At 38.1% G+C, this 72,089-nt stretch overlaps 2 protein-coding genes across 2 annotated transcripts; both read left to right on the forward strand.

Annotated features, from left to right (window-relative positions):
• Positions 1–5,932: 5,932 nt before the first annotated feature.
• GTPBP10 (GTP binding protein 10) lies at positions 5,933–27,455 on the forward strand. Its single transcript, XM_082662206.1, has 10 exons — positions 5,933–6,038; positions 8,722–8,915; positions 10,848–10,939; positions 11,364–11,508; positions 16,349–16,422; positions 17,983–18,035; positions 20,144–20,251; positions 20,812–20,889; positions 23,339–23,462; positions 25,307–27,455. Exons 1-10 carry the CDS (start codon positions 6,006–6,008, stop codon positions 25,567–25,569), a joined length of 1,164 nt encoding a protein of 387 aa, XP_082518332.1. The 5' UTR covers positions 5,933–6,005; the 3' UTR covers positions 25,570–27,455.
• A 6,789-nt stretch (positions 27,456–34,244) lies between these two features.
• On the forward strand, positions 34,245–44,794 carry CLDN12 (claudin 12). The gene is made up of 3 exons (XM_082661963.1): positions 34,245–34,293; positions 35,979–36,065; positions 41,519–44,794. The coding sequence occupies exon 3, from the start codon at positions 41,552–41,554 to the stop codon at positions 42,284–42,286; it is 735 nt and encodes a 244-aa protein (XP_082518089.1). The 5' UTR covers positions 34,245–34,293; positions 35,979–36,065; positions 41,519–41,551; the 3' UTR covers positions 42,287–44,794.
• Positions 44,795–72,089: the final 27,295 nt, after the last annotated feature.

Consider the following 72,089-nt stretch of genomic DNA (forward strand, 5'->3'; position numbering starts at 1 on the left):
AGAGTTTCAATTATTATACAGGAGCCAACACTCTAATTTCTGAATCCATACAGTGTTTGGGGCCTTCAAGTGTCTTCAGGAATACTTATTATCTAAGAGTGAGTGGAAATCTTAGAACTCTAATTAAATGGTGGGGGGAAGCTTCCCTCATTGAAAAAATTTAAAGGGATAATGGGAAGCAAAAAAACCCCCCATATATAGATATATATATGTTTTATTAGGCCTTATTCTTAGGGCTTGTTCAATGTAAAATGTAATGAAAGTGTAAAATATTTAATTTAAAGAGATAATGGGAAGCCAAAAAATGTGTTTTATTAGGTTTTATGCTTAGGGTTTGTTCGATGTTAAAGTAATTTAAAAAAATCATTCACATATAAAGCTTATACCAGCTCTATCCTATAATGCTCCCTAGAGTAAACAACTTATTCTTTACTCTCTCTAGACATAGCTTTATCCTCTCCTTTGTTCAACTACTGCCATGTCCTTCTAACTCATCAGAAACTGTCTTAGCATTCTGTTAGGTCAAGGGAATGGGGGGGGGGCCCTATGCTTAGTGTAATTGCAAAACATTGTGGGTTTCCCCCAGCCTAAGTATTGTCACATACAAGGGTTTGAGCCTAACCTTTCTTACTAAGAAGTATGTAAAAGCATTACACAGAATAAAAAGTTCTATGGATTATATTAGCTTTCAATATCTTCATTTTTTTCTCCTTTGTTAGCATTGAGTTTGGTCAACAAAAATGGGGTATATCCAATATATCTAATATCCTCTCTAATAGATATTTCCAAGTCAAATAAAATACGGTCTGAGAAAAGGACCTAGTAACTGCAATTTTTGTGAAATAGTAAGAACAGAATTAAAGTTCTAGTGAGTTAAAGACTGAATGGGAGATAAGGAAATAGATATAAGAAATTAATACTAAAATATCTGGGAGCTCTGCAGTAACCAAATGAAAGATTTAGTGCTGTTGCAAGAACTAGACTGAATGAGTAAATGAATTCAAAGGTCAAAAGGAATTATTACCGATTTAATTTTTTAAAAGTATATCTCTTTTAAGTGTCTATGACCCTTAAGAAAGGTTCAAAAAACTGTATATGTTTTATACTCTATAAAACTCTATTTTTTAACATCTTTATTGGAGTATAATTGCTCTCCAATGGTGCGTTAGCTTCTGCTGTATAACAAAGTGAATCAGCCATACGTATACACATATCCCCATATCCCCTCCCTCTTGCGTCTCCCTCCCACCCTCCCTGTCCCACCCCTCTAGGTGGTCACAAAGCACCGAGCTGATCTCCCTGTGCTATGCAGCTACTTCCCACCAGCCATCCATTCTATATTTGGTAGTTATACTCTATAAAACTCTTGAACAAAATGAGTTCTCAATAAACTTCATTTCCAACTATATCCTCCAATAAGTTATGTGTTCTGCACCATCTCAGAGTATATTCTCTGCCATGAGTCTAAGTAGGCTATATAATGAGTACAATGTGTACAAATGCTGTTTCATTCCAAAGCTGTAGCTTAGCTTACCATGTACAGAGTGATAGTCTAACACACATGCCTAAGACAATGATTTACATATTCTTACAATACCTTTTTCTAGAAGAGAATATTTTAGCTGATTAATTTATGATGTGGTAGTAATAAACAAAATAATACAGGAATAAGCTAATATAAACATTAATTTCCTTATTTTGAATTACTATTCAAATTATCTGAGAATTCTATTTCTCAGTAAGTGGTTACTGCTTTATGAAATATCAGTAATAAGTAACAAAGAAAATGGTTTAGGTAAATGAGAATTCAATACACTACCAACTTTCCTGCTGCATGAGTACCCTTGTTTTGGACAAGCAGGAAGCATCATTATCAAAGGCCCTTCTGATAATTCCACTGCCATTCTTATACCTGTAGATGATTAAAAGAAAGTATAAAAAAAAAGAGCACTCAGTGACTCATAGTATAGCAGAAGCCCCTTAAAACATTTTTCTTCCTCTAGTACAAATGGTTGACAATGGGGGTCTTCAAAACATGATTCAACTATTTCTTAGGATTTCTATATATATATTTCTAAGAAAATAACCTTTCAGTGATACCCTTCAAATTAAAAACAGGGTGCATTAAAAGCAAAGCAAAATCATGTTTAATAGAAATAAGTTTTTTCCACTCACTATGAATTCAGGTATCAATAATATTAAAATTTGCTTCTTTCATTAACACAACTACTGTGCTTAATTATTCTTACTTAGTTATTCCAGTAACCAAGGCAGTGTTCTAGCACATAGCTGAGTGTGTGGGACAAATTAGGAACTTGGTAATTGTTACATGAATGAATAAATGAAGAAACTATAAATCCTTAGGAAGAAAGGCAATAAATCCACTTTTTTTTTCTTCACATAGGCCTTGTTTCAGGACAATCATTACATGATCTGAGGCCCTTACTTTGACAATACTACATTTTAACTTAGAGATGAAGAACTTAGATGGTATATAGCTCTCATTCGTTTAGTCCATTTACTTTCATCATCTAGGAGAACTTCGTTTTATCGTAGAGTGTAAGACCCCAATTTATAATGATTCTCAGAGTAACAATATTTTTAACAGTATGAAACTAAAAGAATATTTACGTTAGTTTTGGGGATTATAAGGCTGTGAGTGAGAATAACTTTATGCCCCACTTCAGGTAATTCATATGTCATAGGAATTAGCAATCTAGCTATTGTCTTTCCTAAAAAAAATAAATTAACTAACAAATATTCAGAGAGTATATATTGAGCCAAAGGACCTATTAGGAAATATAAAAAAGGGTAAGGTGTAGACATCTGAATAGTTGATGGTAAAATATCCCCCTTAAAAAAAATATTTTCAAGATCAAGGTGGCAATAAGATATAAAGATGGAATGTCCAAGAAAGGAACTTTATAAATGTTCCCATCTGAGACATGGATACAGCAGTCATGCTGAGCCCCTGAGGGGATCTTGAATCCAGTGATCTGATAAATCTGTATGTTTAAAGGGAAAAAAACCCCAAAACTCCTCTGGAGATCATACGGATAAAGGACTATAGTGAACAAGACCGTTGTGTTGTATTATTTTCTTTGTACATGAAAGCTAGTGAAACCTGCTAAGTTGGGTTATAGAATCAATAAAGTAATTAAAGTTAGACTGAATCTTATAGAAACAATGTCAGCTGCTACCTTCTCTTATACAAAGGATACCAAAAAGCCTCCGCTTCTTTCACATATTCCCCCCCATGGAAGGATCTCCCACACTCACGCTTGAATTTTTTTACTAGAAGCTAGAGCCTTTTATTCATTTCACAATTAGAGATAAAAACTAAAAGTAAATGCCCTGAGAATCAACACACTGACTTAAAATCACATCAGCTTGTAAAATGCAGGTATCGAAGCTATGCCCGAGATCCAGTTTTGATAGGTACTGTGAGGGGAAAGCAGAAGGGTACTTAGTACCTGTAGTAAGAAGAGGCAATTAAAAGAAAGGGAGTGGGGGATGCAGAAAAGGGAGGTTAAGAACTAAAAAAAAACCCCAATTATTTCAACGTTCTATCCTTGGGGTGGCTCCAGAAGAGGAACTGCAGAGAAGAAGCATTTTCTTAGGATATACTAGTAAATCCAATTTAATGATTACTTCTTGCTAACCTATATCATTATAACAAAAATTATAGATGATGAAGAGTATCAGAAAGTTAATATCACAGCAAATGCTGAGGTAAATTACCTCTTGAGTAACTATATTAACAGAGAGAAGCGGGATGATTATAAAATAGCATTATAAAGTGCTAGACTTCTTAATTATATTTGTTCATTTTATGCTTAAAGTAATAAACTACACTAAAATGTTTATTAGATTAAATGTAATGTGGTATTCAGGATTGAGTCCTGGAACAGAAAAAGGTTATTGTTGAAAAACTAGTGCGATCAAATAAAGTCTATAGTTTGGTTAAGGGCACTGTAGCAACATTAATTTCCTAGTTCTGACAAATGGTTATACAAGACGTTAACTTTAGGGCAAGCTGAGTAAAGGGTATATAGGACTCTGGGCTATCTGTAACTTTCCTGTAAATTTAAATTATTCCAAAATGAAATGATTATTAGAATGCTTATTAGTTATTTTTATTAGAATAACTCTAGTTTACAACATTAAAAAAAATCAAATTGTATGTATGCCACTGGCTCATTTGAGACTATCGCTTATTATGCAAAATTGTCTAGTCCCTGAGTTTAATGGTTTGCCTGTACTTTAATCTGAGCAGCCATGGGGAAGGCATTCTATCCACTCAGTGGCAGAACTAATAATAGTTTCTGTCAGTAATGACTTATGCATCAGGGTCATTTCACCTCATGTTCATTTTAGCCGAACATTTAAAGGGGACGATTTACATTTCATGTTTCTTTTACTATCTGGTAACCAGAGCTGTAATAAATATTTCAGGCACTGATGGTGTTTTGTTCAAGAAAAATATTATGTTTTCTTATTTGTTTATAGTACCTAATGTTCCTCAGTATTTTGAGATGTTTTTATATCAACTTCCCATTTATTTTTATCTGCTGTCATTATGTTCCCATGTAAATGTTATGACAAGGAAAACAGTTTGGGCTTGTGTTCACTAATAAAAAAAATAAACCTTAGAAAATAAATAAACAGATTGGGCTCAGCATAATTCTGAGATTGTAAGACCTAGTAAAGATAATAATCCAAATGGCAGCAAATGTTATTAAGATTAAACTAAACACCTACTTAGTAACAACCTAATTTCTTCCTTCCTTCCTTCCTCCCTCTCCCTCTCCCTCCCGCTCCCTCTCTCCCTTTCTTTCTTTCTTTCCCCTGCCGCGTGGCTTGTGGGATCTTAGTTCCCTGACCAGGGGTTGAACCCGGTCCCTCGGCAGAGAAAGCGCCGAGCCCTCACCACTGGACCGCCAGGGAATTCCCATCCTAATTTCCTGATTAATTAATCATTACAGGTTAAGTGACAATTACAGTTTTATTGATGGGGGTGGGGTAGAGGGAGGTTCAGTAGCAGGAAGGGAATCAAGACTGAAAGGGATAGTTCTTACACCGTGTATTTCCTAACAATTACTGTCATAAGTGAGGGGTAGAAATAGAAGGATTCTCAGTTTTGAGTTCAGAAAGATTATTAGGCTGGCAGCGTAGTGCAGGGCCGCCTAGCAGGGCTGTGTACCTCTGTCCACCGCGCGAGGGCAGGGGGAGACGGGGTGGGTGGGGCGGACGGAGACCCAGTCACTCTGCTGGTCCTGCCCAGCTCGAGAAAAGGGAATCTAATTGTCACAAAGGCGCGCTGCAAATGAGAGTTGAATAATGACCCATAGTATCTACCGGACCCCTAGAAGCTACTATCTGACAAAGAGTTGCAAGATTCCTTCCCCACAGAACACAGTGAAATTCTTACAGATCTCAGATCCTGACCTTTGGGTCCCAAATTTTAAATTCATTGTCTCTTGGAAGATTTTGCTGGATATTACTCAGCTGGTCAATGAATTAACAGCTTTTTTCCCAGTTGAGTTTCTGAGTCTTTTACGAGTTTGCTTTTATTGTCCGTGGGAGGCGTTTTGTTTTGTTTTTCCACTCTGCTTCGCCGAGAGTAAAGATTGAGGTATCTTGTGGTTTCCTTAATTAGCATAAAAACTCCTCCAAGGCAGTAGAGTCTCCAGTGCCATCCTATTCAGAATATTCCTGAGGCACCTATTCCGCACCTGACTGTCCCCTGTCACATTGCCGCTCAACATTTCCTCAGCGTTTCACTCCGCTTTCTTCTTAACAGACACCACCTTCCCCTTCCCGTGGGGCACAGCAAAACGCATGCGCACGTTTCCGTGAGCGCGCGCGCCTTACGGCCGCTGAGGCTAACCTGCGGCAGCGTGCGGATACAAAATAGCAGCGGCGGGTGGTGGTGACGTTAGAAGAGCGCGCCGCACTTCGGTGCGAACAGCTTCCGCGGGAGTGAATTCTCGACCGTCGCGGGCATGGTGATCTGCAGTCGGGTGTTGCTCAGAAAGGTCCGTGATTGGTGCCCCTCAGCCTGATGTCCGACACCTGGTGCCTCTAGCCCCACCTGAGGGCTTTGGTTCTCCTTCGCCTCCATCCCTCCCCACTGTTTTCTTCCTGGGGGCCTCTTTCCTGCTTTTCTACCATAGTCCTCTCCTTTTCGCCCCTCAGGGAGTCGGGCTTGGCCTGTAAGGGGTGAGAAGGGCGTGTCTAGTCTACCGGGCATGGTTAGGACGGTTGTTTGGAACAGGGTTTGAGATTTTTCAAGGGAATTGTGCGCACGTGGGATGAAGAGCTGGGGTAACTGCTTGCTGTTTATACATGCAATACGGTGTATGTGAAGAGTAGGTTTGACTTTTTCTTTTGGCTCAAATAGTGTATTTTCCTCCTTTTAAATAATAATATCCATAACTTGTTTTTACATATTTTTTCGTTGAGTGCATTGTTATTAAGAGCTTTCTAAAGACAACTTTTCATCAGTAAACGAAAATAGGTAACTGACTTGCCTTCTTGCAAGAAACTAGGTCAGCTTTTGTGCAGTGCGGGTTTTAGAATCGTTTCTGTAAAAAATTTACAGTTGCTTTTCAAATTTAAAAACCTCTTTAAGATCCTTACTAGCAATGTTTTTTGAAACCTGCTGTCATCAGGTTTGGTCATTACCTTATTACTAAGGACGAGATTGAGATATTACTTTTGAGTTTGAGTTCTAAATCTATGAACCTGATAAATCTAGAGCAGTAAAAAAATGTGCCACATATTGAAAGGAACTTCAAAAACAGGAGGTTTCTTTTTGTCGGAGGAAAGGCATGGTTAGTAATACCATGGTTAGTAAAGTTTTACTTTATTCAACCCTCTATTTTCCAGAAAATAGGTGGTCAGAAGAAGAGAGACTTGTGAAGGATAGTACTTGGGCATATAGGATAACTAATCTGTAAGCTAAAAAAATGAACTACTGCATTTTTTGCTGGATACGTTTTTAAATGCTAGCTGTGTAACTTTACTGCCATAACAGTCACTTCCAGTCAATGTTGTTTGCAAGGGGAATCTACCTCTTCACTTACCTGTGATGCATTTCTGATCTAGCTCTACCCAGCCAAAGCATAAGTTCGTCAGCCTCCAGAGAAAAATACTCTGGCTAGCCCTTAAGTTCATGTTTTTTATATTCCTTCCACCCTTACAATACTCTGTTTCGTGATTATATTTGCATACTCAAATGAAAAGCTGTGCTTTGAATCTTTGCTGTGTAACTATCCACTGTAATCTCAAGTCTAGACAGATTTATCAGAACCAGCAAAGGAGCTTTTGATAAATGTGCTGGCTTACCCTATTCTCATCCCCTCCTCCAGAGTATCAGAATGGTCAGTGGAGTGTATGCATTTTTGAAAAAAGTTCCCAGATGTTTTCGATACTTAAAACTATCCTAAATGATTAAAGATGTGAAGATTATGAATTTAAGAAATTACTTTGTGAGGAATTTTGACAGCCCAGGGGGTTAAGACATAGGATCTTACCTGCAAGAAGTTCTTGATTTAGTGAGGGAAACAGAAGTACACCCTAAATACAGTGTATGATTTCTAGAGATCTAATAATAGAGATATAATCCAATTACTGAGAGCCCAGGAAAATCAATGGTAAGTGTTGGTTAAAGGAATTAAAGACATCGGAAAATATGACATTCAGGTGGGTTTATGATAGAAAAGAACAAATGACATTGTAAGTAGATGAAAAAGCATGAGCAGAATGCCATGGAGAAGTGACAGTATATTGTGTAGCATAGAGCAAAGAGAGGAAGAGGATATAGGAGGGGTTGAATGAATGGAAATGAAATGTGAAGGGTAGGTTAAGAGATTTGAATATAGCATTGAGAATTTTAGACTTTATTTCATAAACAGCAAAAAACCATGAATGGTTTTTGAGTAAGGGAGAAACATGTTGAGAGATCAGATCCATTGTCAGAAAAATCGCTCAGGCAGTGAGACAGAGGATGTGTTGAGGAAGGAATGACTAGACATTGAAAGACCAGTTAGGAGCTAATGTAATGATCAAGATACTAGGGTAGTTAGTTGTGCCAAAAAAGGAAAGATAGTAGGGCTTCAGGAAGAGAAGCAGGTATAGTCTAAGATCCCCACGTGTGGTCTCAGTGAGTAGATAAACTATCGTTTCATTATTTGTGAGAACATTGGAGGAACAGAATTTACCTAGGGAAAAGTTTGGTTTTGTTATATAACATGTATTTAGGTGACTATTATCCTTTCAATACCTAAGAAGTTATATATTTGAGGGGTTTCAAATATAAGTTAAATACTGATCTCGTTCTCAGTTGCTTTAGACTGTTAAGCTCACATCTGGTGGAGATGTCCAACTAACTGGGATAGAGAATATCTCACCTAGGTGATAGTTACTGGTACAAACTGAGATCACCCAGGGGAGAAAGTCTAGATTGAAAAGTGGGCCAGTGTCAGAGACCTTCAGGATTGGAAGGACAACAATTGATAGTGAAAAACAGGGTCTTAAGAGAGTTAATCTAATGGGAAAGTGAGGTCAGACAGGAGGTAAACTAAGAAAAGACAATAAATGTGGCATACGGAAAGCCATTTTTTTTTTTTAGGAGTTTTAGTGGCAACAAAGAACTAGAAAGGAATTCAAAATTGGTAAGCACATGTGGTATACAAATGTCCTCTTTCTCTTTTTAAGTATGGAGACTTCATTGATAACCTGAGACTCTTCACCAGGGGAGGAAGTGGTGGAATGGGCTACCCTCGCTTAGGTGGAGAAGGTGGAAAAGGTGGTGACGTCTGGGTTGTAGCCCATAACAAAATGACTTTAAAACAACTTAAAGATAAATATCCTCAGAAACGGTTTGTGGCTGGAGAAGGAGCAAACAGTCGGTAAGTATTTAACTGAATGGTTTTGTATGAAATTAATTGCCCCCGGAAGAAGAAAAAAAGTTGAGATAAAAGTTTAATTGGTAATTTGAAGTAAATAATATCCTGGATTTGTAACTGAGCAAAAATCTACTATTTTTGTCTCTAGTAAATATAAAAGATAGGTACTATGGAATGTTTTGACGTTTTTAAACTTTTTATCCTTTTCTTCTCCCAGTGTCTGTTTATATTCTTTTATACTTCCTTTGTAGAACCAGAAAATGATCTGAATCCCCACTGTTTTCTTCTAAAATTATCTTTGACAGTCTTTAGGAAACTTTCTAGAATCTTAACTGGCTACTCCACCCCACTGCCACCCATAGTTCTGCCAGCATCTTGTAGGCAGTACTTAAAATTTAGAGCCTGTTTGCTGCTACATCTCTTGAATGTTTTCCTTTTGACTTTGTTTTGATTTTCTCTCTGACAGCAAAATCTTCCCTTTGTTTTTTGTTAATGTTTGCTATTTTCTGTGGAACATATTATGTTCACCTCAAAATATGAGAAGAATTTTTTCTTTCATTGTGAAGAAAAAGAAGAAAAAAAATTCTTAAAGCTTCCATCAAAATGCAGTCTATGGTTCCTCAGGCCTCTGTCATTCTGTTGTTCCTTAGGAGGTATTGGTATAAAAGTTAGGCTTTCTGTTCCTTTTTTCTTTCCCCTTCCCAAGGAAGTGTTTGGGTATATTTTTTTGTCACAGTTGTAGAGGATGGAATGTGTCGCTTGCTTGGGGGATGAGTGTAAGCAAAGGATAGAGCCTGGATATAGGCTAAACACCCTGTAACGCAGGGTGAGGAATGCCCGCAAAAACAACAACAAATTATCTTGCCCCAAATATCTAGCAGCATCCTCTGCTGGTAAAGGAATGCTTGGAGAAACCCCTTAAATTTCTTTTGGCATTTTTGTTTATGAATAGTCTTTACAGGGCAAATTTTGAGAGCCCTATATTAGAATTCAGTAATCAAAGCTTTAAGATCAGAATGTTGTTTTATTATTTTGATGTTACCGGTAGAAAATAACTGCAGTTTATATCCTAAAGTAAAATTTTTCATCATTTTATAATTTCTTTTGAAAATTAAGGTTGCTGTGATTCCAACCTTATTCTGTGTTTAGATAAGTGGTATGCTAAAGATGGTGTATAACGTTTAAATGTTAAGAAAGATTTAAATAGAACAGTTACTGCGATTGTGTGTTGGAATTTTTAGAATGTAGAGGCTTAAATCTAAAGGATCAATAGGAGCCAACTGGATGAAGGGGAGGAAAAAGCATTACAGGAAAGATATATTGGAAATAAAATAAATTATTTTGTCATTCATCTATTCAGGTATTGTTTTTTTTTTTACTGTTATTGTCACAATGCAGAACACATCCTTGTGTCTATAATAGTTTACATGGTTGTTCAATTTTTTTTTTTTTTAGGATAAATTCCCAGAAGTGGAATTACTAGTTAGAAGCTTGTACCACTTTATCCTCTCTTGAGCAGTTTAAGAATTGCCATATGAGCCTCCTATAATTAAAGTACTCTCATTTCAGGTCATTTTTTAAAAAGCCTTGTTATTCACTGGATTTTCCTTTTTTTTTCTAGTTTATTCATGTTGCAATGATCTCTTCCTTTCAAACGTACAATATTTTAGTTCATTATGAGTTAAAATGACTTTTGGTAGTTAGCTTAGTAACTTAAATCATTACTTAATATTATTTTTATTGAGATACAGTAGTCTAAAATGCAAATAAATAAATAGGGATAATTTTGTTTTTTCTCCATTATTTCGCCATTTAACATCTGCATTATAAGAATTGGTTGCTAGTCTTCTTTGTATACCATTGTATTTGCTTGAAACATCAACCATTTAATCTAGCAGATTTTCTTTATGTTAATTTAGCTTTATTTTTTTATAGAGTTAGTGCACTGAAAGGCTCCAAAGGAAAAGACTGTGAAATTCCTGTACCTTTGGGTATTTCAATAACTGATGAAAATGGTAAAATTATAGGTAAGTGTATTGTAGATTCTAAGGTTGTGAAAAATGTGCACGTTTTCTAAAATTGAGATCTGTGGGGAATAGCACCTCTTAAGTTTCAGGATTTTTTTTAAACATTAAGTATTTTAGCTGCTAGTTTATAAAACAGCTTTTAAAAACATTATATAACAGTTCAGAATTAGCTGCTAGATTTAAAATTATTTTAAAGATGTAAGAGTATTTACTCGGTTTTAAAACAAATAACTAGCATTTTTTCAACCACTTGCAAAAGTGTTTTCTTGGAGTCAGATTTTTAATAGAAACTTGATGCTATCATTTAGCCCTTTAGATTTGTAAACTGGACTTTCCTGGCATCTGTTTCTGAAAGAAAAATGTCATTAGTGATTAGCTCCCCTTACTAATCTTTGCTTTAAGTATCTTTATCTCTCTTTTTAAGGAGAACTCAATAAAGAGAAAGACAGAATTTTGGTAGCTGAAGGAGGTCTTGGTGGTAAATTACTTACAAATTTCTTACCATTGAAAGGCCAGAAACGAGTAATTCACCTTGATCTAAAACTTATAGCTGATATAGGCTTGGTAGGGTAAGTATCATTCATATTTTTATTTTTATACTTTCAGAGAGATAGTTCATGAATAGGAAGTAAATATAAATGTTAATTTGGGGCTAGCATTATTTCTAGTTCATGGAATTTGTGTATTGTTTGTGTACTTTAAGAAAATGCTGCTTAAAAAAAAAAAGAATATGCTGCTAATATTGCCAACATAGAGTTTCATAGTCACTATTCATTTGTCGAAGATCATAGGAATTGAATAGGGCAGTGGAAATGTTAGAAAATAAATAAACACAGAAAAGTCAATCAAATACAAAAGAATGTTACCAAGTATTAAAGAATAAAATTAGAAATCCAAACAAGCCACATATTAAAAAGTGTATGGAAGGAAATAAAAAGTAGGGGAAAAATGACCAAGATATTCTTACAAGTCTTAATAGAGGTATTGAAGTATCATTAATCAGATGGCTAAAGGCTGGTACAGATGATCTCAACCATCAACTTTACACACTATTGAGCACTAAGCTGGATCTTGCTATGACCGTTTCCCTATCCTTCACTCTCTGTTTAGGAGCTGTCCATTCTCAGTGCTGCAGACCTTCCAATGTTCTCCTCTTCCACCAGCCTCCATTCTTTCATCAAACAATGCTACTTAGCTATAGGGTTTGCAGTGCTGGCACATAAATGGAGGGAGATAAATAGCAAGATAGAAAGTAGATAAAGGAAGGGAAAACTTCAGCTTTGCATGTCTCCCCTCCCTCTCTGTCTTCCTCTCCCAAGTCCCACTATAGCATTACACAATAGTCAGATGGAAGGCCTTGGGAAAAGGGAGGGGAAACTGCCGCTCTACTCCAGCTGCCAGTTCCATGCCTTGCTTTTCCATAGCTTCTTTCTAAGCTCTTTCATCTTCCTCTTCCTACATCTCACTGCTTCTTTACCACACTCTTCACTCTGAATCCCTCACCTCTTTCCATGCCTGTTTAGGTCTTACTAGCAGTGGCTTAGAGTTCACAGAGGCCTCATTCCTGCTGAAATTGTAACAGAGAAAGATGTGATCCTGGCATTTAAGCTTGCCATTCGCATTTAATATTTTCAATGAAACATAGTTATGAGGGTTATGAGTCATAGGTTCTGTAATAATATATATTTTTAGGAACATTATGGACTTAATAGGGTTTTGTGGATAAGACTGAGAATCCAGCCATTCACTTTCTTATTTTGTAGGAAAATGTGTTTCAGGTTCCATAGAGACACCTTTACAGCCTAAGAAGAACATAGCAAGGCTGAGTAGTGAATAGAAGTGGGATGGCGATGGCAGACTCAAGTGAGACTGTTTGGGTTAGAATCTCAAATCCTCTGGAGGCTGGCTGGATGGTTTTGGATACAGTCTCTCTAAAGCCTTTTTTTTTTTTTTTCTCATCTTTAATAGTGGATGGCAGTAGTTCTCACCTTAAAATGTTATTGCTGAGTAAGATATTGCATTTGCAGCATAATACATGCCTTGGATTTATGAATGCTCAATGAATGAATGGTAGCTGCTATTATCATCATCATTGCCAACTTATTGGAGACCACATATAGTGATACACTAAGCTTTTCAGAAGTGGACTTGATATTAGTCAATAGCAAGCATCATGATTCTAGAGCACAATGTTTAACATGTATGCTAGTGCTTTTAAATTAGGTAACTATTCTTAAAAAGTTGCTAATGTGAATACCAGCATAAGCAGATGTCCTTTTAGCCGGTTTCAGGAATTAACTGAACATTAGAAGAAAGATATCATATAACTAATACACTTGTACCGCTGTTTTCAAATCTGGTCTTTGCATAGGTTGGATTTCAGCCTCTAAAATTTTCGTTAGGTACTTGTCAATAAAAATCTCAGGTATCTGTTCTTCACCTGGTAGCTTCCTTTTTCTTCTTATATTTTGATATCTTTGGAAATAGTTGCTTGCATTTTTCTGTGTTTAATCATTGTTATGAAAATATGAGGATATTAGAAAGAAATAAGCAAGTCCAACTAATGATAATCATGGCAAAAATGATTGCAATTTGCTTTTCAAAAAATTACAAGAGCCTAAGTGTAACAGGATATAAGAAAATACTGTATTTCTAGGGGAAACGAGTCATTAAGAAATCTCACATAGTTTTATTCTAAATTTATTATAGAAATGTTTTAATGAGAAAAATTGTTTAAAGATCTCCATTAAGAGCATATACATTTTTATAGAATTCCAAATTAATATTTGTAAAATATTGCACCATTTTTCCAAATGAAAATGTGGCAGAGTTTTGAAAAATCTTGATTTGAATGAAAACTGTGAAGACAGGGATCACGTCTGTCTTATTGATTGCTATATTTCTCCTGCCTAGTATATTGCCTGGCGCAAGGCAGTGCTCAATAAATATTTGTTGGATAATTTTTTTAAATTGAGATATAATTGACGTATAACATTATATAAGTTTCAGGTGTACAGTGTAATGATTTGACATTTGTATATGTTGCAGAATGATCACCACCATAAATCTAGTTAACATCTGACACCATGTATAGTTACAAATTTTTTTTCTTGTGATGAGAACTTTTAAGATTTACTGTCTTAGCAACTTTAAAATATACAATATTATATTATTATTATTTTTTTTTTTCAGTACGCGGGCCTCTCACTGTTGTGGCCTCTCCCGTTGCGGAACACAGGCTCTGGACGCGCAGGCTCAGCGGCCATGGCTCACGGGCCCAGCCGCTCCGCGGCATGTGGGATCTTCCCGGACCGGGGCATGAACCCGTGTCCCCTGAATCGGCAGGCGGACTCTCAACCACTGTGCCACCAGGGAAGACCTACAATATTGTATTATTAACTATAATCACCGTGCTGTACATTATATCCCCATGATATTTTTTTTACAACTAGATTTTTTTTTTTTTTTTTTTTTGGCCACACAATGTGGCTTGCGGGATCTTAGGTCCCCAAACAGGGATCGAACCCAAGCCCTCAGCAGTGGAAGTGCAAACTCCTAGCCACTGGCCTGCCAGGAAATTCCCCACAACTGGATTTTTTTTTTATCTTTTCACCACCTTTGCCCACTTTGTAACCCTCTCCCCCCACCGCTGACACACACACACACACACACACACACACACACACACACACACACACACACATACACATTTTCTGTATGCATTCATCCATTGATGGACACTTAGATTGCTTTCACATCTTGGTTGTTGTAAATAATGCTGCAGTAAACATGAGGTGCATATATCTTTTTGAGTTAGTGTTTTTTTAAATTTTTTTTGGATAAACATCCAGAAGTGTAATTGCTGGATCATATGGTAGTTCTATTTTTAATTTTTTGAGGAACCTCCATACTGTTTTCCATAGTGGCTGCACCAATTTACATTCCCATTGGTTGAATAAATTTAATGAAAATATCTGAATGAAATTTAGGAAATCATCTCTTAAGTGGCCCCCATTCCTAGTACTTTCTTTCATCTATTGTGGGCCTTTCTTGAGGGATATTTAGCAATAAAATCAAGGCCTTTAAAACAGCCAGGTAGTTTAATCTAGTATTTCCTTATCTAGAAATTTACCTCAAGAAAGAAATTAAAGGTATATGTAAAGGTTCACTTCAGCGTTTAAAGTTTTTTTAAAAAAGCTTGACAGGGCTTCCCTGGTGGCGCAGTGGTTGAGAGTCTGCCTGCCAATGCAGGGGACACGGGTTCGTGCCCCGGTCCGGGAAGATCCCACATGCCGCGGAGCGGCTGGGCCCGTGAGCCGTGGCCGCTGAGCCTGCGCTTCTGGAGCACGCAATGGCAGAGGCCACCACAGTGAGAGGCCCGCATACTGCAAAAAAAAAAAAGCTTGACAAATAATTAGTGCTCATTTGCAGAAAGAAAAAAAAGAGTTGAATGTTAAAATCGCACCATTTGATGTTAAGGTGACTTAACATTGGTGTATGTCTTTCTAGCTGTATGCGTATTTTTTGCAGAGTTATTTATAACAGTAAAAAATTTGAGACCACCTAAATGCCTAACAATAAGAAATTAGTTAAGTAAATTGCACTACACCCTTGAAATGCATTCACCTTATATAATTCAATTTAAAAGGAGGCCGACCAACTGTGAATAGTCTTTCAGCAAAAAAAGGAATCAAAGCTGAATCTGATCAAGGCTTCATATCTACCAATTTATAGGAGCATGTTAACTGACATCATGGGCATCAGCAGAAAAATCCAGACTATGGCAAAGAAGCTACAGGACAAATGGCCCAGTTTCTTTAAAAATAAAATTGCAAAGGGGAAAAACCTGGAGAGGGAGCCTGTCCCAAAAGAAATTTAAAAGGCACATCAACCAACTGTAATATGCAGACCTTATTTGGGTCTCTGTTTAAAGAAACCAACTTTAGAAAAATTATTAAGAATGTATTAATATTTGTTTAAGCTAGGTGATGGCTAAATAGGATTCATTACTTTGCTAGTGAAATGTCCATATAAAATGTTTGTTTTAAAAAATACAAAAAACAATATATGAAATATTTTGTCAGTATTTGGCTAGAGATAGTGAATTGCAGGTATTTTTTATTAGTTTCTTTATGTTTTTCTATGATTTACAAGCCGTTTTTTTTCACATTATTTGATTTACTGTCAATACTGAAACATCCTTAGTGTTCACCATAAATTTATCTTTACCTTTTCTATAAGTATATTTTGTTCCTCAAGTTTTTCAAGATTATTTTAAATTTATAGTCTACTTTTAATCCCAGCAATATTCAAGAAGTCTGCTTCTTGAAATGTTAGGAATTCAGAGATAAGCAAGTATTTATAATGCTGATATTTGTTGTAATGTATAAATTTATTTTCTTGTTTCAGATTCCCAAATGCTGGAAAATCCTCTTTGCTAAGTAAGATTTCTCATGCAAAACCTGCAATTGCAGATTATGCATGTAAGTATAATTTGCTTTGTTTTTTTAATGTGTAGAGGCAAATTTTTAACCACTAATCTTTCTTTGAGTGTGAAAAAAATGATAACTGGGGTAACCTTAGTTTGAAAACTCTTGGCAGACAGAGTACATGTATTTCCCATTAATCTTTGAAACCTTTATAGCTCTCAGCAGAGTTCCTAGTACTGCTTATTAGACACTTTGTTGCATTTATTTGTCTATTGTATAATCATTATTCAGTTTAGTTAACAATTTTATGAGCACCTACCCTTTATCAAACACTGTGATAAATGCTACGAAGGCAGAGATCAATTCTTTCATTCATTTAGCAAGTATTTATTTCTAGGAACTATCAATAACAATAAATTCTGGAGTTACAAAGGCTGGTAAGCAGAAGTGAATACTTCTTTTGTTTTGATTTTTATTGAACTTACAGACAAGTGGGGGAAGGCACATATCTCACTAATGAATATAAGAGAATATAATATGGTTCTATGAAAGAGTGTAGGTGACTGCTTTAGATTTCTTTGGGGAAGTGTGATGGTGGGGCTGAGATATGAGCAATAAATATGAGTTAATTGGTGACAGACAATGGAGGTGAGAGTCTTTCAGTCAAAGGAAATAGCATGTACACAAAGACTCTGTGGTGGCAGGGAGTAGATTTGTTTGTCTAGAGAACATGTAGTAAGGGGAAGAGGGAATCAAGATGAGGCTAGAGATGCAGGTGGAGACCTGTGATATAGGCCATATAGGCTGTATTTGATCTCTGTGGCTTAAGAGCAGTTGATAGCTTTTTAACAAGGGAAAACAGTGATTAGATATGCTTTTCAAAAAAGATCTATTGGCGTGTAATGTAGAACATGGATTGGTGTGGGACATAAATGGATCTGGAAAGAACAGTTAGTAAAACTGGCTATTGCAGTAGCTGGATGAGATATAATGGAAGCTTAGACTAAGAGTAGTGAATGAATATGATAGGATCTTTGCCATCATTAAACAAAATGGCACAGAATGACATTAACATGGAAAATAAAATTAAACCATTCTAAAATTGATAAAGTAGAGTTAATTTTGTACTAACTGCATAAATCACATGGCCAATATTTATTGTTACAATACAGGGGATTCTTGAGAAGGAAAGAAGAAGAAAAGCAAAAAGTCCTAGGAAGGAGGCTAGGGCAGGATTGATGAAGCGTGAGGATAACTAAATGAGAAAGGACCATAGAGAGATTTCACCCACAGCCCAAGTGATAGAAACCTAAATTCTGCCCCCACCCTCAGCACCTTTACCATGCTCCTTAAAGTTTGAGACAGGGACTTTGAGGCCCACTAATTAAATTACACCTGTGCTTTCGAAGATTATAAAAATCTATATTTTGTCCTTTTCCAAGTATATGATAAATAGCAAAGATAATTATACCTTTAATTTCAACAAATGAGAACATAATCTGAATTAGGTTGTTCACAGAAACGAAATATTATTTATTTTATACATGACGCTAAGACAATTTTGAGAGTATAAACCTTTATTCTAGCCTCAATTTATTATTGTTTTTCTTTTAGTTACAACATTAAAGCCTGAACTCGGAAAAATTATGTATAATGATTTCAAACAGGTGGGTATTTTTAAAATAAGACACTTGGTTAGTAATGAAAGTACTTGCCTTAGTGCTTAGATTTTATAATATTTGGGAGTTTCTGTGGTGTTAGGGGCAAAAGTAGCAGGATTTTGTTTTTGATAAGTGAAACCATGATCAAATCAATTCTGCTGACCACTATCAGAGTAAAAATATTGTATTAGAATATAATTTCTTGTTCTTCTAAAGTTTGGGTCTAGTTTGTCGTTACAACATTTATTGTATCTTAATTGCCTTAATCAGTTTGTCCTCATTGCAAGTCCGTATTTTACTGCCATATTTGATTATTGATTTTCATTTCCTAAAAACATTTTCTAAAGTTCATGGATGTAATTTTACTCCAACTTACTGTTTAAAAAAAATTTTTTTTTAATTGAATAGGATCCTCGTCTTAACTAGCTATTAAAATTTATTTTTCCCTGCTACGGAAGAACTTTTGAATAATTAGAATAAAAACAAATTAAAAAGGAAAGTAACAAAATTTTAAAAATGTTTAATGTATGATCAGCAGGTGCATCCCTTGGTATTTACCCAAATAAACTGAAAACTTATGTCCACTCAAAAGCCCGCACACAGATGTTTGCAGCAGCTTTGTTCATAATTGCCAAAACTTGGAAACAACCAAGATGTCCTTCAGTAGGTGAATGGATAAATAAACTGTGTACATCTCAATAATGGAATGTCATTCACACTAAAAAGAAATGAGCCATCAAGCCATGAAAGGACACAAAGGAACCTCCAATGTGTATTACTAAGTGAAAGAAGCCAATCTGTAAAGGCTACATACAGTATGATTTCAACTATATGTCATTCTGGAAAAAGGCAATACTATGGAAATAGCAGAAAGGTCAACGGTTGCCAAGGATTAGGAGGAAAGAAAGGTTGAACAAGCAGCACACAGGATTTTTAGGGCAGCGAAACTATTCTGTATGATACTAGATACATGTCATACATTTGTCAAAACCCATGGAATGTGTAAAACCAAGGGTGAACCCTAATGTAAAGTATGGGCTTAAAGTGATGATGTATCAGTATACTTTCATATAATCCATTGACATAATTCAAAAGACATAGAAGATGTATATTTATAATAGTGGTATAACAGTAAAAATTTTTTAAAACTTCGACAATTATATAGAATGTTAAATAATAATTAAAATTATAAGTACAGGATAATATGAATTTAGAGAACAATATTTAGAGGAAAAGACAACATTATTGGTAATTTTTAAGGGAAATCAGTAGAAAACCTCTGAAGAGAATTTCAGGACATGAGACCTACATGTACATTGCTTTGTCACATAGCTCCAACTTTCTTTAAAACTGAAATTTTTAACCACACAGGCAGTATGTGTAGAGCAGTGTTTCTCATCCCTTACCGTACATCAGAATCATCTGGGTAGCTTAAGAATAACAATGATAAATGAAGCCTGGGCCCCAGTGATTTGAAACCAAACCCCTTGGGGATAGGGCTTGAGCATCTGTAGTTTAGAAAAGTTTCTTAGATAATTATGATGTGAAGTGAGGTTTGAAAACCACAAGTGTAGAATAATGGTTAGTAACTCTTATAACCTCCAAAAGGAGTATAGTAACACTATTTCCCTTACTTTTTAAGAGTGGTTAATAGTTCTGGTAGAATATGAACAATAAAGAAACAATGGTACCAAATAACCATTTACATATAGAATAAAACTTAAAACTACAGAGCTATACTAAGTCAATGTCTTCTGAATTAATATCCTTGTATATTTTTAAGAATTTAGAAAATTGAAATTCTTTGAAAAGTTCATACTGAACAATATAATTTATGGAATTCTAAAAAGAATTTATGTGATTAGTAAATGTTAAACTAAGCCATAAAATTCCTAGATTGTTAAAGTAAAAAATGGGACTAATTTCTGATAACAAAGGACTTTGATTCTTAATACATTTATTTTGTTATAAAGGTATCCTGACTTTATAGAGATGCAGTGGTAATCACAAATTAAGAACTGTTTATAATTGAAATATCATGAAAATTGTTGGATGTAATTGTATTTGTGGTTTTCATTTTTTTTTTATTATCATACCATGTAATTTTGTGTTAGATATCAGTAGCTGATCTTCCTGGTTTAATAGAAGGAGCACACATGAACAAAGGAATGGGCCACAAATTCCTCAAGCATATAGAAAGAACTAAACAACTACTTTTTGTTGTAAGTCATATGCATATCAATGTAATGTTTAAATGAATGTGAGAACCAGTGAATTTAGTTTTCCTAGAAATTTTTTATAATAATAACATTTAAAGATAAAGTAGCAGCATATATTATTCCACTAAATCTATTTAGATAGGGGTCAGATACAGTTAGTAATCTTTATTTATAATATGGGGATGGAAGTGGCATTGTTTACTATGTCAGATTAAAGTTTCGCCATACTTGGCAGGTTTAATTCATTAAGATTTTCAATATACTACTAAATTATATAGGATCAATTTCCTACTTCATTTCTGGTGTTCAGTTATATATGAGATTGTCTGTATTGGTATCAATTGTTTAATCTGTACTAGTTTCTCATTAATGATTGTGGTTTTATCAGAATAATTATAATTATCTTAAAACATCAGTTTCTCTCATTTCGAATTACTAAGTTACCAGTAGAGTATAGATTGAGAAATTATTTTTAGCTTGAGCAAGTAAAACATTTCAAAACAGAATTGTATAGCTGTTGTTCTTATGTTAAAAGCAGTCTTTTTCCCTTTTTTTTTTTTTAGGTTGATGTTTCTGGATTTCAGCTTTCTTCCCAAACTCAGTACAGAACTGCCTTTGAAACCATACTACTGCTTTCAAAAGTAGGTTTTCTGTTTTATATCTGGTCTAATACGTAGGCACATAGGACTGTATGGAATAACGTATGATAATTCGAATAAATATATAGTCTGCCTCTACCTTTTTTTTTTTTTTTTTGCGGTACGCGGGCCTCTCACTGTTGTGGTCTCTCCCGTTGCGGAGCACAGGCTCCGGACGCACAGGCTCAGCGGCCATGGCTCACGGACCCAGCTGCTCTGCGGCATGTGGGATCTTCCCAGACCGGGGCACGAACCCGTGTCCCCTGCATCGGCAGGCAGACTCTCAACCACTGCGCCACCGGGGAAGCCCTGCCTCTACTTTTTAAAGCTTTGATGTTAATTAAAAAATTATCTAAACTTGCTGTCTCCAGTTTTGCGATGTTCACCTGTTTCTCAAACTGTTGTAATCATTAAAACCTTCCTTGATTCCAAATCCCTGTTACATACTTCTCAGACTGTATCTTGCTTAACTTTTATTCCTACTTCTTAGACTATTTCTCAGTCTACTTTTTAGGTTCTCTGATACTCAGATATTTTGCTATGTTTTAGATCAGCTGCCTATTGGACATCTTTGATTGGATGTCCCATTAACTTCTCAAATGTAATATGTATAGAACTGAACTCCTTTATTTATTATTATTATTTTTTTAATTCTCCAGCCTCCCCCAGAACTTTACTGAATATGTAAGCCAGAAACCTCGGTGGTAGTGATTCTATCTTTCTTACCACCTGTATCAAGCCCTGACAGTTTTATATCCTAAATTTCTCTGAAATGCAACTACTTGTCTTCACCCACACTGTCATAATCATCAACCCCTCTTGCTAGAATGTTCTAAGTCCCTCCAGCTTGTCTCCCTGCTTCCAGTCTTAGTTCTCTCCAGGCCATGTTTTATATCACAGCTAGAGTGATCTTTGTTAAAGAACCAAGCAAATGTTTGTTCCCTGCTTAAAACACTTTGATGGTCTCCCATTGCTGTTAGGTTAAGTCTAACATGAACATGGTTTACGAGGTCTGGCAAGGTTGGGTTCTTACCAAGCACTGTATCTCTATTGTTCTCCTCCCTCCCCCCACCCCTGGCCACACCCCATACATTCTATATCCAGCCAATGATTTCTCTCTAACACAACATGATGTTGTTTATCTTCAGGACTTTTATATCCTATTTCATTTGCTACTTTTTGCCTGTTATTGATAACACTGCTGTGAACATTTGTGTACAGGTTTTTGTGTGGATATGTTTTCATTTCTCTTGGGTATATACCTAGGAGTGGAGTTGCTGGATAATATGGTTATTCTATGTTTAACATTTTGGGGAACTGCCAAACTGTTTTCCAGAGTGACTGCAGCATTATACCATTTTACAATCTTACTAGCAATGTATGAAGTTTCCAATTTTTCCACTTTAATGTCAATACTCATTATTGTCTTTTTCTTTTAGCCTTCCTAGTAGGAATGAAGTGGTATTTCATTGTGGTTGTGCTTTGCATTTCTTTCTTTTTTTTCTTTTTTTTCTTTTTGCGGTACGCGGGCCTCTCACTGTTGTGGCCTCTCCCATTGTGGAGCACAGGCTCTGGACACGCAGGCTCGGCGGCCATGGCTCACGGGCCCAGCCGCTCCGCGGCATGTGGTGTCCTCCCGGTCCGGAGCACGAACCCGCATCCCCTGCATCGGCAGGCAGACTCTCAACCACTGCGCCACCAGGGAAGCCCTGCATTTCTTTAATGAGAAATGATGTTGAGAAATGTGACTAATGATGTTGAGCATCTTTTTATGTGCTCATTAGGCATTTGTATGTCTTTGGAGAAATATCTATTCACATTCTTTGCCCATTTTTAAAATGGGTTGTCTTTTAATTGTTGAGTTGTAGGAGATCTTTATAATTTAGATACAAATCCCTTATCAGATATATGATTTGCAAATATTTTCTCCTATTCTTTCAGTTGTCTTTTCACTTTCCTTAGGTTGTCTTTTGAAGTACAGAATTTTAAATTTTAATGAAGTCCCCTTTGTTTATTTTTTCTTTTGCTCATGCTTTTTGTCAGATATACGAAACCACTGCGTAATCCATAGTCACAAAGATTTATTTCTAAGCATACTTAACTTTTTCCAAGAATAATACAGGTATAGCATTAAGCTGTCACTATCTAGTTCTGAATTTTATTTATGTGCTTACTAGACGTCCAGATATCTGTATTTGGCTCTAGGCACAAAATCACAACTGTCTCTAGGATGTCATATGAGCTAAAATGTATTAACATATGACTTAACTAGTAAGTATTTTCTGCATTTTCTTTGTTAATTAGTTTTGTGGTTATTGGGACTTACTGCATTTCAGAGGTGAGAATGGGCCCTAGATTACCCAGGCCTATAAAGTAAAGAAAGACATTACCAAATAGGTCATTTATATAGATATTTTAATAAAATTATTTGGTTTTTCTCTTTGGCTTAAAGGAGTTGGAGTTGTACAGAGAGGAACTTCAGACAAAACCTGCGCTCCTGGCAGTTAATAAAATGGACTTGCCAGATGCCCAAGATAAATTCCATGTACTGATGAACCAACTCCAGAATCCTAAAGGTAAACCCATTCATTCATTTAGTGCCAATTTAATGAATACCTGCTATTTGCAGAGAGTGCGAGGTACTATAATCAGTGGAAAAGAAAACTGAGAGTTGCTACTCTTAAAAAAAAAGTATGTTTGAAGAAAGAACACATACCATATGAAACTTCTAAATAACACTGTAAAAAATAATATCCCATTTCAGAATGTGTGATATGGACAATAAGTTAGAGGAGACGGAAGGAAAGAAAGATTAATTTGAGCTGAAAATGTCAGGCATCATCAAGAGGTAAAACTTAAAGTGGACTCTTAAAGAGTTAATGGAATTTGGATCAGAAGAGAATAAAGTCAGCATCTACCTGTGAAGTCTGTTAACATATTTCGCCAGTTCTAGAACTTCATTCCCCTAGTACATCATGAATTTTAAAACAGAGCTAGTAGTTCTAAAAAGAGGTATGTATCTTTGCAGTGCCAGGTCTGTAGATCTCCGAAGAGTACTAATCTTCTAAAAAGAACTTGAGTCACTATGTATGTGTGGTACAGAATAATAGATGCTGTTACTCCAAAAGGATTTGTTTGAAATTTGTTCCTGAATGGACCATTATGTGTAAAGAAATTTAAAGGGATTCTCCATAGTTTTGAGTATTGACCTTTGCAGAACAGTCTCTGTCGTACAGTGATGACGCTTCCATTTTTCTGAGTCTAGTAGAGGACCTTTTGCACAAATGAGGAAAGTAGGGTGGAAGGTAAGTAGTTAACATGTTTTTAAATAGACCTAATCTCTCTTTTTATCCTTGGGATAAAAATTGGGGAAACTAAATTATAATGTACTAGGACTACCAGGCAGCACCAGAAGATCCTCTCTCCCCTCTCAAAATCTACCCCACAGCCCGTATAATTTATATATTGGGCTGTCCTTGAGTTAATAAGTTACTTTGGGATATAAATATTCTCTGGAATATTTATAAATAAACCTTTATTCCTTAATGTCATTTGCTTTATGAGGTCATTAGATCTATTTGCTGGCTGGTCTTGCAGAAAAGGGAACTTTCAGAGGAGGTACCACAAGGGAGGGTAATTCAGGAGTTTGCGGCTATTTTGGACCATCATAAAACAATGTAGTCCCCTCAGTGATAATTCCTGAGTTAGCCTCTCAGACTTCCTTGGGGGTAAATGAATCTCAGAATCCAAGCTCTGTGTTTGTTTGGCTAACCTCTTTTAGGCAGCCTTTCCAGTTCATGTCAGTGTTGATCCATCCTATCAGTATGGCATCCCTACTTCTGTTGCCTTGGTGGCAGGGAAGAACGAAAAGTTATATAATGGCTGTCAGCCCCTGTGGGGTGATAGATTGGATTCATCTAAAATGATGAATTGAACTCCTTGAACTCTTTTCAATTTTAGTATGGCTCATAGCACCAGTGATGATAAGCCATTAGGCAAATTAAAGGCCACCTGTGTGCTGAAGCAAGCTAGAATATCCCAAATCACAAATGATGTTACGTTATAGGAAAGTTCTTTCAGAAAATCTATGTTGTCTTACTTTATTGAACCGCCCCAAAACAAAATTTATTGCTTCTGTAAGTAAATCATCTTCTGTGATTCATCTTTTACTTACACTTAATTTTGTTTAAAATATATTCATGCAACAAATATTTATTAAGTAACTGTCATGTGCCAAGAACCTTACCATTGTCACTAGTAAAAACCAAAGGTTCTGAGACCTTATTAGAAAGAGAAGGAAAAAAGAAATTTAAAATGCTTAGTTTTTGGTTCACTGGTTCCAAAATCAAACCTCTAGCATAGTTTTGACTTACTTTCAGAGACAGTGAAAATCAGCCTAGTTTTGTGTTCTTTGTTTCAGATTTTTTGCATTTATTTGAAAAAAACATGATTCCAGAGAGGACCGTGGAGTTCCAACACATCATCCCCATCTCTGCAGTTACTGGAGAAGGAATTGGTGAACTAAAGAACTGTATAAGGAAATCTCTAGATGAACACACCAACCAGGAAAATGATGCATATCATAAGAAGCAGTTGCTTAATTTACGTATTTCCAATACAATATCTTATAGTGAGCTACCATCAAAGAATGCTGTTACTAGTGCCAGAATAGATATAACTTGAATCTGTTAAAAGTGATATTGAAATTGCATTCATTTGGAAGCTTTTCCACAGACATACTTTTTAGAAGGTTAGTTGTTACTAACCTGGTGTATATGCCATCATTCAAAAACCATACTTTTTAAAGATGTTTTGTACTTAAGTCTATCAACAGTAAAAAAAAAAAGTAACTGGAAAAAAAAAGTAACTGAGGGTTAAAAATGACAGTTTATAATTTTATGGCCAATTCACCTGTAATAAAATCCTATAATACTCCTGTACGTATGTCTCTAGTGAGATCATTTTTTTAATTATATAAAGGATTCCTTATGAGCAACTAGGTTTTGTTTGTTTGTCTTTAAGTCTGTCATGTACCTGGTTCTACTAAATATATAATAGTTCTCTTTTTTGGAAAACCTCAAACCCTAAATTTGAACATATTCAGTGATAATAAAGACCATTGATAATCAGTAGATAGATCTTTGCGATTTCAGCTTTTGGAAATTTTTCTTTCTTAAGTATAAGAGTATTTTTTTTTTTTTTTTTGTGGTATGCGGGCCTCTCACTGTTGTGGCCTCTCCCGTTGCGGAGCACAGGCTCCAGATGCGCAGGCTCAGCGGCCATGGCTCACGGGCCCCGCTGCTCCACGGCATGTGGGATCTTCCCAGACCTGGGCACGAACCCATGTCCCCTGCATCAGCAGGCAGACTTTCAACCACTGCGCCACCAGGGAAGCCCCAACTATAAGAGTGTTTTTTTCTTGCTTTGGACACACTGATGTATGTCTCATTTTATTGTGTCCTAGTCGTTTCACTGTCTACGTTCATATTTTAGTAAGGAGAATAAATAGGAAGTACAATATTAAACAGTATTATCCATCATCAGTATATTCTCAGGAGATTATAATTTCTAAATTTCTGCCTGACTTTCAAAAATACTTACATATTATACATTTTCTCTTAATGCATTTTATTATAAAATATACATGTTAATTGTAAAATAAAATAAAATTTAAACAGTGCAAAAGCATATAAAGTAAAAAAGAAAAGTTCCCATCTTTCTGCATCAGGCTCTCCAGTTCTCAGAGAAAACCACATGTTCTTGCAGAATTTTTTAATGCATATATCTTTTTGCCTAAATGAGTTCATTATATAAGACTTTCCAAGGTTTTTTGGTTTTTACAAAATAGTAGCAAGTTAATGAGCTTCTAAAAATTACTCTTCAGTGCTACTTTTAAACTATTAGGAATTGTCTTGGAATTTAAGGCTAAGTGAAGCCTTAACATGTGGCTGTAAGTATTAAATAAAAATGGCACTATCATTCTACTTAAATTTCTTCTGATATGACAATGTGAGTGACTTCTTACAATTGTTATTTCACTTTTATTTGTTCTGTTTTCTATTCCCCACTCCCACCTCCCATCCCAGTCCCCAGATCACTGGCTTTTCTTGTGTTTCTTTTCATTGCACGGCTATTTATTGAGTGTCTCCCCTGTGCCAGGCACTGTGCGGGGCGCTGCAGGTACAGTGTTAAGGAGAATAGACAGGACCTGCTGCCCTCATGGATCTCACGTTCAACATCAGAAGATGCAGGGGATTAGAGCACTTTACAGCAAAGGAGTAAGAGTGAGGAAAGCATTTGGAATTTGAACATCTTTACTGATCATAGTGACCATGTTTCATATTGGGTATGTTTTACATTTATAACTTGAGTGTCATTTTTCTCTTTTTCACTTCTATTATTTCCTAAGTATGAACAAGTAGCAGTGTGATGACAGTTTGATCAGGTGAATTTCTGAAGTTGTGACATGATAATCTTATTTTTTGCTGTGGCAAAGGACAGTAGATGTGTGTTGAGGACTAAGAGGAATTGTAGCTTATTTGTTGTGTCTGTATTGCCCAGGTTACTACTCCACAACTAACTGAAACATTTTATGTAACTCACTAAAATGTTCCATTATTTGTATTTTCTTCTTACCAAAAGTGTACTCTATGTACCTTTTTCTGATAGTTGATTTTTATTCTAAATGAAAGAAGAAAATCTGAATTCCTTTTTTATTTTATAAAAAATAAATTTTAAACACTTAAAGATTTATTTTGAAATAAATATTTTAACTGCCATTTATTTTGTCCTTAATACTTTTTTGTTAAAAAGTATTGTTGTAGTACTGAATCCTTAATTGTATCCTTAATTGTTATAGTACTGAATGGCCAGGGTATCAATACACTGTGTTTAACAAATTTTTACCAAGTCCCAGTCATTCTTGCAGAGCTTGCTATTTCAGAGTCATTTACCATCATAAATTACAAATTTATGCTACCAGACACTGTCAAGTATCCAACTGTGAGGTTGGATCTGTGCTCTGAAGATTTCACCTATGAAAAAAAAAATTTCAGAAACCTATTGTTCTTTTTGTAATATATATCCATATTATTTATCATAGCGAAATGACCTTTTTGTAAAATAAATGTTTTCTTTTAAGTGGTAAACATGTATTATATAATCAAGGGGGAAAATCTGCTTTCATAATGGGTAAAATTAGGTCAAGGGTGTTTTATTTCAGGATTTATCCAGTTAGTTTTCCTGTAAAGTTATGTTTTCTTTTAGCTCAGTGTTCATTTGCTTTGTGAGGATAGAGGTCAGAGAAGGTTAATGAAAGCTACAGATTTGTTTTTCTTGCTAAAAGTATACAAAGATGTGGAGTATTTTCCAAGTAGTTTCACAGGGTTTTTGCAAAGTTCAGATAAAATATTCAGTTAACAAAGTTAAGTTCCATCAAGAAATTTGTAATACCATTAAGGTACATTAAAAATAATGTTTCAGGGTTTCCCTGGTGGCGCAATGGTTGAGCGTCCGCCTGCCTATGCAGAGGACACGGGTTCGTGCCCCAGTCCGGGAAGATCCCACATGCTGCGGAGCGGCTGGGCCCGTGAGCCATGGCCACTGAGCCTGCGCGTCCGGAGCCTGTGCTCCGCAACGGGAGAGGCCACAACAGTGACAGGCCTATGTACCGCCAAAAAAAAAAAAAAAGTTTCAAAGCAACAGCATAGAAGTATACTTACAAGTTATAGCTTAAAAAACAAAATGAAAATGAGGAATAATATAAATTGGTAAACTTTATACAAAAGACAATTTCAAAAATATGGCAACTTTTTTTTGAAGTCCAAATTGTTAAGTTGGATGGTAGGTACATGAGTGTTTTGGGTTTTTTTTTAACCTTTTTGTGATCTAAAATATTTTATAATTATAAAAAAGTATTTGCCTTACAAAAGTTTATATACCTTGGGAATTAAGAGGTAAACATAGTTGATAAATATTGGCAGACAACATGCTACAATCTTTACTGCAGAGTTTAATAATGAAAAATATCTATTTTTTTTTCTTAAAGAGATATTTCAGGGAAGCGTTCTATTTATTTCCTGTTTTGTGATCGGAGGTAGCCAGTACAGGGAAAGTATCAGAGGACTCTTTTTAGCTTTTTAGCTTGAGTGTCACAAGCCAGCTGAAGGAAAAGCAAACTCAAATAGGTAATAGAAATGAGAAAAGGAGAAAGAAAAGTATGTATGTTGGAAAGTTGGAGTATTTCCTTGTGGATAACTTAGGAGTAAAAGATGGGCTCATTGCCTCAGTTGGATGAGAAGCCAGCGGCAATTTCAACTACCTTTTCTGACTATAACCACTAATTTTAGGGTGTCCTAATTTAAAAAATTTTTTTTCTGTTTCTCATTGTAAGACAGTTGCTTAATTAATAGTTGTTGGGTATTTGGAAGACTTCAAAGGAAGTAATCTCCTTTGTGTATATTATTAATGTGTTCATAATAGAAATGAAATCTTTTGGGGTACCCAGATACCAAGCTATGTGAAGCATAGGTGTTATCTGAATCATGTCCTTTACTTTGAAATACTTGGAATTTGAAGAACAGGATATGCAATTTATATTACAACTAATTCTGGAGCAAATATAGCAAGGCAGTTTTTTCCTATTTATTTTGTAAACTCTGAGTGCATTGAAAGTTGAAAGCAAAGGACAAGAGCTTCCTTTGTTCATGGCACATATTTCAATATATTTTTCTGAAATTGTCAGTATCTTCTGACCAGTGCCTTCATTTTCTGATTTGTTGTCAAACACTGTTATTAGTATTATTTCTATATAAAAGGCTTTAGAAAGGCCATGGTGTAATATTCTTATATTAAGAAAAAGGATATGATTATAAAGCTAAAACATACCTTCAGTTTTATTTGTTTATGGTGTGCTACAAATTGAGGGAGATTGAAAATATCTTAAATCAAGAGCAGACATTGAGTAAAAGCTTATGGCTTTGGATGGATTTGAAGCATGATTAAATGATAGAGTAAATAAAAGCTCCTGGTCAACCAAATCCTAATGGAGGAAAATAAGAGTTCTGCATAATAATTGAGCCTCAGCTTCAAAAACAAATCTTTCTGTGAACTGGTACTACTCCCAGGGTCAAGAGAAATAGTAAGAACAATACTGAGCACACATGGCCTTTCCTATAAAAATATGAACCAGAAAACTCACAAAAGAACCATTAATGTCATAATCCCAAATTTGTAACACGTTCATCAAATGTTTAACATACAGGTTTCTCTTTAAAAATGGGGTATATGGGCTTCCCATAAAGCAGAAACTAACACACCATTGTAAAGCAATTATACTCCAATAAAGATGTTAAAAAAAAAACATACAAAAAATAGTGGTGGTGGGAGGAGGGGTAATAGGCATGTTAAAAGACAAAAGATTTAAAACACCTGCAAGCGATTCCAGGAAAACGCCTTCAGTTATTGTACTTTAAGCCAATTCTGTTGTACAGTCCCGTCCCCTTCCGGCTCCCTCCCCTCTTCACTAGTAACTTTATTAAAGATCAGGAACAAGTGCTGTCGTCCTAGCTATGTTATAGTAGACGACACATTCCTAACAGTTTTTTTTTTCAAGCAAGGGGGAGCTCATTCTGTGTGCTGCAGCACGAGGAACCGAAAACAAGAAACAGGTGCCCTTGCTCGCTCGCCTAACAGTTTTTGTTTTTTTTTTTTTTTTGCGATACGCGGGCCTCTCACTGTTGTGGCCTCTCCCGTTGCGGAGCACAGGCTCCGGACGCACAGGCTCAGCGGCCATGGCCCACGGGCCCAGCCGCTCCGCGGCACGTGGGATCCTCCCGGACCGGGGCACGAACCCGCATCCCCTGCATCGGCAGGCGGACTCCCAACCACTGCGCCACTAGGGAAGCCCCTCGCCTAACAGTTTTTAAAGTGACATCTCACTGCTTGATTTATCCAGAACCTTCTTCCCTTATTTCCTGTATTAGCTTGCTAAGGCTGCCATAACAAAGTACCACAAACTGAGAACTTAAACAGCAGAAATCTTCTGTCTCTTCCAGTTCTAGAAGCTGGAAGTTGGAGATAAAGGTGCCAACAGGGTTAATTCCTTCAGAGAGCTGTGGAAAGAGAATCTTCCATGCCATTCACCTAGCATGTAGTGGTTAGCTGGCAATCTTTGGCATTCCTTGGCCTATAGAAGCATCACCCCAATTTCTGCCTTCATCTTTGCATGGCATTCTGTGTGTGAGGTTGTCTTCAGATTTCCCCTCTTCCTAAGGAAACCAGTCATATTGGATTAAGGCTAATACTAAGGACCTCTTTTTAACTTGATTACCTCTGTAAAGACCCTATCTCCAAATAACGTTATATCCTGATGTATGCTGAGGGAGTTAAGACCTCAGTAGATGAATTTTTGAGGGACATATTCAACCCACAATGCTTCCCTTCTTTTCTTTCTACACTTCCCAACTAATAGTATAAATTTACTTCCCAACTATACTTGCCAACTTCCCAATTATAATGTTATCTATTACTTTTATTTAACAGTCTCGTCTAAAAACAAGTTTATGGGTTTTTTCATTAACCTAAGTTTGCTGAATTTCAGTCATGGAGTTGGAGAAATACTATGGTGAGATATGACTAACATGGAAAAGGAACAGTGTGTGCAAGTTAATTTACAATTTGAGGTTGAACTGTGTAGTTTACTATGTAGTTTAGTGAAGATACAAATATTCAGAGCAGTGGGGAGGTAGGTAGGATTTGAGTGAGCAAAGAGGATAGTATGAGGTCATTTCAAGTTCAGGAATAGCTTCAATGAGCAGTTAGATTTAAGTAAGATCTTAGAGGCAGAAATCCAAAAATAGGAAACTGTCCTGAGTCTGGAGAATTCTGAATAGTGACAGCCATCTTTTAGGAAGATCTACCACTTAACCACTTCTTGACTTTGGGCAAATTATTTAACCTTTCTGCATCTCAATTTCTTTGTCATTAATATGAGGTTATGGTAATTAAATGAAAAAGTGCTTGGTATATATTCAGTGTTATCTATTATTTTTTTAATTGATAATATATGTAAGGAAACTTAAAATATCTTTATGTGAAGAAGTGAAAGCAGCTGGTGGACAGTGAATTAATCAGATAAACTAGAAGAAAGGTAGAAATGTTGATGTTTCCATATCCAAGGAAGAAAAGTTTAGGGAGAAAAGGTGGTCTGAATTGTGTAATGTGGACCTGAAGCCGGTGGAAGAGAATTAGGACCAAAAAGAAGCCTTTGAATTCAAGCAGAAAGAGGTTATTAGTGACTGTAGTAGGCAGAATAATAGTCCCCTAAAGATGTCCTCCTTCTCCTCTCTGGAATCTGAAAATGCTCTGTTACAGAATTAAGGTTGCAAGTCAGATGACCATAAAATAGAAAAATTATCCTGGGTAGTCCAGATGGGTCAATTTTAATCACAAAGTTTCTTAAAAGCTACAAGAGGGAGGCAGAAGAATGTAGGGTGAAATGATTTAGATGTTGAAAGACTCAACCAGTATTGCTGGGTTTGAAGATGGAAGGGGGCCACAAGCTAAGGAATGAAGGTGTCCTCAGGAACTGGAGAAGTAGAAAGAAAAGGAGATTTCCCTGGAGCTTCCAGAAAAAAACAGAGCTCTTGCTTCCAGAAAAAAACACAGCTGATACCTTGATTCTAGCCCAGGGTAGACCCTGTCAGATTTCTGACCTCCAGAACTGTAAGATAATAAATTTGTGGTGTTTTATAAGCCACTGAGTTTGTGGTAATTTGTTGAAGCAGCAATAGGAAACTAATAGAATAAATGAGAATCTTCGTAGAATTTTGGAGATGAACGGTATATTGCAGTGAACTTGGAAGCCAGGATTGTTAATTGCTCAAAGTCTTACCTAAAGTACTTCTGAGAATGATATTCCAACATTCTAGTCCCACTAGGGCATGTAAGTATTTCACTTCATCTTTTCCATACCAAAGGCAGGCTAAACATAGACCTGAACTTGATCAATAAGTCTAAAAATAGGGTTGTCTTCCCTTCCTTTTATAGCTTTAAAAAAACATATTATCGACTACATATACATCTCAGCTAAAGTCTGCTAACAAGGTAGTCATCAATGACTGGGAAATAAATTATAAAATGATTTTGTACACAGTTATTTGATTCAATTCAGTTTTATAGATTAGAGAACTGAAGTTAAGAGCAAAGAATCCTGTGTCATATCGTCATCATCCATCTGCTATTGCCAGAGCTGGCCTGGAGCCCAGAGCCTTTTTGTACCCAGAGATCCTTTTACCACCCAATGCTGTCCCTCTTTCTCATTGTTACATCTCTAGGTCTGGCTTTGGGATCGGATTGCTTCTGGCCTTAAATCACCTTACATCCTCTGAAGCAGTATGGAAGATGAGAAAGTGGTAGCAATGCAGAGATAGTAGCCTTTTTCATTACTAACACATAGTCCCGTTACTAGAGCAACACAAAAATGTCAAATGGAAATAGCAAATATGTAAAGTCCTTATTGTGTGTTAGACACGTATACTGTCTATGTATAGTAACTCATTTAATCCTCACCATAGTTTCCGATATAAATACATTATTATTACAGATGAGATCCTGTGCTACAAAGAGGTTATTTAACTTGGCCAAGGTCATACAGCGGCAGAGTGGGATAGGGATGGATGCCATCCTTTACTTTCATTTAAAACTATGATACTTTCTCTCAAACTTTTTATTTTGAAAATGTTCAAAGGTACAGAGAATTTGAATAGTACAATGAACACCCGTATACTTACTCTCTCTAGATTTAACGGTTATCAATATTTACCACATTTACTTTATCTCCATTTATGTGTATGTGTGATCATGACACTTCAGCATCTGCCCAGGGCAAGGCCACCTCCAAATATGCCTCAATGGCATATTGATTGTTTTGAATTAAAGTTACTTGAGAAACAGCAGGTGGAAAAAAAAATGATATAAAAACAAAAAAACACTCTGACCCTCCCTCCCCCTTTCCCACGGAAAGTGGTAAATAAATCATTTAGTGGGAAATATTTACTTGGGGACCCAACTCAAAACTATTTTTAGTTTTGTTTCCTTTAACTGTTTTTTAGACCTGTAACACAAATCTGGACGGAACTGAAGGTGCTAGAGGAATGGTGGAGGTGGGAAGCGGAGCAGAGGGCGGGCGGTGGTCCCGGGATATTGCCTGGGACTGCCGGCCCAGTGGATTTTGGGAATTGTAGTCTCCCAGTCATCCAGGCCGTGCTGGTTTAGGGAACCTGACTACGAGTCCCAGAAGCCTCCGGTGTGGCTCACTGGGAACGCACTTCCTGGGACGCGGAGAGGTAGACGCTCTAAGGGCTTCCTCAGAGTGGGCGAGTAAAATGCTCTGGGTGTGAGAAACAGGTAGGTCCGGTCAAGAATGTTCCAATTTCTGGGTCTTTTGCATAAGTAGCTGAGGATTTTGTGTAAGGTTGCTTAAACGACGGGAGTCATTTAGCCTTGAAAAATGCTGACCACATTTGCGGACGTGAACACTGAGTGAGGAGGTATTTGGTAGAGCTCTAAAAAATTATTTTGGACCCAGGAGTATGAAAATGTCTAGGTGTCTGGTCGGGGCAGCCAGGGGCTTGGGGCTTGCCTGGCCGGGTGTGCGGTGTGGAGCTGCAGGTTGCTATTTTTGAATCAGCAGCTCATGCTGGTTGTGTAATGATGACCTGTTCACTGTTCAACCCACTCAGTGTTGCAGAGATGGGTTTTTCTGAGAGCGTTCATGGTCACTGTTGCGGTCTCTTTCCATTGGTTCTAACCTGGAAAGCTCTTTTTTTTTTCCTCTCTCTTTTTTTCTGCTCGCTCTGGTGCTCCTGAGGACACAGCTCAAAGGGAGTGAGAGGAGGGTGTGGGGGAGGGGAGGCTTCTCTGGAAGCTTGATTTGCTTTCCTCTGAAGCCCAAGTTCTGTGTTACAGGCTTTGCAAGAGGCTAGTCATGACATTAGAAAGCCAGACTTGGTGACCCCACTTAAAAATGATTGCTCAGAAATCCTGTTGTGTGTTTTCTATTGTAAAAATGATTTCACTTAACTTTGGATTGAGCAGTTGTGCTTGAAACCAACCCAGACATACATCTGGAAAAGAGAAGAACAAAAACAAAAGCAAAAAAAACCCCTGATTGACATCACTTCTGTGCAGACTGTTGGGAACATCATTCTACTTAATGGGCGTAGTAGGGCTAGTGATACAGCCTTAACCCAGGAAGTTTTCAGGTGTTTACAAGTTTTCCTTCTCATCCTCCTATTTGAGGTAAATAGTATTTGAAGATGAAGTTGTTGATGCTTAAGAAAGATATATGGAAACGTTTAAATGGCGGGTTGAGCTATTGGTGGAGCTATAAACTCAAAAAAACATTCTAGATGCAAATCTTAGTAGGCACAGTGCGAATCAGCTTGGACTAGTTTTGTTGTCAGTATCCTTTTTAAAGGTATTAAAGAAACATCATGGGAGCTTCCCTGGTGGCGCAGTGGTTGAGAGTCTGTCTGCCAATGCAGGGGACACGAGTTCGTGCCCCGGTCCGGGAAGATCCCACATGCCGCGGAGCAGCTGGACCCGTGAGCCATGGCCGCTGAGCCTGCGCCTCCGGAGCCTGTGCTCCGCAACGGGAGAGGCCACAACAGTGAGAGGCCCACGTACCGCAAAAAAAAAAAAAAAACATCATGAATGTCTTTTATGCCAAGACAACTAATCACACAGTGTTTCACTGGCCCTCCATTCTTTCACTATAGTCATGAAAGGATCTAAAAAATTCATTAAATATTGATCATTTCCAGGATAGTAAAGTGACTTTTATCCTTATTTTTCCTATCTTCTCGAATCACAAAATGAGGGTTAATTTTTTCTTCTGTATCTCACATATAGATATTGTGTGAATTTAAGAATAAACTGCCTTTTTTTTTAACTCATTGACCACCTTTTTTGGTTTAAGATTTCATTGATTTCAGATGATTGCTAATTATTTCTCCTAATGCTCTGTGAATTCAAATTGAGTTTTTAAACTAGTACCATTTTAATCTGAAGTACTTTTCCTATTTCTTTAGGTCCAGATCATCTGTGCTGTGTGTTCAGATGTGCATATATTTCTTCTAAGTTGATTAAAGTTTTAGAACTATCAAGTACCTCAAAGAGTAAGTACATTCCTTGATTATATCTCTTCCTTTTGCTACCATATATCAGATGACACTTTTTTCTCTTGTTTAACAAAATAAAGTTATAGGACAGACCTCCATTGCAAGTGCTATGTTGATGATCTACAGTTTCTAAGAAAACCCAAATTGCGGTAGAAGGGACTGCTAGTGTTACTACCAAGGATTAATGTAGCTGCTATCACAGATGTATTCTTACGTAGCTATTCCTTAGAATTGTTCCTGAAACAATACAATAATGGATCTGGGGCTTCCCTGGTGGCGCAGTGGTTGAGAGTCCGCCTGCCCATGCAGGGGACACGGGTTCGTGCCCCGGTCCGGGAAGATCCCACATGCCGCAGAGCGGCTGGGCCCGTGAGCCATGGCCGCTGAGCCTGCGCGTCCGGAGCCTGTGCTCCACAACGGGAGAGGCCACAACAGTGAGAGGCCCGCGTACCAAAAAAATAATAATAATAATAGTGGATCTGGTAATTCTTTAAGCTCTTAGCCACTATTCCTGCTCCAGACTTCTTTGAACTCTATTCCAAACCACAGGAAAGATATTCTTTTGAAAATATTTTTATTTGAAATATCTTTGATAACCTTTAATTGTGTACAAAAATTTATCCGTCTACTTCTCTGCAAGTCATTGTGGAACAGTTATATGACAAATGTGAAGTGGGTGTTTTGAACAGAGTTCTTGTCTGATTTGGTCAGTAACTACTCTCAAAGAGAATGCTCTCAGATAAACCTACCAATAATCATTACAGACTTAAATTCCTGACCCTATTCTGCTTTACAAAGGGCTTTACTATTTATGATCTCACAGCTACCTTGAGGGACATTTGAGAAATTTAAGATGCAGAGGACATAGGTGACTTTCCCAGTTTGCAAATAGTAGTTTATGACTGGCATACCAGTCTTGGGGTTGCCTGGGTTACAATACCAAGCTGCCTCCCAGATGGAAGCAGCAAGCTGACACATCTGTATGTACAACCCAGCTCAAGACTGTCAGCCAGCTAGTGTTCATGGGTGCTCCTCAGATTGTTAAACTGTGTTCTTAGCCTTGCACATTTGCTGCAGTCGCTAATAAGGGGTTTTCATATGGCAAAAAGATATTTTTTTCCTCATTGGGAAAAATATTTTAAAGAGGAAATAAAAATATAATAAATTGTTTAACTTTGATAAGCAAATATTAATTTGATATATGAACCAGTCTTAGTGGCAAGGGGCAAATCCCGTATGTAACATACCTGTTAAGTTGAAAACATGAGAATCAACAGAGCCATAATTGATCGAATCTCTAACCACTGTGGAAGTTAACCAGTGTTGCCAAACTTAGATATGTGTTTCTACAAGCACAGACTGTATATAAATACCTGGGAATGGCCTCATCTTTCTTGGGAAGTTTCTGGGGGAAGAAAATGAACTTTATTTTTAAAAATGAGAGGCTTTGGCCAATAAAGAATGGAGAGCAGGGGCACATTCTAGAAGCAGTTTGAAGGCTTCAACACACAGAGTATGAATGAATGAAATGAGTGGAACTGATCCTAGAGCAAATTTTTAACTTTCTGTGTCCTGACCATACTCACATGGACCTTCCATTTGTTTGTTTGTTCATTCATTCAACAAATAATTGAGTGCCTTCTATGTGCCAGTGTTGGACACAGTGAAAAAAACAGAAGGCTCTCTGTCCTGAAATTTACAGTCTGGTGAGGAAGATAAACACTGAGCAGGGAATATAAGTATAATCACTGCTACCAAAGAAAAAGTACGAAGGTGTAACTAGGGGCAGGCGGAAGGTGAAGGGTGCGGGAAGAGAGAGGAGGTTTAGGGTCAGACTCCCTGGAAACCAGAAAGATGAGTACGAGTTAGCTAAGCAAAGAATAGGATGGGATTAAGAAAGTTCTAGGAGGAAAAACAGCATGAGAAAAAGCCCTTAGCCAAATTGAAAAACAAAATTTGAGAAGTTAAAGGAAAAGCAGTATGGCTGCATAGACTGTAATATGTAAGGTGGGAGAATGACACAATAAGGAGATTGAGAATCTGGCAGGAACCAAATGGTGGGATTTAAAACTTTGGAAACTATGGGAAAGATTTAAAACTTTATTCTGAGGAAGCTATTCAATAGGAAGCTATTGAATGGTAAGAAATGTAGTGAAACGATCAGATTTGCATTTGAAAAAATTATACCAGATTCGAAATTAATTGGTATAGCTCTAAGAGTCAGCATTATCTTTCAGTTTTAAATCACTAAACATATTCCTTTTCCCAACTATCCCTATAAAATTGTTACTTCATCCCTCTAGTGAGATATGCCACTTACCATCAAATCATACATATGTGGAGTTAAGAGCAGGATATAAAAAGTACAGCAGCCAAAGAAAGTTACAAAGAGCAAGGACATGAATTCCAGCACTGAGACTGAAATTTAGTTAAATAGAGGTTAATAGTATTTCCCTTCTGAGAAATGCCATGGAATACTTGCTGGACTGTTGGGCTTCCCTGGTGGCACAGTGGTTGAGAGTCCGCCTGTTGATGCAGGGGACACGGGTTTGTGCCCCGGTCTGGGAAGATCCCACATGCCATGGAGCGGCTAGGCCCGTGAGCTGTGGCCGCTGAGCCTGCGCGTCTGGAGACTGTGCTCCGTAACGGGAGAGGCCACGACAGTGAGAGGCCCGCGTACCGCAAAAAAATAAATAAATAAAAAATAAAATAAAATAGGACTGTTCGTTAGTCTCTGGGATCTGAGCTAAGAATACTTCAGCAGACACAAGTTCAGGGGACTGATATAACACTTGTATTGATTTGATGCAGGATAAATTTGAACATACTTGATACTGAAATAGATACTATTGACCCACCTCTGTTTATTAGTGTCATTTGATAGTCTGTAGGCTAAGAACTACAGAAATTATTTATCAATAACAAAGTCATTCATACTGATCTTGTTTCTCATTTCATTTGCGTTGTAGGAATTAGGGGTACAGGGCAGCTTGATTGAAGAAATCTCAATTACATTGATACTCCAAGTATTTGTCCCCTACCTCTGAAAGCAGGAAGGAATTGTGATTGGGTTAGGACTTTGTATGGGTTATGTGAAGGAGTTCTGAAGCTTTGAAAGAAACTGGGGGAACCTTTTTCCTTACGTCTTCACAACATTGATTAAATCTTCATTCTCTTTTATTGCTCAGTTTTTCTCTAACACTGAATGATACATTTTTATGAACAGGTATCTTATTGGGTCACTTTGCTTCATACCTAACAATAATCACTTGACATGTAATAATCAGACATCTCTTTCATTATCAGCATTTTGAGTTCTTATAAAACAGCATATTTTTTCCCTCAGTCTGACTGTTGACACACTGGGGCAAGGTCCAGATCTTAATGGCCTCAGTGTCCCTCTAGGGCCTAACAGTGTTTTGCATGTGCTAGATACTCAGTAAATACCTGTTGAATGAATGATTGCTTAGTAATGGCTACTTCCTTGTCCAGTTCTACGTCATTAATAGCCTACCTTTGTGAGTTGCTGTGGCCTTGGGTCGGGGCCCAGTATTTATTTATTCACATATTCCTAAAATGACTCTTGTGCCAGGCACTGTGCAGGTTACTTACAGTATACTGGGGGGACAGGCGAATGAGCAGAAGCCAACAGGAAGCTGGATTCTAGAGACTGACAACAGTAGTGGCATTTTCCAGGGTAAACATCCTCAAACTTGCACCAGAGTTTCCATTGTTGGACTAAGGTGGTCGGTTGGTTGCTAAAATTAAGCATTTAAAATTTGCAGGAAAAAAAAAATTAGGACCATAATTCCTCTGTTTGAAGTATTTTCATCCATAACATTTTCTTAAACAATTACTACTTTTGGTGATATTGACAGAAGACAACATGATAAACAAGTAGTAAACTAAGAACAGAGAAACTTAGAACTAGTTATGCTTAACTTGAGGACTTTAAAAAATGGTCACTTGTGCTTAAACTCTGATTTTTATATTGTACACTTATATATATGTGTGTGTATAGGTATGTACACATATGTGTATGTTTTCTGCTAGTAAAATTATTCCTAGTTCATGTGATTGCATTAAATATATAGTAAATTAAAATAGTCTGTTCTGTTGTCTCATAGGAGGCATGATGGAAGGCAGAGAAAATACATTTGAGAGGTGTTTGGAGAGTGAGTTTCAAACTCTTGAATAAGTAAAGCTGAATAATATACTGGTTTTTATAATTTGTCATATACAGAAAAAGAACACAGCCTTTTAATTTGAGATGAAAGGCCTGGCTACTTTTTTTCTTCTTCCTTATAATAGCATTAATAGAGATAGGTTGTCATTACTTCAGAAATCTCTGTGTTCATTTTATATGAGCAGTAATAGTAGACTAACCAATCGTAGTATATTAGTATAATAACCAATAACCAATAGTTTAATAACCTGAAATGCATGCCCGTCATCTTGAACCAGTCAGGAAGTAGATGAGTAGAATAATTTCAGGGACCTTTGTTCTCTCTTTTTCGTTTGAGTAACTCATTGGAGAGGAGTCTATTTATGTTTTGTGATTTTCTGGTATGCCTGGTATATAGGAATGAGATGTTTGCTTTTTTTAAATTTAACGTTTATTCAACAGATGTTCTTTGAACTGCTCCAGGATGCCAGGCACTGAGCTGATCACTGAGTGCTAAGAAGTAGTTAACGCTTGCATCACACTTATAAGGCGCCAGATGTAACTTTAAGCATTTGACATTATATTAACTCATTGAATACTTAGAAAACCCTGTGAGGTAGGCACAGTTACTTTTCCCATTTTACAGATGAGGAAAATGAGGCACACAGAAGTATTGTTGTTGACCCAAGGTGACTTTGGTCACTTGGCTAGTAAGTGAGTAATTGCGGATTGGAACCCAAGCAGTCTGGCTCAGAGTCTGCCCTCAACCACTCTGCTGCCCTGTAGTGCTTCTTTCCCTATGCCTTTGTCTTTTATGCTGGTCTCATTTTACATTTGCGTGAGCATTTGAAGCCGAATTTGTGTTGTTTGTAGTTGAGGGTTGATGAGTGCTTTGACCCTATATATTTGAGTGTCTGACACATCAAAGTGCTTGATACGTGGTTGTCGAATGAGTGATTTTGGACAACTGAGAGAATTCCTGATGCGACATTAAGAGAATCTGAAATTCTTTTGGTTGTTCCTCTGATTCACTGTGTAGAAAAATACTCATGTGTGAAGACTTTAGTTGCTATATGACCCAGGCAGTAGTAAGCGATCGTGTGTGTGTGCAGCTGTGCTCTGAGGTCGCATGCATGTGTGCTTATATACATTCATATTGTACATGGAGGGGAGACAAGGGACAGAATTTCCCTGTTTGCATTGATGTCATTGGTTGTGTTTCCAGTCAGCACCATGCTCTCCTATTGTCCCCTCATGATTTGTCCTCTTGTGTGTCACCCCCTAGTCTGACTGGCAGCACTGCACAAGCCTGCCTGCCATGGGCTGTCGGGATGTCCATGCAGCCACGGTCCTCTCCTTCCTGTGTGGAATCGCCTCGGTAGCAGGCCTCTTTGCGGGGACTCTGCTTCCCAACTGGAGAAAATTACGACTGATCACGTTCAACAGAAATGAGAAGAACCTGACTGTTTACACAGGCCTGTGGGTGAAGTGTGCCCGGTACGACGGGGGCAATGACTGCCTGATGTACGACACCACTTGGTACTCATCAGTTGACCAGCTGGACCTGCGGGTCCTCCAGTTTGCCCTGCCCCTCAGCATCCTGATTGCAATGGGGGCCCTGCTGCTCTGCCTGATTGGAATGTGTAACACCGCCTTCAGGTCCTCGGTGCCCAACATCAAACTGGCCAAGTGTCTGGTCAATAGTGCCGGCTGCCATCTGGTGGCCGGGCTGCTGTTTTTCCTGGCAGGAACTGTGAGCCTCTCCCCATCCATCTGGGTCATCTTTTATAACATCCATCTGAACAGGAAGTTCGAGCCAGTCTTTATGTTTGACTATGCAGTGTATGTCACTATTGCTAGTGCTGGGGGCTTGTTTACGACTTCCCTTCTACTGTTTATTTGGTACTGTGCATGCAAATCTTTGCCTTCTCCTTTCTGGCAACCGCTGTACTCCCATCCTCCCAGTATGCATACATATTCACAGCCCTATTCAGCACGCTCCCGTCTCTCTGCCATAGAAATCGACATTCCGGTAGTTTCACACAGCACCTAGCGGGGAAATAGTTGCTAAAGAAAACTTGTAGCCTCACATTTCCCTTGTGCAAGGAGCTATTTTGGACCTATATACATTTTCCTTTGATCACAGTCAGTGAAGCCAAATTAGTATGTCTTAGTAGGATGAAGTGCTGCTAGTTTTTATGAAAAGTACAATATTTAAATGTGAATCATTCCTTTTATCTTCTTATGCTAGAAGGATTTTTAACCTCCAGGTTGATATCTGCTCAGTTATTTCAGTGGAAAGGACCTGTGTCTCAATTGAGGTGATTTAGAGCAACACAGTAAAAAATGATTGCTAAGAGAAGCTCTTATAAGCGATCCTTATGAGTATTTCAGAATGTGTTTTGTCCTTTTGCTATAATACCTTAAATTGGGAAAAAAGGGCAATTTCAAAATAAAAATTTTTTTTCAGGTAAGGGTAATATTTTAACAGTAGCCAGTCTACCAGCTTAGGCTGTAACTTTTCTTACTTCTTTCTCGGGGCAAAATGTATTGAATAGAGTTCGGTATTTTGAAGATGACTTTCTTTTGTGAGTTCTTATCTTCTACCTCATGCCTGTGTTTAAAAATAAAATGTATTTTAAGTGATGTCAGAGAGAATAAACCTAACATTTAAAATATCTATTAGTATGGATAACATTTAACATAATTTTAAAAGTTAATAGTTCTATAAGTTGTATTATTAAATTGTGCCATGCGATGGATTGGTGCTTCCTCTGAGGCAGAAAAACTTTTCCCCAGATATCATCCACCAAGTGGTACTCATGCCCACGTATAATCTCTTAGTGACTAAGAGAAAGAAATAAAGAGGCCCGAGTGGTTAGTTCTCCTTTAGACAGTGGTAGGGGACAAGCATCTGTTCTTCAGTGACAACATCAGAGATTCATTCTGGTGACTGCCTTTTGGGTGATGGGTGAAGTGAGGCATGACTTCACCATGACTGCATTCACCCTTGATTCAGTTCCTGCCCCCATCACTGATTATTTCCTTGCGGATATATCTTTGCCCAACACTTTACTAGGTGCTATAGAGGATACATGCAAAGAATGAGATCTGGTCCCATCTACTAAGAAATTTTAATTTAATAGAGAAGATCAAACTGTTATCTGACAATTAGGGAACAGTCTGACTTCAGTGACAGCTGTCTTCACTTCTCAGTCATTGATCTAGGAATATATTTCACCCAGAGACATGGCTTTCTGGCAGACAGGCTTATTGTACAATACCAGCAATATTTAGAACCCAGAAATTCAGTTTGTTAGATCCTTTAGAGCACCTACATTAGCCTAGACACTGTAATAACGTGATATCAGATTCATAAGAATGGATGGGCAAAAGTGGTAAAGATTAAATTGTTCCCTTTTCACCTCTGAAAGTATGACGATGTATTAAAGAGGGAGGAATATTTAAAATCTCTCTTCTAATGGGGTAACATTTAGAGGAAACCATGTTAACGCCGAGATGAATGCTTAGAAATTCAGGGATATTGGGTGTTTACCCTTACGAATTTGAGCTGTTTATTTGATGTAATTTGCTACACATTAGTGCTATGTTCATGGGGATTTTGTTCTATTACCCATTACAAAATTCACAGACAGCTAGTTGCATGGCTAACAGATTATTGTGCCTCTTTTGCAAATCTGAGTATGCTTCTGGTACTTCTGTGGATGTAAATGGTACTTTTGTTTCTAATTACAAACACTAGTTTATGTATATAGCAAGTAAATACAGTTGTATAATTTTTAAATGCCATCAGTTGAAAGCACGCAAAACTATGGTTTTCTTAGCTATAGCTTCTGATTTCCTTCAGTTCTTTTAATTCTTCTCAGATATAGCTGAGTCTTGATCATTCCAAGACAGCGGCAGGTAGAATTTTGAGATTAATATTAATTTCCCCCTTTGCTAATTAATTTCTGTCCCCTCTCTCACTGAAGTTGTCCAAAAGTGTCAAGAGTTCTACCATTCTTTGTATAAACAATGTTAAAAGCAGACTCAGCCATTAATATTCTAGACAGTTTTTAGTCCATGGGATCATGTATATAAAATGTTAAACTTTTCCTGTAAGAATCTTTCGGATTCTTTTCATAATCTGTAGCCTCTAATTAGTATTTATTATAGATTCACTTGGCAAAAGAAACAGTTGTTTCCCTTATTGTCGTTAATATTTCAGATTTGCTATCAGGAGCTATTCTTCAAAGCCATCAAAGGAAATCAAGTATTTATCATTCTTTTTAATAACTTTTGAGCATTCATCAGTCTATCATTGTGATGCGGGATATCTTTTTTTGTTGTTACAAGTCTCTTAATGTTAAAGGCCTTTTACAGAAGTTTGGAAAACCTTAAATGTAGTATGATCCACCAGATCTGGTTTATCCAACCATGGGAGAAAACAAAACCCTGAACTTACTTTACTTGTAAATAAATATACACTATAATAGATAATATGTTTGCTGTAAACTGCAATGTAAAACCTCCATAAAACTGCACTGTACTTGATGTTTATTAAAAGATGTATTTTTACAAGTTTCTGTTTCTATCCTCATTTCGTCAGTGCTTTAAGTTGAAGTATTTCGAGAAATGTTTCTCAAATATGTGCAAAATGAAAAAGACAGCACCACTTAAAGCCCTGTAGAATAGCAATTGGAACAGAATTGGAAAACTTGGCATTATTATCTCAGGAGCATCAGGACCCTTCATTTCTAAGAGTGGTCTTAGGAGTTTACTGGACTATTTCAACATTCCACAAAAAAAACACCAAATAAAGTCAAATGTGCCAGACTTGCCTCATCAATGGAGTGTTTCAGCGATCTGTGATCTTGGAGATTGGGATTTCTCAGATGGTTAAGTGGCAGATCTTTCCTTATTCTTCAGAACCTGAGGTTAACAGGAAAAGCAGTCCTAACAGGTAAGTCACCTCAGAATTTCTGGAGCCTGGAATGAGCTCTTAGTTTTCTGCCTCCTGGTGAGAGCATTCACAAGCACTCCTCACTGAACCCAAGGCTCTCTGGTGGGACATTAGATGCCAGAGCCGTACGTTGCACTGGAAGTCCAAAGCTGCTTCAAGCTGGCTATCCCCATAGCTGATTATACTAACGTACCACAGTCCGGAGTCTGCCCCTTGGTTGCACAGTCTCACTGAGGGTGGCTGAAATGCTAGAGAAACTCTTCATGCTAACCAAATTCACAAGAGACTGATTTACCAACCAGAAGTGAGAAATATAGATGCCTTGCAACCACTATCCAAGACCAGTGTTTTAAAAATACACCCTACACAGAGCTCCTTGGAGAAAGGACTGATTCTACTCTTGTGGTAGGGAAAGTACAAGATTAGCCCAGCGTCTTCCATAAAGAAAATGGTCAAAGAATGATGGGGATTTACCCAATTGCACAGAAGCCGGCTTAAAGAGGTTCCCACTGGCCAAATCTGGGACAGTCTGAGCATCAAAATAAATAATAGTAATGGGTTATAATCCATTGAATAAAGCAAAAATCCATGCATCCCTACTGATACAAATGGGAAGAAAGAAAAGTTGTTTCTTACAGTAAAATACCAAATAATAAATATGGAAAAATAGATGGAGTTGGGAAGACATCAATAGAATTGAAACTAGTTGATGAAAGTTTGATGAGAAAGAGGATATTTACATTGTCTCAAAATACTGCTCCACAAATTACTAATTTCGGAGGGAAAAGTAGTAACTTTATTAGTGGATAAACTTGGCAGACGCAGCCTTAACCAAGTGATTAAATTTATCACCAGTACAACAAACCAACACCATGCACCTTCTAATATGATGCAACAAGAAGGTCAGATCATTGCTTTTGTGGTGTTTCCATTAAAAGTACATAGCTTGAGACTAATCTTGAGGAAACGTGCAGTTTGTCAGTTCCACTTTTACTTTTTGCCTCCTTTTCTACCTCTCCTGATCTCAGACCTCTTCATTTTAATAGAAAAGCATAAAACCTTACAGTCTAAGTTGTCTCTAAAATATTTCCTACAGTAACTCTTTTAGGAGAGAATTTGAAGAGCTTGTGTCAGGTTTCTCTGGGAAAAAAGAGGAAAGGTCCTTGCAGAAGAGATGTAAATCAAAGTGACAGAACCACAGGACTCATGGGATCTTAATTAGCTGTGCCGTTTCATTGCTTAGCAGTATCTTCAGTCCTGAAGTATACTGATAGGTTAGCCTAAGGGCTATCTCCCCTTCTTTCCCCTCCCCTACACTGGAGTAACCTTTCTAGGAGAAGGTCATTCTCCCTGTCCCTGGTGGGTGTCTCACCACCCTCCAGCCCAGGAAGGTTCTCTGTCAGTGACATAGCATGCCAGAGCCCTTTAAAACCTCACCGCAGGACTGTGGAACTCAGAGAGAAAAAGCAAAACTATAGCCTGCCTAATAGTCATATCCAAATCTGCTATTAACAGGAAATTTGGGTTTGTTTTAATTTGTTTGGAAATATTCCAGCTTTCCAGACTGTTCTGTGAAACAAATCCTTCAGCAAATTTTGACGAAGAAAATGAGATGGTGAATGAGGAGAGAAATTTTTTCTTATTTTGTATGAAAAACCCAGTATGACTGGGTCCTGTTAGCAGGAATATAGTAATCATGATTTTGAGTGGTCCTTGTTCATTAAAATTCTCTATAGAAAAAAAATATAGATTCATGTCTCCAGGGTTTTGCTTTATAGAAAAAAGTTAACAGCTTCTCATTAAGAGAAAAGGCATTATTGATACTTCAACTGCTTTATATATTGTGGCCTTGCTCCAAGATTCACTCTTTAACAGTTTGAAAGGGTACTTCTAGTAAATAAATCCAGATAATTCATTTAAATTTAAAAATAATTTTTTGCCTCTCTCCCCATGTCCCTTTTCTTGTCCTCACTCTCAGGCTAATGCTGTGTTCTGGACAGTCCAGGTGGGGAGTTTAGCACCAGGAGGTTTCTGCAGATAGTGGGGACCCCGGGTCCTGGCAGTCCCCCTCTGGGGTGAGCAGGCGCCTAGGAAGCCTGTCTTTCCCTTTGCTAGCCACGTGAATGAGGGCTTTGGCTCATGTTCTGACCTGCTAACTTGCTCCTGGCTGCTTCTGCTTTAACAGCTCGAAGGTAGCAGTGGATGCTGGAGCCCGGTTGTACTGGCCGGTTGTGCACATCTCTTCCCAACTCCTCGCCCAATGACATCATGTTGGTAGTTTGAAATTGGCCATGGTGGAAGTATTGATGCCACAGAAATTGGCAAATGCTACAAGTTAGAGTTTGGGTTTTTTTTCCTTTTTTTTTTTTCTTTCCTCTCTCCCTCCCTCCCTCCCTCCCTGCCCTCCTCTCCTGGGAAACTGGGAATTATAGCAACTGCTGAGAGCTGTAAAACCTTATCTGTGATAAAGGGACTCTCTGAAATAGACTTTTAATCTACCTCCAGTATTGCTCTATGTCCCTCCCCACCACCAACCCATCCTGTACACAGACAACAGAAGGAACCTAATGAATGCAAGTATGACCTAGTCTCCCCTCTACTTAAAATAATTCAGCAATTACCTCTCAGAACAGAGTCTAAACTCTTGTTTTAAGTCTGAGTGGTAGGTCTTGTGCAGTAGAACAGGTAAGAGTACATCAAAGAATATAGAGCCAGGAAAAACAAACTGCCTGGCATAGCACAGCCACACAAGTTATCGAGAAAGAGACTTTTTTCACTGTGTCCACAGCTGATCAGACTTCTAGCAATTATTGACACAATATCTCACAAGTGTAATGTGTAACAATGCAAATTCAAGAATAAATAATAGGGAATATCCCTTCTCAGGGATCTCTAGATTGGTTACATAGCTTATTCAAGGAATTTCTCTTTCCTGTATGGCATGATGAATGTGATAGCTAGCCTTTAAGATGGCCCCCAATGATCCCTGCTTCCTGGTATTCATATCCTTATGCAGTCCTATCCCACACTGAACAGGGCTGACATGTGTTACCAATAAAATTTTGCAGAAATGATAGTCTGTGACTTCTGAGGTTATAGGTCATAAAAGATGTTGTAGCTTCTGCCTCTCTATCTTGGATCACTTGCTCTGAGGGGAAGCCAGCTGCCATGTTGTGAGGACATACGCAGCCCTATGGCTAATTTAGGAAGAACCAAAGCCTCCTACCAACAGCCAGTACCAGTTTGCCAGCCATGTAAGAAAGCCATGTTGGAAGCAGATTTCAGATCACTGCAGCCCTGGCCAACATCTTGACTGCAACCTGATTGAAGGATCCCAAGCCAGAAACACCCAGCCAAGCTGCCCCCAACTTCCTGACCCACACACCCTGTGTGAAATAATGCTTATTGTTGTTTTAAGATGCTGTGTTTGGGGGGCAATTTGTTATACAGCAATAGATGACTAATACAAAGAGCATAAAGCAAATGCAGGGGGGCAATCTTGAGGAATATTTGTTTTTATGCTATGAGGAGGTATTGTGAGATTTCCTTGCTCCATATCAGAAAAAAATCTCTCTCATGATCCCAGATTCCCTTGGAAAGTGCTGAATATTTTTTGCCAAAATGTGGTAAAAGAGCCTAATCTGAAGTGTGTATGTTGGGGGTGGGAGGTGAGAAAGATCTGAGCTTAGATTGGGAGCAGAGTTCTAATTGTGGTAAGGTTATAAGTGACTGCCTTTGCTGTCAGGGAAATAAACTGAAGAGTAAACATTCATGGAGTTTGGAATAGATGTTAAATGCACTTACAGTCAATCTGATATACATAGTGGTTATGTTGTTCTCTGGTTACCAGGAACAACTAAACCATACCTGTAAAAAAATCATTTGTTTTTATCTAACTGTCCAATTATTTCTGGGGTCAGCCCTTCAGGAAGAACATAAAACTGATAGTTTCCTAGGTAGATGAGGAAATAGCTGATTCTTAGACTCATTAGGCTGTTGAGTTGACAAGTAATACCTCCCTTTGGTAGAACAAATAACAAGATAAAAGCCTGTGGCAGCAATTGTGAGATAAGCGTTGGGAGAGGGAAGCTGAATTGTATTGATATTTCAGTGCAGTAAAGTTAATCTGATTGCTTTCCTAACACTTGGCCTGTAAAGGGGGCAAGCTAGGTGGCTTAGGATGCCCAGAGGGCAGGAGCCTAAGGACACTGAGCTCCTTGGTTGGGGAATAAAAAAGATTCATAGGAGAAAATGAGACCCGGGTTGGGGATGGTGGGCGGCAGTGGATGGCTCGGCAATGGAAAGCATCAGAAGCCAACTTTCCCTACTCTTTTTAGGTTGCTTCTCTCCCCACCCAGCCTGTACAACTTGTCAGGCACTAAGGTGGAGAAAGCCATTAATGCTAAAGTGGAGTAGGGAGAGACTAGTAAATTCCCCCCCACCCCCCGGGTGGAACCGCAATGCCAGTGGAATTAAACTAGCTTTGACAAGGAACAGAGCAAGAATTAAGGAAGCCCTAACACCTTGTGGTAAATGAGAATTATCTATAGTTCAGCTCAAGTGAAATTCTTGCTTTTAGAAGTGATACCATGAAAGAGTGATGAACAGAAATTCAGTTTATTCAGAGAACAAAAGTATGTGATTGTTAAGGAAGTAAAGGAATCAAAGTTTAAGATGTTCCAAAAAGAAAAATGGCAAAGAAAAAAGAAAAATCATCTTTACTTAGAAAGCCTGCTATTGTCAGTCACTTATCAAGAGACTGGCAGCCTTTTTTTTCTGTGTTTATATATTTGTTTTTGTTTCTACAGATGCCTCTGAATTTTTTGTTAGAAGCAAAGTCACTCTCACTGCCAAGATAAATTAGCAATGCTTTTACTATGGCATAGAGACAAATTATACCAAGGACATATAAGAAGCACCCCCCTGCACTCCCCCAGCTCCCGCTGGATCTGTGCTTTTGGAAGGAATTGTGTCATGAGGGCAGGACTGGCTTCATGGGACCTGTGCAGTCACGTGAGGCCCTGTGCTCAGCAGGGCGCTACCCTTGGTTTAATAGTCTGGTTGCTGTCTTGAAATTCTTAATTTGTTCCAGTGGGATGTAGCAGAGAGAGCATTGGATGTGGAGTCAGGAGCGCTGAGATCTCTGTAGTTCCAGGTCTTGTCTCACTAAGTGGGCAACCTTGCGCAGGCATATGAAAATCCCTGCTTCTGTTTCTCAGTTTCTACATCTGTACATTGAGACCAGTAACATCCACCTTACTTCTTTTTTTTTTTTAAATAAATTTATTTATTTATTTATTTATTTTTGGCTGTGTTGGGTCTTCGTTTCTGTGCGAGGACTTTCTGTAGTTGCGGCGAGCGGGGGCCACTCTTCATCGCGGTGCGCGGGCCTCTCACTGTCGCGGCCTCTCTTGTTGTGGAGCACAGGCTCCAGACGTGCAGGCCCAGTAGTTGTGGCTCGTGGGCTCTAGAGCGCAGGCTCATTAGTTGTGGCGCTTGGGCCTGGTTGCTCCACGGCATGTGGGATCTTCCCAGACCAGGGCTCGAACCCGTGTCCCCTGCATTGGCAGGCAGATTCTCAACCACTGTGCCACCAGGGAAGCCCCACCTTACTTCTTTTAAAAGGTGGTTGTGAGGGTGCAATGTATTTTTCTTTAAGTTGTGCTCACTCTTACCTAATGTTGGGGCTTTTACTACAATTTTAGGGGCAAATATGGGAATGAGAAACAACTTACTTAACTTGGGGAAGGGGCCCAGTGAAAAGTTGACGCTGCTTTGATGGACAGGAGTTTGAGTGGGTGGAGGAGACACTACAAATAACTCAGCCCTTGGTGTCGGTTGCACAACATTAGGATGTATTTAATACCACTGCACTGTCCACTTAACCATGGTTTAGATAGTAAATTTTATGTTATGTGTATTTTACCTCAATAAAACATTTTGAGAAAAGAAAAGTGGTAGGCTGGACTTGGCTGGGTTGGAATTTGTGGACCACTGCCCTAGTGGATCATCATGGGTGCATCCCACTTAGAAGACCCCTGGTCTATAAGAGAGAAGGGTGTGTATTTGCACAGTTCTCCAATAATATGACATAAAATAAATTAGGGGAAAAAAGAGACCTGTCCCTTGAACAGTATAGAGCTACCACACTGTTCTTCCATCATGTTAGGATAAAGATGCAGCCCTTACCCTTTAGTTCTAGGACAGGAAAAATGGAACATGGCATGGTCCAGGAAAAGGTATTACTATTTCATCAGTTATAAACTATGTCCATCTGAAAGAGACACGTGCCAGATCTGTGAGTGGGTTCTACTCTGAGCTGGGGGGTAGGTGGCTAGGGGCCTGGGTGCTGATGTCATCTCTAGCTTTAAAAAATTTGTCCACAAACTCAATAGGCAGACTTATTTTCCTCTCTTTGAAGTGCCTAAGGTTAAAGATATTTAATTTAGTTTGACCCGTAGATTGGATAGAGAAAATTGATAATAGGCTGTTAGTATTTTTTATACCAATCCAAAAAAAGTAATTCTATAGGAGAAAATCACATAAAGTATGTAAACCTGCTTTGAAAATTGTAGAAAGCACCATGGACTGAAGGTATTAGGAACTGACTGGTATCTATAGCTAAATATCCTTACACATATCACTTTGTTAATGTAATTCCTTGCAAATGAAAGATTTTTAAAAAGCAGCTGCATCTTCAGGTTTGATATTCCATATTTTGTTTTGGCAAGGTGAGATCTTCTTAGCCCTTTTCATTACTATGATTGTATTTTATATTTGATATAAAACTAAATTAATGAGCAACTATTTGTAAAAGTTATCACCTAACACTGTTGATTCACGTTCCTGTTTAATTTGCATCTCCTGCTTCTTTCTTTGATGAATTCTTATTTTAAAGCCAAACATTTATTTAGCCCTATGTCTACATGCAGTTGCTTATATATGGAACTTCTTAATTGGAACTAAATGTGGATTAGGGTTCAGTATTTGCTTTAGCTATTAGTTTATAAGTACAGAAACAAATAAATGATATCTGTTTACTAATATATTTGTGCTTATTTTCTTATCAACATAAAATAATACAGCTCGATATAAGAGCATTAGGAAATATCTGTGACAATACAGATTTTGATAAGCCAAATGTTATCTAGGGTCATAGGTTCCCCAAAGTATTCACATTTCTCAGAAGTAAGATCGCACTGAATTGTGTTGTATTTAGCTTAAAGGACAATAGAGTGGACATGCAGAGCCCAGGCTAAGAGCCACTGCTTTCTAGTGTGCTGTCACCCCACCCCATCTCTTTTTCTAGGCACTCTTTTTATGGTTCTTTCACAGTGGGCCTTGCTCTTGTTTAAACCCAATGAATCTTTAAAACTATTCAGCAATAGTACTTGAAGGGTCACCTCATCCAGAGGTATTTTACAGTTAACACTTTTAAAGATTGGAAAATCTTAAACTCCTCAAAATTAATCTTCAGTGGTGGAATTTAAGGTATTATGCATGTCTGTGGTGAGATTTTTTGAAGCCTGAGTTCCTCCTGGAAGCTCCCAAATCACATCATATAAGCCTACCTCATTTTAGTGCATTTTGGGCTAAAATTTTGTAAAAACATATTAAAATTCATTGAGACTTCTTTATGAGAAAAACATTTTTTAAAAAGATAATTGGAAGGGGCTTCCCTGGTGGCGCAGTGGTTGGGAGTCCGCCTGCTGATGCAGGGGGCGCGGGTTCGTGCCCCGGTCCGCGAGGATCCCCCGTGCCACGGAGCGGCTGGGCCCGTGAGCCGTGGCCGCTGGGTCTGCGCCTCCGGAGCCTGTGCTCCGCAGCGGGAGACGCCACAGCAGTAGAGGCCCGCGTACCAAAAAAAAAAAAAAAAAGTAATTTGAAGATCACTTTGTGAAATGTTCTGTTTTGCAAAGTACTTTGTGATATATTAAATTGTCCTTGTTGTAGAGTTGCACTGGGTGGCATGTATACATACCAATTATCTTAAAGTGAAGGACTATATATAGAAAGTTCTTTCTAGCCTTCAAATTTGATTGATCTACCTTGGCTATAGCTTTATTTTTGTGGAACAATTGTGACATCTAGTGGTTATTCTAAGTAATTCTAAGAAATGGTTTCACATGTTTTCCTTAAATTCATTTAAATGTGAGAACTTGCTATATAAACCACACTATAACAAATATTCTTATACACACCTTTTACATACTTAATTATATGGGATAAAGACAAAGGAATGGAATTCCTGAGTGAAAGGATGTGTGTATTTAGAATGTTGATATTATCAATTCACCCTCCAAAGAAGGTTGCACCAATTTATACTCCTACTGTAACTGTGAATACATAGTTCTTCACATCATACCAACAGTGACAATTACCAAAAGTTCATTTTTGTTTTAATTTTCGTTTCCTTATGAATGGGCAGTTCATCTTTTTATGGCTCTTTTTCCTTTTTCTTTCTTTTCTTTTTTATTTCGTATGGCCTTTTTTTTCTTTATCAGTGAAGTGCCAGCACACATTGAGGAAATTAGTCATTTATCTGTAATTTGCATTGAAAATATTTTTCCCAGTTTGTCATTTATTATTTATACTTTGTGATTTTTTTGTTTGTTTGTTTTGCTTTGGAAAGGTTTAATATTTATGTAGTCAGGTATATCAGTTTTTTCCTTTATAATTTTTGTTTTATGTCATATTTTAAAAGGCTGTCTCCTCTCCCAGAGGATAAAAATTAAAAATTGTGTACGTTTAGTTATGGAACATACTCATGTATGTTATTTATAGTTTTTTGTTTTGTTTTTTACATTTAGTCTTTTATATATGTGGTATTTTAGTAAAGTAGGTAACTTTGTTTTACCCGAACAATGTAAAGGAGATTGGTAAATGTAAATATAGCTCTTAATATTGAGGTAGGTATCCATACTGATGAGAAAAGGTGTCAAAAATATGCAAAGGGTAGAATAATATTGATAATATGATTCATTTTATGTAGAAAAATTATTTCCCTGCAAAGGCACAGAAAATATCTGAAAGGATATATAGTACACACATTTAGACATGTGCACACATACAACTATTAGCAGTGGACACTTCTAGGGAGTGCACATGAGATATTGGAGAGATAAGTAGAATTTTACTTTTGTCTCTATGGCACAGTTTTCTACAACTTGAACATATCACCATGAACATGTATTATGTATGTTATAAAAATTATTTTAAAGTAATAGTTAGTAACATGGGAAGATATCTTAGGATCTGTAGTTAACTGAAAACCAAGTTATAAATGATAAGTAAAACATGATCCCACTTTAGAAAATAGAAGAATGTCTGTGTAAAGAAAAAAGACTGGGTGGATATACACCAAAATGTTAACAGCGATCTCAGAGTTGAAGGATTTGGGTAATTTTTATTGCTTTCTTTTGTACTAATTTCTACTTCCCAAATACTTTACAGTGGACACATATTATATTTGTGATTATAAAAAGTAAAAAAATATATATATACTAGAGTTGATTAATTCCTGTGTACAGATCTCTGTAAGATACATTAACTGTAATTTCGTGTAGCTTATGATTTACTTACCCAAAAGCCTAGCATTGTCCACTCTCTCTTCCCCACTCCAACAACCTATTTTATCATTAAGAAGTTTGATTCATCAGGCATTTCTTATAAAATAAGATGATATACTCCTCAATAGTTTTAAAAGGAGAAATTTCTGGTTCATGGAGCCAGAAGATAATTGGATACAAAAATATCTGACATGAAGGTTATTTCCTCCACCAAATTTCAGTCATGCAAGACCTCTTAATCCTAGGATTTCTCCTCTGTACGTGACTGATTTCATCTATACTTTATGTGGAATAAGTAGCAAATACTTTTGACGTTCTTTGAATTCTTTTAAAATTCTATATATAATTATGCTCAGCCTTGTTCCAGAAAGGATTTAAAGTCATTAGTAAAACCACACAAAGTTTAAAAATAAGTAAAATGTAACCAGATAAAGTAAAATATAAAATAAGTGGATGAAGAAATCAGGACAAAGAAAATATGAGAGAAGGAGGAAAAAAAATGAAACCACAAGATGAGATCTATCCCTTAAGAGCCGTCACTGTTTTGAGGGTGATCTAACTGTTCTAAATAGCTCCCTCACCCTCCAAGAAAGAGACCAGAGTTGGGAAGGGTCAAGCTATCCTGAAAGTGAGGCCAAAGGGAAGTTACTCGGTGCATGAGGTTTATATATGACAATAACAGTGCCCCCAGCTTCTACTGAGGCTTCCTATGGGTCAGGAACAAGGCTAAGCTCTTTAAGTCATGGTTTTATTTCGTCTTCACAATAACCCTATTCTCAGTGGGGGACATTTTTTCCTGTTTGCCATGTTTCTTCTCCAGGTTCTTCCTTTGGGAGTGCCTCTTTGGGCTTCTCAAATGTGCCCCTCATGTAACTCCTTCCTCCTCAGGATGAGTTTGGGAGAGTTGGTAAGTTTGAGAGAAGGAAAAGCAGCAGCAGCTCATTCCCCAGGGAGACCTGTTCCCTAGTCCAGGGGGTTCTCTGCCCCTCCGTACACACTGGAGAACCCTGCCCCTGTACTCCTGGGGTTCCAATGTGTTCCTCAATTCAGCTTTATCTGTAATATGCCTGACACTGTACACAATTCCTTATCTGAAACTCCTGGGACCAGGTGGGTCTCAAATTTGAGAAATTTTCAGATTTTAGAAAGGTTATATGGTTTACTTATAGGTTCTGGGACAACTCCTCATTGTCAAACACATTGTTATTTCTGCAATAAAAGGTATGAATATTCACACAGAGTTGGATAAATTAAGACTATATCATATTAAGTCAGATCAGATTTTATTGTCAAATGAGTTACAAAAACACTTTTGGTCTTTAGAACTTTTCGAATTTTGAATTGTAGATAAAGGATTGTTTGGCTGTATTTTGATCTCCAACTGTGTCTACTTTCTCAGTTGGTTCCTGGCTTGGAGGGTAGAGAAAGGTAGAGGTAGATATACCATGAAGGTAATAAAGCTTAAGTTTCAGGGCTCCTTCTGTGGCCCTATAACTGTGTATTTATAATTTTATATTCTTTCTCTTAAAGAGATCCCTCAAAAATATAAACTTCAGACCCCACAAAACCTAGGTCCACCCCTGGGAGAGGTATGATTGCCTTCTCTAAAACCCCAATAGCCTAAAGTTAGGTACCGTCATCATCTCCATTTTACTTAGGAAGAGACTGAGGGAAAGAGGTTAATAAGTTGGCATCAGTTACAAGTGGCAGAGTCTGGATTCAAACCCAGACAGTGGAACTACTGAGTACTTGCTTTTAACCACTGCCTTTCTACATCTGTAGATAAAAATTTAAAAATAGTTGACATTCTCTTTCCAGTTAAAGTAACTCCCAGAGGATAGCCTTTATCCCAACAAAAATAACCTAAATCATCTTAATTTCTACCAAATATCTCAGTCTGATAAGAGAAGAATGAAATTTTTCAAATAATATCCTCCAGTAACTTAGGAAAAAAAGCACTAAAATAACATCTCTGTACACTTTCTTCTAAAGAGAATCCTTAGGATTAAATCTTCTTTGTATATTATCATTCCCCTGATATCGAGCCTTTGATATTAGGCAGAGTTTACTCTTTTTCCCCCAAAAGTGATTGTGTTTGCACTCCCCCAGCGTCTTAACTACATGGCTTTTCATAACATTCAGTCTGAGAGTCAATGAAAACTGTGTACACAGGATGCTCTAACATTTTTACAACAGTAAACAGTCTCACATTTGCATTACCTCATTTATTCTGCACAGCAAGCCTGTGAGAAGGGTAACCAGGGAGTACCTGCATTTTATTGTACAAAAGAAGAAACAGAGGATGAGAGACAGTAACTTTTCCAAGGTCACCAAATAGTGGTAAAATTGGCACCAGGACTCAGGACATTTTTCTCCCTAGTCCAGGGCCACGAAAACCACTTGTGTTTTAAAAAAGCTGGAGAGATAATTTTCTCCATAAGGGGAATTTTTAGAAGGTTATTTGTCTAAAGAGCATCAACTCTGGTCACGTAGGTTCCAACTTGTTGCATGTTTCATCTCTGACTAAATTGCTGGTGAAGTGCCTAAGGAAAACAAAACCATTCACATCTTCATACTTGGATTCTCCACTTGGCAAAAGAGAACAATAAAAAAATTTTTGTCCTATTCCTTACAATTACAGTGGCATTTAAAAACATTTTTTATAACATATAAATAAAGTTATAGTAAATAATGATGATCCCCTGAAGAAAATAATAATAATATTCACCATCCAGCTACAACACACCTTATCATTTTACCATATGTTTGCTTCAGATTTTTTCTTAAGTAATAAAGTCCCAGTGAATGTTTCCCCCGTCCCATTCTTTTCTTGCACTGCTCAGAGGTAACCAGCAACCTAAAATTTTTACATTAATCCATAAATGTTTATATAATACTGTAGCATTTAAATTTTTTAATATGTTTTGTATCTATATAAAAAGATAAATTATCATTTATATAAATATCCTGTATCTACCATTCTGCAGTTTATTTTTTACATTCAGTGTTGCTTTGGGAATTATGTTGATATTTGAAGCTGATAGATTTATACCTTTAGCTTTTATGATATTGTAGATGGGACCTTCGTTTCAATTACATTTTCCAATTGGTTATGACTAGCATATGAGAACACTATTGATTTGGAATCAAGAAAACTTTTTGAACTCATTTATTCTCATAGCTTGTAGATTCTCTTGGATTTTCCATGTGGGCAATCATCTGAAAATAAGAACAGGCAAGCATTTTTAGAATGATCATATTTCTCAGTGTGACCTGCTGTTCTGCAGAATAAAGAGCTCCTAAGGATATCTGATTTCTAAAATAAAATCAGTCTCCAGTATCTACAAGCATATGTTCCAATGCAGATATTCAGGAAGTGCTTTCTAGTCCCCATCCCAAATGTCTTTCTAGAAGTATAGTTATAACCATGTTCTTTTCTTGCTGTGTTGCCCAAAGACTTTATTCCTTGGTGTGACTACAAATGGAGCACCACAAGGCCAAAGAATTGGAAGCAAATGGGTGACCTTTATTTCAAGAAGAGCATAGTTTCCCACTTAATATCTGTGATTTTTATAGAACAGTGGACTTTGTGGAGAAATCGTCTTTAGATTTATGAAGCTCCTAATCACATTTCTCTGTAAACAGAATGAAACAAAGCTGTTCTCTTTTTGTTTGTCAGTAAAAACAAGTTGGAGAAGAGCTGTGAAGTCAACATCATCTGTTCCCATTGAGAAGAAAAATAGTCACATAATGAAAATCAAGGTCAAAGACCCATTATCTTTGTGGCCGTTTATTCTGACCACCTATCAGTGCTGGGCAAAATGATCAGTAGTCTTAATAAAGCAAGAGTCTCCTGGGAGAACATAGTCTGGTTTCCATGTGAACTGGAAGCCAGAGATTTAACTGTATGTCCTTTCTTATTATTTTGAACTGACATTGTTTTTTGTTTTTTAATTTATTTTATTTTTGGCTGTGTTGGGTCTTCGCTGCTGTGCACGGGCTTTCTCTAGTTGTGGCGAGCGGGGGCTACTCTTAGTTGCGGTGCGTGGGCTTTTCATTGTAGTGGCTTCTCTTGTTGTGGAGCACAGGCTCTAGGCTCGCGGGCTTCAGTAGTTGTGGTGCGCGGGCTCAGTATTTGTGGCTCGCGGGCTCTAGAGCGCAGGCTCAGTAGTTGTAGCACATGGGCTTAGTTGCTCCGCGGCATGTGGGATCTTCCCGGACCAGGGCTTGAACCCGCGTCCTCTGCATTGGCAGGCAGATTCTTAACCACTGCGCCACCAGGGAAGCCCTGAACTGACATTGTTAAAGGACATTTCCCCCCAAACTTTACTCAATAGAAAATATTGTCTAATAAACTCTGTGTGTCAATTAGAATTCTTTGGATGCAACCAATAGGAACTGACTAACTTAAGGGAAAAAGTTATTAGAAATATCCTAGGTAGCTCAGAGAGTCAAAGAAAATGTTGAACAGTTAGGCTTCAGGAAGGAAAGGGATGAAGGCAGCTCTGGGGATCTGGGTAACAGGAACGAACGGACAGCCTCTGCAGATAACTGCCACGTGTCAGCTTTACACATATTCCTGTCTGTGTCACTCCACTCAAGATCCAGACCCCTGGAAAAGAGAGACTGATTTGCTTGACTTGTGTCAGGTGGTATGTGTGTTGGTGGCCGAAGGAGGGTAGCAGGGAGGTCACCTTCACTTCCAAGTCCTTCCAGGACTACACGTGCTGGGGAAGTTCCCAAGGGAAATCAGGGTTTTCTTACCCAAGAAAGGAGGAAAATCGCTGTACAGGAGCACACAACAGATGTCCATTTCATTCCTCCTTAGTCTGCTTTTTATGAAAGCTTAATATAGCAGTCTCCTGGCAGAACCTCCTGGCAATTGCAGGAAAGGCATATAGGACCCCAGAAGGAGATGACTCCTGTGGAAAATAGGCTTGAGGATGCTGGGAAGGGAGCCTCCATCAAGTCCACTGGGGACATCAGGCCATCAGCATGGACCTTAGTCCTTTTAGAGGAAGTAGCCTTATGACGCACATGAATAATGGGACTGAGCTTTCAAAACTGAGAAGAGCCCATTCGGTGAGTACTTATGGTTAGGCTGAACTGTAAGGCTTCCAGGAAAGCAAAGAGGTACCCTAAAGGGACTTAAGAAAAAACAAAACACTTCAGCCTATTGTTAGAGCAGTTAGCTACCATAGGAGACTTCTGTGGTGCTCGTCTCCCACTTTGACACTCGGCTTGACGATATAGCCAAGGTTCTTCCTAAAACTTCTCTCCCATCACCCCTGTTTTGCTTCTGCTGCTGCTCCTGTTGCCTTTGCCTGTAGAGCAGGTAAATGTGGAGACTCCAGAGTGGACTGCCTGGGTTCAAATCCAGACTCCTCTACCTATTTTCTGGGTGACCTTCTGTGCCCCTATCTTGGCTAATATGAGTGACTGCTGCTGCTTTACCACTTACAGCTCTCTAATCTCCTCCTTTCTACATAAGATTTATTAAGATAGCCAATCATAGAATTACCCTCATTTCCTGATAGCATCCAATCCAGAGAAAAATCCTGCTTCCTTAAGCTCTTCCCAAGGCCAGATCCTTTAATAAGTCCTTTTAAACACGCACTCACTGAGATACCCCATGTTTCCCCATACTGTGCATCCTCCCTCTCTGTAATAAGAAATAAACCCAACTTGTTCAACTACAGATGTGTTCCTGGTGGGCTTTAACTGGAGAGTATTGACACACTCATGGGTTTTGAAATTTCAGTGGCCTGGTTTGGCATCCTGGCTCCACCACTTACCAGCCATATGACCTTATAGACATCTTAACCTATCTGTGCCTGTTTCCTCATTTGTAAAATAGAGATAATTATAACACCTTTCCATCAAACTGTTATGGTTTTAACATGTAAAGAGCTTAGGACAGTGCCTGACACATAATAAATAATCAATAAATATGTGCTATTATTATTGGTTCAGTGCTAGTATCATTTTCTTTATCTAATGGACATGCTAATTCTAAGATTTGCATTTCATTTTGCCTTTATCAATTGGTGGAATTATCCTTGATTTTATTCCATGGTTCTTGCCAAGTCACATAACCTTAAATTCCAATGTATGCATGCAAACCTGTGCGTGCACGCATTTGGTGAGAGGATGAGAGGAGGGCCTAACATTGACGGAACATTGCATACCAGATATGCAACGATATGAACAAAAGCTAAGGAGATTTTTCTGAAAAATTTTTCGAGGCTAGATGCAAAAATTTCCAGCAGAACTGCAAACAATCTGCTGAAAGAAGGGGCCATTCAGCCATCCTCCTGAGGAATCTGAGCCTGATTTAAGTCTGAAGCAAGGATTTAGATTTAATTTTCCTGCTAGGGGTAGGTAAATTCTCTGCCAAAGACATGACCTTCAGTTTTTTTTTTCTTTTTTTCTGAGAAATGTCTTTTAGATCCTGCAAAACAAATTCAACTCACATGAGAATGTAAATCAAGTTAGGATATGAAATCACATATGCTTCTTACTGGTTCCATAGAAGTATGACAGCAGAGTTTAGGTTGCAACAAGCTTCGAGGTATCTGAGAAGACCTTTCATTTCAGGGCTTGAAATGATTAAATGATTAAAATTGCTCTTTAATAATTAAATGTGCCATCTGTATAAGGCAGAGTGTGACCTTTCACCCAGGGTCTCTCAGGCTGTTCTAGAATTTCTGCAGTTGGCACATATGGTATCAGAAATCCACTGCTATTCTTCCTTTGAAATATTAGAGGAGCAGACTTAGAGCAGCTGTTTTTGTGCTGCCAGATTTCATTGAAATGTGGGTTTTAAAAGCCCTTGGCTTGTCATTTTGAGTTAGCTTACCTTAATCACAAATTTCACCATAATACAATTCAACTGATGCCTGAAACTCAATATCGCGGAACATTTGCTGAACAATGCACTTAATAACAATGACCAATCAGAATGTACATTTTCCCTTGAAATGCCCTTTTCATGTTATACGTGCCCTCAGAAATGTCTAATAGATTATAAACATTCCTTTTTTCTATAACAACAAAGTACCAAGAAATCAATCCCCACCATGCTTTCTTTCCCCTGGTTGAGCACATAAAAAAGAATGTGACATTTGGAGAACTATCTGCTCTATTACTGCAATACTACTGAAATATTGATGGCAGCCCTGTCATTAAGCCAACTGTAGTAATTAGACAGCAAGCGATGAGTACAGTTGCGGGTTTGTCTTAAACGTCGTATCGGACAGCGTTTACAGCTCAGTGGCCTGCAGGTAAAATGGCCTGAACAAAAGAACATTGGTCACCAAAACACCATTGTTCTTTTGTTCAGGCCATTTTACCTGCGGACCACTGAGCTGTAAACGTTGTCCGATATGACGTTAAAGAGAAAGACAAATACCCTATGCTAACATATATATGGAATTTAAGAAAAAAAAATGTCATGAAGAACCTAGGGTTAAGACAGGAATAAAGACACAGACCTACTAGAGAATGGACTTGAGGATATGGGGAGGGGGAAGGGTAAGCTGTGACAAAGCGAGAGAGAGGCATGAACATATATACACTACCAAACGTAAGGTAGATAGCTAGTGGGAAGCAGCCGCATAGCACACGGAGATCAGCTCGGTGCTTTGTGACCGCCTGGAGGGGTGGGATAGGGAGGGTGGGAGGGAGGGAGATGCAAGAGGGAAGAGATATGGGAACATGTGTATATGTATGGCTGATTCTCTTTGTTATGGAGCAGAAACTAACACACCATAGTAAAGCAATTATACTCCAAAAAAGATGTAAAAATAAATAAATAAATAAAATAAAAAATAAAAATAACAAAAGAACATTGGTCACCAAAACATAATTTCTCTATGTGTTTGGGGGAAAGGGGCATAGACACCAGGTTTGACAGTACTCACTAATTAATCTGTAGTATCCTGGGGACTTTTCATCTGCTTGCCTTCAACAGGCTGTTTAGTTATTAAAGTTCAGCTGTTAGACAACATTCAAATGCTATAAATTTTGACTTCAGTGTTTCTATTGGAGATAAACTCAATTCACTTCCATTAATAACCTATATGGGAAAAGTATATGAAAAAAGACTGGATATATGTATAACTGAATCACTATGCTGTACACCTGAAACTAACACAGCATTGTAAATCAACTATACTCCAATATAAAATAAAAAATTAAATTAAACAAATAAAAAATAAAAGTGTGGACTTCCAAAGCCAAAAGCAAAGCAAAGATAAGTGAACTGGTCTTATTTTTTTTTAAATATTGCAAATTTAATTTTTAAAAGCTAAATTCTGGTGGAAAATCTCTTAGATTCTGCTATTTGAATTTGTTTCTCATGTACACTTATAGCCAGCAGTCAGGAAAAATTATCCTGTTTGTGTTTTTTTTTTTTAATTCCTAGTATATAGCCATGACTGATCCTTTTTTTTAATAAATTTATAAATTTACAAATTTTTATAAATTTAAATGGGACCTAATGAAACTTCAAAGCTTTTGCACAACAAAGGAAACCATAAACACGTTGAAAAGACAACCCTCAGAATGGGAGAAAATATTTGCAAATGGACAAAGGATTAATCTCCAAAATATATAAACAGCTCATGCAGCTCAATATTAAAGAAACAAACAACCCAATCCAAAAATGGGCAGAAGACCTAAATAGACATCTCTCTAAAGAAGACATACAAATGGCCAAGAAGCACATGAAAAGCTGCTCAACATCACTAATTATTAGAGAAATGCAAATCAAAACTACAATGAGGTATCACCTCACACCAGTTAGAATGGGCATCCTCAGAAAATGTACAAGCAACAAATGCTGGAGAGGGTGTGGAGAAAAGGGAACCCTCTTGCACTGTTGGTGGGAATGTAAGTTGATACAGCCACTACCGAGAACAGTATGGAGGTTCCTTAAAAAGCTAAAAATAGAATTACCATATGATCCAGCAATCCCACTACTGGGCATATACCCGGAGAAAACCATAATTCAAAAAGACACATGCACCCCAGTGTTCATTGCAGCACTATTTACAATAGCCAGGTCATGGAAGCAACCTAAATGCCCATCGACAGACGAATGGATAAAGAAGTTGTAGTACATATATACAATGGAATATTACTCAGCTATAAAAAGGAATGAAATTGGGTCATTTGTTGAGACGTGGATGGATCTACAGACTGTCATACAGAGTGAAGTAAATCAGAAAGAGAAAAACAGATATAGTATATTAACGCATATATGTGGAACCTAGAAAAATGGTACAGATGAACCAGTTTGCAGGGCAGAAATGGAGACACAGATGTAGAGAACAAACGTATGGACACCAAGGGGGGAAAGCTGCGGGGGGGTGGGGATGGTGGTGGGATGAATTGGGAGATTGGGATTGACATGTATACACTGATGTGTATAAAATGGATGACTAATAAGAACCTGCTGTATAAAAAAATAAATAAAATTTAAAATTAAAAAAATATATGTATTTATATTTGGCTGCATTGGGTCTTCATTGCTGAATGCGGACTTTCTTTAGTTGTGGCGAGCAGGGGCTACTCTTCGTTGCAGTGCATGGGCTTCTTATTGCAATGGCTTCTCTTGTTGTGGAGCACAGGCTCTAGGCACACGGGCTTCAGTAGTTGTGGTACACAGGCTCAGTAATTGTGGCTCGCAGGCTCTAGAGCGCAGGCTCAGTAGTTGTGGTGCACAGGCTTAGTCGCTCCACGGCATGTGGGATCTTCCCGGACCAGGGCTCGAACCCACGTCCCCTGCATTGGCAGGCGGATTCTTAACCACTGCACCACCAGGGAAGCCCCTGTTTGTGTTATTGATGTCCTTATTATACTTAGGAGCCAGATGGAATTCACTGGGCATTAAGACATAACATAAAATAGGGTACGTTTGCCCTTTTTTCCCCCAGCAAAATTTTAAGCCATGGGGACAGACAATAAGTATTCACTCATTTATTTATGAGTTCCTTCTATAATGGAATACTTAACGCCATGAATGAGACACGTAAGAATTCAACCTTGGTTTAGTATAGGGAGCCAAACACATAAAATGAGTATCCATAATACGAGGTGATTTTATATGCAAATACATATTTGTGTATAAATGTATATCAGAGGAGAGGGCTATTTATTTTGTGAAGGAAAGCTGTGGATTATTCACCAGCCAACCTTCCAAATCCATTCTCCACCCTTCTCTGCCCTGCCCTGACCTCTATAGTTTGCATTACCTTAGTTTCTTTACCTCTTTGACTCTGGGAGCCTAGCTAGTAGGAGAAAAGAGGGGTCAGGGTATTTATTCTCACTACTCAGCCAAACTGTATTTTCTCTACCTTATGGCCACAGCTCCTGTCAGGTAGCTTCTCTTCAGTTCTCTCTGGATATCAGCCTCTCTGGTAATAGCTTCCCTTTGATGTCCCAGTGTGCTCCACCATCCTTTATTTGTTTTCGTTACTCCTTCATTGAATTCCCTTCAGTTAGCCTTCCTGGGCCCTTGATTAACACAGAACAAAATACAGAAGGTCAAGAAAGATAATATAGACGTTCCTTTACCTTCAAATGTTCAGTGTATACACTTTGATAGATCTGAGCAAAGCTATTATCCAGACTATAAACATGTCATTTCTGTTGCCACCAACAGATGGCATTAGCAGTCATGTCAGTCCTTTAGGGCTGTGCATTGTTCTTGAGTCTGTTGGCTCTTGTGATACTGTGATTTATAATAAGAAATACATATTTGGTCTTCATCCCATTTCTGGCACAGAGCTCCTAAAACCCTTGGAATTTCCTACAGCCATTATTTTATGATAAGTTTTAATGGAGTGTAATCTATAAAAATACTCAAGTTTTAATGGAGTATAATCTATAAAAATACTCACTATGCTGTATCCCTGAAACTAACATACTATTGGAAATCAACTGTACTTCAGTCAATCCCTTGAAATTTCCTAAGTGAGGACAGTGATAAAGGTGTCTTTTGTTATGTTGATGAGGTGACTTTTGGAGCCCCCATCGAAGGATGGGGGCTGATTGCCAGTCATCCCTTACCCCTACCCCCCCACCCCCGCCCCATCTGAAGAGAGAGGCTGGAGGTTCAATCAGTTGCCTGTGGCCGGTGATTGAATCAAGCACACCTATGTAATGAAGCCTCCATAAAAATGGAAAAGGACTAGGTTTGAAGATCTTCCTAGTTGGTGAACACAAGGAAATGCAAGGAGAGTGGTACTCCTGGAGAGCACATGGAAGCTCCTCACCCTTTCCCCATACCTTGCCCTATGCATCTCTCCCATCTGGCTGCTCCTGAGTTGTGTCCCTTTAAAATAAACTGGTGATTTTGAAAGTAAAATGTTCCTCTGCATTCTGTGAGCCACTCTAGCAAATTAATTGAACCTGAGGAGAAGGTTGTCGGAACCTCGAGTTTATAGCGGGTTGGTCAGTAACTTAGGTGATAATGTGGACTTTCAGCTGGTGTCTGAAGTGTGTCAGGGGTAGGGGTGCAGTCATGTGGGACTAAACCCTTACCCTGTAGAATCTAATGCTACGTCTGGGTAGACAGCATCAGAATTTAGTTGAATTGAGGGACACCCAGCAGTCGTCCAGAGCATTGTTGTGTGGGGAATCCCCCAGCAACACATGTTGAAATTAGTTACCAAACCCTAAGAGTTGTTTTTTTTTTTTTTTACTATTTTTTAAATGTTTTACAAACATTTACTCTCTACCCGATAAACACAAAAACAGTGAAAGTACTGAAAAAACTATTTTAATAGGCACACATTTGCTTTTGATAAAGGCAAGAATGATGATGATTTGGAAAAAATGCAAAGTAGAGAGAAAACAACAAAGTTTGCATGTGCACAAGGAATGAATTTTTTTGTCAGGAATAATTCTGAAGGACAAAGAGTGAATCTCGTGATGAGGGAAAAGTGCTATGCCTGACTGTTAGGGACTGAATGTGCCCCCCAGAATTCATATGTTGAAGCCCTAATCCTAATGTGACTGTATTTGGAGATAGGGCCTTTGAGGGGGTAAGTTAGGTTAAATGAGGTCCTAAGGGTGGGGCACTAATCCAGTAGGACTGGTGTCCTTATGGGAAGAGGAATAGACACCAGGTGTGTGCACACAGGGAGGAAAGGCCATATGAGGACACAGTGTGAAGGTGGCCATGTACAAGCCAAGGAGAGGGGCCTCAGGAGAGACAAACCCTGCTGGCACCTTGAGCTTGGACTTCCAGCTTCCAGAAATGTGAGAAATTAACTGTTGTTTAGGCCACCAGTCTAGTATTTTGTTATGGTAGACTGAGCTTTATACACGGGATTTGTAGACTTAAATATTCCCTTTCCTCATTGCAGATATTTACATCAGCACCAGGAAGGAGTACAGGGACTTCGCTTAAGAACGATTATCACAAATATGTTATCACCATTTTTCCTTCCTATGAGGGGTCTTTTTTTTTTTTTTTTTAAATAAATGTTGCTGTGTGCGGGCTCTACTCTGGTTGTAGCGAGCAGGGGCTACTCTTCATTGTGGTGCACGGGCTTCTCATTGTGGTGGCTTCTCTTGTTGCAGAGCATGGGCTCTATGTGCGCAGGCTTCAGTAGTTGTGGCGCGCGGGCTTCAGTAGTTGTGGCTCGTGGGCTCTAGAGCGCAGGCTCAGTAGTTGTGGCACACGGGCTTAGTTGCTCCGTGGCATGTGGGATCTTCCCGGACCAGGGCTCAAACCCGTGTCCCCTGCGTTGGCAGGCAGATTCTTAACCACCAGGGAAGTCCTCCTATGAGGAATCTTGATAAGTTGCTGTTGAGGAATGCTCAAAGAGACAGAAAACGTAACTCAAACTGGCTTAAGCAAAAGGGGAATTATTGACTTAGATGATAGAAGAATTTGATTCCAGGGACAGTCTGATACAGTGTCCAAAAGGATCAGCAGGAACATGTTTCTTCTTCTGAAATGACCATTGTTTTTCTTTTTGTCCTTTTGTCAGTTTATAAGAGCACTTTTCATATTATAGCTCTGTCTATCCTCTGCATTACAAAGAGGCAAGGAAAAGGCAGCCTGGGACTCTGTACATCTTCCCCTTCACCATCTTTATTGTCAGTACTGGATCCATAGTCCTCAGGGTGCAGTCTAGATCAATGTGTCAAGGGTGCCGGGGGACAACTCCATCATTCAGCCTTAAAAAACAAACCAAGATAGATCCCGGGCAAGGACAAACCTCTATGCCCTGTTCCTCCCTACCATACCCCCTCCACAATGAGGCAGTGTTGCTCAAATTTCAGTCATTCTGGAACCACCTTCACAATTTTGCCTTACCCTTTAAATTATGCTACTATTTATATTTCTGAAACCTGACATTTTTACATAGATTTACTTTAAAAGAAAAGCATATATTGTTGCCATTATATCATTATAACTACTAGTTATATTTTTCCCCATACACATTAAAACTAAATTCATAACTATGAAAATAAAAGATACTCATCTGCGTACCACTTAAAATACACCATACTTTGGGAAACTACATTAGAGCATGCCACAGGGCCACATACTAGTCAAAGACAAGATCAAGGATTGAGAGAGTTGTGAGTTTCAGGACCTCATCACTTATCAATCGCACAATAACTCCCATGGTGCGTGGTAGATGGTAGGGTCCCTTACATCTGAGGAAAGCGGCCCAGAAAGCTGCTACTGCTTTCCAGCTATTGAATGGTGGAAATTAGAATCCAGGCCTTCTTCAAAAGCAACGGCCAAGCAGGGAAAAGCTGTGGGCTTTGGAGGGAAATAGACCTCCATCCAGACCAGTGGACAAACTGTAGGCGGTGGTCAGGGCCCTCGTGAGCCCGAGGCCAGTGCGGACCAGGGTTGCATTACAAACATTTCGCGTTCTGGCCGGAACATGAGGGGTACTAAAATTCTTTGAATTATGCTGGGGTCCAGGGCTCGGAAGGGGCTGCCTCAGAAGGGGCTGGGATTGGGACAGGTCACAGTCCATGAGTGGGTCCGCGGGTCCAGCTCGGTACCTGGTGCCCACCGCAATCCCACTGGCCGGCAACCGGTGGAACCCAGGGCCAAGGAGCCATGTGCCGGCTGCAGTCGTGGAGTCAAATCCTCCTGCCAGTATTCTTCCCTCTCTTTCTCGTCCAACTGTTTATCAGCTTCTCAGAGAATAGTTTTTCCCAAGTCTCCAGACACAAGAACAAGCACAGACCAAAATCTATGGATGACGGTAAGCCATCCTGAGCCCAGAGGCTGCTGCCCCAGGTGTGCGGCCGCCGTTGTATTTCCTACTGGTTGTGGCACGCTGGCAGGCTGAGATTTTCATCTCTAAAGTTGCCTTTTGGTGTTGGCAGGAAGACATTTTTAAAGGATCTTAACGTTTTTGGTGAAATCCAATTAAATTGGACTCAAATTCATTTGCTTTATCTGAAGTGTGAAAAGTGGATTAAAACGGTTTTAAATGTGGAAAGCATGTTCCCCACCCCCTTCATTTTGCATGACCTATAGCCCAAAGCTTTGTGCTGTGAATAAGGTGTTGGGTTTTGTTCTAATCAGACCCCACTCAATGGCCATAGCTAGTCTTTCTGAGTGTTGTACGGTTTTAGTTAATAAAGTACTTAATTTGGGTCTTATCTTAAGAAATAATTACTTGGTTTGGGGACTTTCTTTTGTTCCCCTCCCCAACTGAAGAAATTCTGAAACATTAAAAGTTGTACTGAGTTAAATTCATGAACCTGGAGATAATGTCTTCAGTATCCTAAACTGGAATTGTATAGATAGAATAAGGACAGGATTTGAACTACTTGGAAAATGCCCTGTAAAGCCAAGACTGCCATTTTTATGAAGACTCTAAGACAGAATAATTACCGCTTTCTGGTTTTCAGAGTCAAAAAGATAGTATCTGTGAGTGTCTTCCTTCCTAAATCCAAACCCAAAGCTCTTAGCTTTGCACTGAAATGAGACTCTCCTTTGAGAGGGTAGAGGATAAGGAGAGGCTGAATCAAAAGATCTGGCTTGTTTCCTTTGGTTTTATCTTTCCCATACATTTTTCTCTCATTTAACCTCTCAGTCATTCCCATACATACTTCAAGAGGACCAACGTTCTCATGCCATCCCTTGCCATGTTCTTCCCAGGAAAAGTGCCTAAAAACAGGCCAAACATAGAAACAAATCCCTCCTTTTGTTCCCTAACAAATTGGAGTCATACTAGAATTTTTCAAAAAACCTTGTTAAAATGTTGAGGAAGAACAAAAAGGGAGTAAACAAAAATAAATCAAGAATCATGGATAACATAGTCTGGTCTTCTAGCTAGCTTAGTTCTAGGGCTGAAGAACCCAGTCAGTGTTTCTGAGGAAACAGCTTCCGTTTGGGAGGGAAAGCTTGGTCAGCCTGTCCTGGGCCTCCCCTGAGTGTTTGCTTCCTAGCCTGGGGTAATTTCCCCTTTGAACTTGCACTCAACCTTCTTATTTTATAAGGATATGGTTTCTTAGACATTACGATTCTTTCACTTCCAAAACTGCGAAAGGGATTCTAACCTTTCACTGAGATCTCCACCTACATCCCTGCTGGTGGTCTGAGTGATAGACCTTTCCCACAGGCAACCCACAGGACTTTGTTAATGATCCCACATCAAGTGAGATCCCCTACTAAGCGGGTTGCTTTGATTCCCCAGGCTTTTAACCCTGATGTTTTATTTATATTTGAGAGCTTAGTAAGCAATATCCCAAGAAGTTGTAGTTTGCTCTTGGAACTTTGGGTTAAGAATCTTCTTTTCCAATACCTAATGAATGCATTAAAAAATACTAAAATGTAGAGAAATTCTCTTACTGGGAGCAACCAGAAAACAAAGGGGTATGGCCTAAAAAGCAAGTGGCAAGCTAGGAAAGAAATAGAAGATTCTAGATCAAAATAGAATAGCACAGCATGGTAACACTCCAAATGCCACCATCAACCCTTAGAAATGACTGTCACTAAATTCCAAGAATTTTCATTAGTACTCCCAGATCTAGAGAGATGCAAATTGAGTGGGTGTCCTGTTCTTCACCTGTTCTGAAGATCTACAGAGAAATGGTTTCGGAGGAGAAATAAGAAAAACAGAGAAACTGAACAGTGGATCTGACTCTGATGGAAACACAAGTTCCTGGGCTACAAACTGGATTTAGGGACAGATCTACAATCCAGAAATATTCCCTGTATGGAAATGGGATATATCTCCAATTAGCTAGAGTGAACCTTGGCAGTGGAAAATGATAAAACCTCAGAAGAGAGTGTAGAGCCCAGATATTCTAACAAAGTCTGGCACAGACTCACCTGAGTTCTCTCCCTTTGTCAAATACTGAGAACAACCAAGTGAATAGAGCATAAAATACAGTAAAACTGTAGTTTGTCAGAAAAAAAATTTCAAGGACAGTGGTAAGGTGGTCAAAATGTCACTTCTACTGTGTCAACACAAATAGAAGGTCTGAACAGAACTATCTCATCATTAGTAAGATGAAAATAGACAATATAGAACCTATGCAAATACTGCATAGCTAACAGAATAAATAATTGAGTATATATATACTCCCATGCAGAAAAACAGCTAATCTGTCCTAGAAGAAAACAGAACTCAAGGAACAGATGAAAATTTCCCCACAAGTGCTGAGCTAGAGAACCACCAAATGAGAAATAGATTCCGTGAAACATATGTCAAAGTCAAGATATCAGAATGAGATGAAAAGGCAGATTTCTCCAAGGAAATGAAGGCTAAGTAATTTGAACATGAGGCAAGGCTTCCAGGTTTTCTCTTTATTTCTGTAGTACCCATTTGTTTATTTCTGTAATGGTGAACACACCAAGAATATTTGTCATGCAGACTCTACATATACTTATTGTATTGGACTCTGGTAGCTGCCTCCTTCCTCTGCCCTCTAGCCTAGCGTGTGCTGATATCTGGGGGGAGGTGGGGCTACATTGTCTTTCCCCTGGTAGATTTCTCAGTCTCTTCTATCACCTGCATACCTGATTCCCAGTACTAAGTTCCCTATGTTATATATAATCAGAGTGATTTCTGTCACTCACAGACCCTTTCTGAGAAAGGTGTACTCATGGATATTATTCAGCAAACGAATATAAACTAAGGGGAAATGTGGGATTCAAGAAAGATTAGTAAGCAAAGAAACCAGTAAAACGTTTATAAGTGATTGATTACAAGTCAATAGCAATTTAAATACATTACCAGTCTAATAATAATTGATAAGGACTTAATAATAATTAAAATTCCAGATGATTCCTACCTGGGGAATGGTGTGGGAAGGGAAAGGAAGAA

The sequence above is a fragment of the Grampus griseus genome (assembly GCF_964374135.1).
Source record: "Grampus griseus genome assembly, chromosome: 9".
Taxonomy (NCBI): Eukaryota; Metazoa; Chordata; class Mammalia; order Artiodactyla; family Delphinidae; genus Grampus; species Grampus griseus.

Bases quoted from the DNA above. Each gene is read 5' to 3' on its own strand.
- GTPBP10 (XM_082662206.1), top strand. From the start codon at position 6,006: ATGGTGATCTGCAGTCGGGTGTTGCTCAGAAAG. The intron at 11,509-16,348 runs GTAAGTATCATT...TTCTTGTTTCAG, and splicing joins GCTGATATAGGCTTGGTAGG to ATTCCCAAATGCTGGAAAAT. The intron at 16,423-17,982 runs GTAAGTATAATT...TTTTTCTTTTAG, and splicing joins TGCAATTGCAGATTATGCAT to TTACAACATTAAAGCCTGAA.
- CLDN12 (XM_082661963.1), top strand. From the start codon at position 41,552: ATGGGCTGTCGGGATGTCCATGCAGCCACGGTCCTCTCCTTCCTGTGT.